This window comes from Salarias fasciatus, chromosome 17 (assembly GCF_902148845.1).
Source record: "Salarias fasciatus chromosome 17, fSalaFa1.1, whole genome shotgun sequence".
Classification (NCBI taxonomy): Eukaryota; Metazoa; Chordata; class Actinopteri; order Blenniiformes; family Blenniidae; genus Salarias; species Salarias fasciatus.
In genome coordinates, this window is record NC_043761.1 from 225,161 (window position 1) to 294,454 (window position 69,294).

At 53.7% G+C, this 69,294-nt stretch overlaps 2 protein-coding genes and 1 long non-coding RNA gene across 9 annotated transcripts; all 3 read right to left on the minus strand.

Annotated features, from left to right (window-relative positions):
* Positions 1-6,010: 6,010 nt before the first annotated feature.
* Positions 6,011-32,725, minus strand: c17h12orf56 (chromosome 17 C12orf56 homolog). Of its 6 annotated transcripts, XM_030113059.1 has the most exons (14): positions 32,317-32,725; positions 26,551-26,737; positions 23,982-23,997; positions 22,736-22,898; positions 22,237-22,392; positions 21,793-21,869; positions 21,586-21,721; positions 18,513-18,607; positions 18,010-18,099; positions 11,877-11,952; positions 11,731-11,805; positions 8,561-8,641; positions 7,850-8,031; positions 6,011-6,448 (listed from the first exon to the last, which is right to left on the minus strand). In XM_030113059.1, exons 1-14 carry the CDS (start codon positions 32,572-32,574, stop codon positions 6,337-6,339), a joined length of 1,704 nt encoding a protein of 567 aa, XP_029968919.1. In that variant the 5' UTR covers positions 32,575-32,725; the 3' UTR covers positions 6,011-6,336. The 6 variants fall into 6 exon arrangements, 3 of the variants coding, with proteins under 3 accessions (XP_029968919.1, XP_029968920.1, XP_029968921.1); XR_003933291.1 differs by lacking the exons at positions 6,011-6,448; positions 7,850-8,031; positions 8,561-8,641 and adding an exon at positions 15,992-16,185 and having other exon boundaries at positions 11,789-11,805; XR_003933290.1 differs by lacking the exons at positions 6,011-6,448; positions 7,850-8,031; positions 8,561-8,641; positions 11,731-11,805; positions 11,877-11,952 and adding exons at positions 16,044-16,185; positions 16,317-16,806; positions 17,162-17,438 and having other exon boundaries at positions 21,543-21,721.
* A 2,552-nt stretch (positions 32,726-35,277) lies between these two features.
* On the minus strand, positions 35,278-63,189 carry dclre1c (DNA cross-link repair 1C, PSO2 homolog (S. cerevisiae)). 2 transcript variants are annotated; one of them, XM_030113057.1, is made up of 15 exons: positions 63,081-63,189; positions 58,291-58,342; positions 54,927-55,011; positions 50,405-50,464; positions 50,261-50,316; positions 46,187-46,288; positions 44,936-45,008; positions 41,957-42,097; positions 41,456-41,557; positions 41,191-41,327; positions 41,052-41,106; positions 40,215-40,303; positions 39,960-40,057; positions 37,735-37,821; positions 35,278-36,757 (listed from the first exon to the last, which is right to left on the minus strand). In XM_030113057.1, the coding sequence occupies exons 1-15, from the start codon at positions 63,187-63,189 to the stop codon at positions 35,844-35,846; spliced, it is 2,160 nt and encodes a 719-aa protein (XP_029968917.1). In that variant the 3' UTR covers positions 35,278-35,843. The 2 variants fall into 2 exon arrangements, with proteins under 2 accessions (XP_029968917.1, XP_029968918.1); XM_030113058.1 differs by having other exon boundaries at positions 54,927-55,069; positions 63,081-63,165.
* Positions 63,190-64,100: 911 nt separating this feature from the next.
* Positions 64,101-65,751, minus strand: LOC115404381 (uncharacterized). Its single transcript, XR_003933346.1, has 3 exons — positions 65,297-65,751; positions 65,019-65,158; positions 64,101-64,909 (listed from the first exon to the last, which is right to left on the minus strand). It is a non-coding gene; the product is annotated as an uncharacterized LOC115404381 (long non-coding RNA).
* Positions 65,752-69,294: the final 3,543 nt, after the last annotated feature.

Here is a 69,294-nt window from a genome sequence, read left to right on the forward strand (position 1 = left end):
TCTCTCTCCCTGTCTCTCTCTTTCTGTCTCTTTCCCTGTTTCTCTGTCTCTCTCCCTGTCTCTCTGTCTCTCTCCCTGTTTCTCTGTCTCTCTTCCTGTCTCTTTGTCTGTCTCTCTCCCTGTCTCTCTCTCTCCGTCTCTCTCTCTCTGTCTCTCTCCCTGTCTCTCTCTTTCTGTCTCTCTGTCTCTCTTCCTGTCTCTTTGTCTCTGTCTCTCTCCCTGTCTCTCTCTCTCTCCCTGTCTCCCTCTCTCTCTCCCTGTCTCTCCGTCTCTCTTCCTGTCTCTCTGTCTCTCTCCCTGTCTCTCTGTCTCTCTCCCTGTCTCTCTGTCTCTCTCCCTGTCTCCCTGTCTCTCTCCCTGTCTCTCTGTCTCTCTCCCTGTCTCTCTGTCTCTCTCCCTGTCTCCCTGTCTCTCTCCCTGTCTCTCTGTCTCTCTCCCTGTCTCCCTGTCTCTCTACCTGTCTCTCTCTCTCTCTCTCGCTCTCCCTGTCTCTCTTCCTGTCTATTTGTCTCTGTCTCTCTCTCTCTCCCTGTCTCTCTCTCTCCCTGTCTCTCTGTCTCTCTCCCTGTCTCTCTCTCTGTCTCTCTTCCCGTCTCTTTGTCTCTGTCTCTCTCCCTGTCTCTCTGTCTCTCTCTCTCTCCCTGTCTCTCTCTCTCCCTGTCTCTTTCTCTCTCTCCCTGTCTCTCTGTCTCTCTCTCTGTCTCTCTTCCCATCTCTTTGTCTCTGTCTCTCTCCCTGTCTCTCTGTCTCTCTCCCTGTCTCTTTGTCTCTGTCTCTGTCTCTCTCCTTGTCTCTCTGTCTCTCTCTCTCTCCCTGTCTCTCTCTCTCTCTCTCCCTGTCTCTCTCTCGCTCTCCCTGTCTCTCTGTCTCTCTTCCTGTCTCTTTGTCTCTGTCTCTCTCTCCCTGTCTCTCTGTCTCTCTTCCCGTCTCTCTCTCTCTCTCTGTCTCTCTCCCTGTCTCTCCCTGTCTCTCTCCCTGTCTCTCTGTCTTTCTTCCTGTCTCTCTGTCTTTCTGTCCTCCTCTCTATCATGCATCATGTTCCAGGATTCAAAACAATTAAAACAAAGTAATAAAAATGTGACCAAGAGCAGCTTCGTTCCCAGAAGCCCTCTGGAAGCTTCCAGCAGCGGAACCGAGGAACCGAGGAACCGAGGAACCCAGGAACCGAGGAACCGAGGAACCGAGGAACCGAGGAACCGAGGAACCCAGGAACCCAGGAACCGAGGCTCTGTTCACCGACAGGAATCTGGAGTTGGTGGAAAACATGTCAGCAGTTGCGGAAAAATCAGACTGAATCAGGACTGAAACTGAGTTGGAGAAGAAGTGAAACGTCCACCGAGCTGAAACGGATTCCTGAGGACTGCTGGAGGAACGAGCCAATCAGAGGTTCTCCTGTGGACGTTCTCCAAGTCTCTCCAGCAGAACCATGAATTCATGAACAGCCCAAACTAACTGCCTGCAGGGGCCCAAGACCCCACGGCCGATCCTAGAATCATGGATTCACCATGGCAACCAGAGCAGCCCTCCACCCGAACAGGAAGTTCTCCTGGAGGCAGGCGAGGAGGCGGAGCTCTACGACCTCCTCCAATGAAGCCCCGCCCACACCCTGGCTGCCCTGAAAGTTCTCATACTCACACATGTAAGAAATAAAACACAAACCAGCTTAGAGGTGCTTCAGTTACCCCCCCCCCGGACCCAGGATTAGCCCCCCCACCCCAGACCCAGGACTACAGACCATTACCCCCCCCCACCCCAGACCCAGGACTACAGACCATTAGCCCCCCCACCCTGGACCCGGGACTACAGACCCTTTATCCCCCCCCCCACCCCAGACCCAGGACTACAGACCATTATCCCCCCCCCACCGCAGACCCAGGACTACAGACCATTATCCCCCCCCACCCCAGACCCAGGACTACAGACCATTAGCCCCCCACCCTGGACCCAGGACTACAGACCATTATCCCCCCCACCCCAGACCCAGGACTACAGACCCTTCGGCCCCGCCCCCCATCAGGGATGTGCCTGCATACCTTGAGTTAAAGCAGCGGACGGTTCACTGCTCTGATTGGTTAGTATGTAATGAAGGAACGTCATGTTACTCTGATTACTTTTTAAATTGTAACTTTTGTGTCTGCTGATGACTCTGATCTGAAGATCGCAAATAATCCGAGATCATAAAGAATCTAAAATGAGGGATTTACTGAGCACAGAGTTTAAATCCTGCCAGAGGTTCTGCTTCAATGTGGGACGAGGAGAACCAGGGTCTGAAAACAGGGATGACACTGAATAAATCCTGGTCCTGGTCTGGTCCTGGTCTGGAGCAGACGAGCTCACAGAATAAATCTCCATGGTAACTTAAACTGGATCCTGGATTAGTTGATCCAGGATAACCCAGAAATCAGAAACGGGCCCCTGAAGACAGACGAATTCATCATCAAGCCTCACCTTCTAACTTTGTCCCTGACCATGACTGGGTCCAGCAGGACCAGCACTCACCAGCCTGGTCTGGGTCTGGGTCTGGGTCTGGGTCTGGGTCTGTGCTGGGAGTCGTGTGGCTTCCTGCTCCAGCTCCCCCTCCTCAGGTGCGAGTGCCGTTCCCTGCCAGACAGGATCACCTGTGCCTGATGAGTCGTTGCTGTCACCTGGCGCTCCGGAGAGTCCGGGACTCCCCGCCTGTGCTGGGTTGTGGTGGTCTTGTCTCTGCTGGTCCATGTTGTCCCTGTGTCCCTGTGCTCCGTGCTGCAGCTCCTGTCTGGAGGATCTTCCTTCCTGTTTCCCTGCCTGATGCTGAAGCAGCTTCAGGTTGTGGGATTTTAGCACCCGAGTCCATGGGGGACCATGGTGGACTGTGGTGGACCGTGGTGGACTCTTTTAGCTTTTTGTGGATTTTGGATTTTTGTTTCCCTTTTCATGGAGAACATATTCTTGCTTGGCTCTCGGAGGAGGCGGGCGCTCCGTCAGCTCCGTCTCTCTGTCTGACTGGAGGAATCTCTCCACTGGGGTTTCAACCTGACCGAAACATCAACCACGGAGCTGATCAGCTGGTCTCTCTACGAAATTGATACGATCATTTCAACAAAGAGCAGAGGAGCGGGATCCTGCCTGTCCGGACGGGACTCGGCATGCTGGGTCCGGGACGGACGGCCGGGACAAGTGGAGGGGGTCACATGCCTGGCAGCCCTGTCCGTCGGGGGCCAGGGGAACGTTTGCATTTTCGGATTTATGATGATCGGCCTGCTGCTGCTTACTGTCGATGACCCTCAACTCTCTCTCCAAGTTCCACCTCTGCTGACGGACGGCGGGGTTGACCTGAGGAAGCCGACGGCTGACCGGCCGAACTGACGCAGCCGTCTGTCTGCTGTTGGTGTGGCGGGTTTGTTCTTTTTGGTCCCTCATACCGTTTCCCCAAGAAGCTCAGTCTGTAATGATGTACCTTCTTTGATTCCCCTCGGCCCCGGTCTGGATGGGGGCCGGTCTGGATGGGGGCCGGTCTGGATGGGGGCCGGTCTGGATGGGGTCTGGTCTGGATGGGGTCCGGTCTGGATGGGGTCCGGTCTGGATGGGGGCCGGTCTGGATGGGGGCCGGTCTGGATGGGGGCCGGTCTGGATGGGGGCCGGTCTGGATGGGGTCTGGTCTGGATGGGGTCTGGTCTGGATGGGGTCCGGTCTGGATGGGGTCTTTATCACTGTACTGGCTCCCGGTGTGTTAGCATTAGCTTTAGCTTACGCTACAGAACCTGGATTGAGGTCATGAGAAGGAAAACCTGCAGAGAAACAGCCGGAACAGCTCAGACGTCTGGCGCCTGCTCTCCTCCACCCCCTGCTCTCCTCCACCCCCTGCTCTCCTCCACCCCCTGCTCTCCTCCACCCCCTGGCTCCAGGAGCCCACGGATGCAGTGGGTGGATGCAGTGGGTGGATGCAGAGGGCCAGAGACAGAACAGACTCAGACAGAGGTACCAGGCCCTGGGCCCTGAATCACCTGCCACACGCTGTCCGGGGGGAAGCGTGGCTGCGATCTGGTGCTGGGCCAGGTCTGAGGTCTGAGGTCTGGGGTCTGGGGTCTGGGGTCTGAGGTCTGGGGTCTGGGGTCTGGGGTCTGAGGTCTGAGGTCTGGGGTCTGGGGTCTGAGGTCTGGGGTCTCAGGTTTGGGGTCTGGGATCTGAGGTCTGGGATCTGAGGTCTGGGGTCTGAGGTCTGGGATCTGAGGTCTGGGGTCTGGGATCTGAGGTCTGGGATCTGAGGTCTGGGATCTGAGGTCTGGGATCTGAGGTCTGGGGTCTGAGGTTTGAGGTCTGAGATCTGAGGTCTGGGATCTGAGGTCTGGGATCTGAGGTCTGGGGTCTGGGATCTGAGGTCTGGGATCTGAGGTCTGAGGTCTGGGGTCTGGGATCTGAGGTCTGGGGTCCAGGTGAAAGGACCACAGCTGGTCCCGGTCCCCGCCAGCAGCTCCTCTGAACTCCGCCCTGCTGGTTTCACCCTGGATGACGTTCAACAGCGGAAAGATGCGAAGCGCCGGAGAAGACCGAGCCAGGCGGGGACAGACACCTGAAGGACCGCAGGAAATGAAGACCGGGATCTGGGACGCCTCGGAAAACCGAGTGCCGATCAAAGAGGACGTCACACTTTAAAACTCAGTCTGCACAAGTACACAACTTCTGTCACACACGGCAACAAAACGTGGAATAAATGATGAGTGTGAGTTGAAAAAGAGAGAGAGGATTGTGGAGATGCTTGTTGGTTCGTGGTGACGTTTGAGTGATGGTCACCGTTTTAGCTGTTTTAGCTGTTTTAGCTGTTTAGCAGTTTCAGCTGTTTTATCTGTGGACTTCATGGTATTCTGGAGCATTGTAATGGACTTTCAGTCAAGCGCAGCAAGCTGGCTGGACAGACGGCATCAGCGCCATCTGCAGGACAAAACACACATTGCAAATTTAATAACTGAAATGCTGTAAATGACCTTTATTAGGAGAGCAGAGCTCGGAACTCAAACCACTGCACACTGCTGTGGAGCAGCTCAGAACTCAAACCACTGCACACTGCTGTGGAGCAGCTCGGAACTCAAACCACTGCACACTGCTGTGGAGCAGCTCAGAACTCAAACCACTGCACACTGCTGTGGAGCAGCTCAGAACTCAAACCACTGCACACTGCTGTGGAGCAGCTCGGAACTCAAACCACTGCACACTGCTGTGGAGCAGCTCAGAACTCAAACCACTGCACACTGCTGTGGAGCAGCTCAGAACTCAAACCACTGCACACTGCTGTGGAGCAGCTCCAGGAGCCACGGAGCTCCGATCAGCAGGAATCAGACCAGCTGACCTGCAGCCTGGTCACTGGGTGGAGCTCGGTCCTGCGGGTGGAGCTCGGTCTTGCGGGTGGAGGTCGGTCCTGCGGGTGGAGGTCGGTCCTGCGGGTGGAGCTCGGTCTTGCGGGTGGAGGTTGGTCCTGCGGGTGGAGGTTGGTCCTGCGGGTGGAGCTCGGTCCTGCGGGTGGAGCTCGGTCCTGCGGGTGGAGGTTGGTCCTGCGGGTGGAGGTCGGTCCCGCGGGTGGAGCTCGGTCCCGCGGGTGGAGCTCGGTCCTGCGGGTGGAGCTCGGTCCTGCGGGTGGAGGTTGGTCCTGCGGGTGGAGCTCGGTCCTGCGGGTGGAGCTCGGTCCTGCGGGTGGAGGTTGGTCCTGCGGGTGGAGCTCGGTCCTGCGGGTGGAGGTCGGTCCTGCGGGTGGAGGTTGGTCCTGCGGGTGGAGGTCGGTCCTGCGGGTGGAGGTCGGTCCTGCGGGTGGAGGTTGGTCCTGCGGGTGGAGGTCGGTCCTGCGGGTGGAGCTCAGTCCTGCGGGTGGAGGTTGGTCCTGCGGGTGGAGGTCGGTCCTGCGGGTGGAGCTCAGTCCTGCGGGTGGAGGCTGGTCCTGCGGGTGGAGCTCGGTCTTGCGGGTGGAGGTCGGTCCCGCGGGTGGAGCTCGGTCCTGCGGGTGGAGGTCGGTCCTGCGGGTGGAGGTCGGTCCTGCGGGTGGAGCTCAGGCCTGCGGGTGGAGGTCGGTCCTGTGGGTGGAGGTTGGTCCTGCGGGTGGAGGTCGGTCCTGCGGGTGGAGCTCGGTCCTGCGGGTGGAGCTCAGTCCTGCGGGTGGAGGTTGGTCCTGCGGGTGGAGCTCGGTCCTGCGGGTGGAGCTCAGTCCTGCGGGTGGAGGCTGGTCCTGCGGGTGGAGCTCAGTCCTGCGGGTGGAGCTCAGTCCTGCGGGTGGAGGTTGGTCCTGCGGGTGGAGCTCGGTCCTGCGGGTGGAGCTCAGTCCTGCGGGTGGAGGCTGGTCCCGTGGGTGGAGGTCGGTCCTGCGGGTGGAGCTCAGTCCTTCAGAACAGCCGTCAGGATGCAGTTGATCAGTTTCACAGTTGGTCGGCTGATGGGGACGTGAGACGGCAGCTTGACGTCCAACCTGGACGGCTCCACGCAGTACCTGGAGGACGAGACGGCCTCTATGAAGGACTGGAGGACGAGACTCTGACGTGTTCTTTCGTGACTTTCTGACGGAGAACCCATTTGTGGTTCTCCGTCTCTCAGAGCAGGGAACAGTGACGTGCGGTGAGGTGCATGCTGGGAGGCACCGACGGCTTCGTCAGATTTACTAAATTTAGCCGAACCCTGATCAGAGCCTCAGAGCAGCGTGTCCACACACACACACACACACACACACACACACACACACACACACACACACACACACACACACACACACACACACACACACACACACACACAACGTATTTGATAAAAAACAGGAGAAAGCGGTTCTTCCTGCTTCGGCTCGTCTCTCCCACTGATTCAGTGTTTTGGTTCCAGCACAGAAAAAAGCACATTTACTTTTAAAAGATGCCGTTAGCTCTGACCTTTCTTCTAAATGAGCTGGAGAGAAAAGCAGAAAGACGCTGTCTCAGAGGACGTCCACACAGCTTCTCTGGACCGTCCGTCTTTAGCTGTTATCTCCTATTTCCAGCGGAAACCCAGTTCCAATGAAAAGTAAGAGATAATATAAAAACAGCAAAGTTACATTGATAATTAGCTTATAAAAGCTATGACGGCAGGGGAGCCGGGCCTCCTGCGTCCTCTGACGCACGTCACTGGTTGAGAAAGCCCCGCCCCCTGACAGGTGACCTCCTCTGACCGCACGTCACTGGTTGAGAAAGCCCCGCCCCCTGACAGGTGACCTCCTCTGACCGCACGTCACTGGTTGAGAAAGCCCCGCCCCCTGACAGGTGACCTCCTCTGACCGCACGTCACTGGTTGAGAAAGCCCCGCCCCCTGACAGGTGACCTCCTCTGACCGCACGTCACTGGTTGAGAAAGCCCCGCCCCCTGACAGGTGACCTCCTCTGACCGCACGTCACTGGTTGAGAAAGCCCCGCCCCCTGACAGGTGACCTCCTCTGGGCCTCCTTCTGAAGTCTACCTGTGGAGTCACGGTGGCGTCACAACACCTGATAGACCTGTCGCAAAATGAGGCAATGAATGTGGAAATGTGAAGAGAAATAAAAGAAGTAATAATAAATCTGTTTAAAATAAAGAAATCAGTGTAAATATAAAGAGAAATGAATGAATGAATGAATGAATGAATGAATGAATGAATGAATGAATGCAGGCATTTTCTCTGCTTTTCCCTTTATTCTATTTTTCCATTTTGTCATTTCTTTTTCCTTTTGCTTTTCTATTTCCATTCTGCTTTCACTGTTGGTCTGAGCTGTCAGTCAAATGGCGGTGGGCGGGGCTTCTTGAGCAGGGCCACTAATCAGACCCTGACCACAGGCTGAGCTGTGGGACCAGGGGACCGGTTCAGAGACCAGGTGAGAGCAGACGGGGTCAGACCTGAACTCCTCCCTGAAGTGAGAGCGCAGGTGCTGGTTCAGCAGGCTGCTGTGCTGCAGGCAGGCCAGCAGGAGGCGACAGCGCTGGAACAGCAGGACGGACTGCGGGGGGCTCAGAGCCGAGTCCTGCCGGTCCGACAGGACCAGCAGCAGCCGCTGGGCCTGGTGACTGATGAAGGGCAGCTGCGGGGGTGTCAAGGGTCAGGGGTCAGGGTCAGTGGGCTTCTTCCTCTCACATTTTAGAGAAATTACAGCTCTGAATCTTGGAGAACCTAAAAGTCTCACAAGACGTAAAGTAAACGACACGAAGCGAAACGTTTCACCGTTAAACATTTGCAGGAATTAAAGGACAAAACATTAAATCTCTGAAGCTCCTGGAGATCTTCAGGACCAGGAACTGACCCGGGTGTGTCGCTAATGAACTCTGAGGACTGTTGAGATTTTAAATAACCTGAATAATGACGGCCAACAGCTTCCTCAGCCTGAAGCAGGGCAGTCGGCTCAGCCAATCAGACGTCGGAACATCAGTGATGCGCCGACGTCTGATTGGCTGAGCTGCTTCAGGAGGAGTTTCTGACTCTGATCACAGAAATGAAGCTTTTCCTCTGACTTCTGTCTTCACACACACACACACACACACACACACACACACACACACACACACACACACACACACACAGAGGTGTGAATAGGGGTGTGAGGAGATGCTTACCAGGTGGGGGTGGCCCTGCAGGACTCTGAGGATCCAGCCCACAGTGAGACAAGAAGAGTCGGAGGACGGACCCCTGCTGGCCTGGAGACCAGAGAAACCCAGGCTCAGGATCATTAAAACCAGAACACACACTTAGGCTCAGGATCATTAAAACCAGAACACACACTCAGGTTCAGGATAATTAAAACCAGAACACACACTCAGGTTCAGGATAATCTGAGTAAACAGGCTAATCAAGCTAACAGAGTTAACAGAGTTCGGGGCGGAGGACAGACCGCCACCTGCAGGCCGTCCTTCCACACAACATCCCAGAGTCTGAGGAGGACGTGGGACTCACTGCTGCCACCCGGTGGTCGAACCTGACAGACAGCGCAGGCATGAAGGCGAGGTTTGTCGACGTTGTCCTCGGTTGTCCTCAGAGCGGTGGACTCAGGACAGCTTCCTGAAGTGAGGCTAGCCTTCACTGATAAACTGTCCACTTGTGTCCAAAAGGAGCCTCGTCTGTCCAGAGACGGACATTCGAATGATCCCCATCAGGATGAACCTAAAACACACTCTGACCTTCCAGCTGACCTTCATGTGACCTTCGTGTGACCTTCGTGTGACCTTCTCTAAGAGTTGTTCAGGGTTTTAGGACTCGTTGCTCAACTTTCTATTCTGGAACAAGAAGAATCACGGAGGCATCTGAAGGGACCAGGACCGTCCCTGATCCATTAGAATCGGTGTTTAAACAGACCTCATGACCAAGACCGCTAACAGCTGATCAAAAGGACAAAGAGTCCACTGAGCTCAGAGTGTCCTCTGAGGCAGGACAACGATCCAGAGAGTCCAGAACAGTCCACACTGACAGAGGTCCAGAGAGACAGAGATCCAGAGAGACAGAGGTCCAGGAAGACAGAGATCCAGAGAGACAGAGATCCAGGAAGACAGAGATCCAGAGAGACAGAGATCCAGGAAGAAGGGATCTAGAGAGACTGGAAGAGTTCCAGGAGGTCAGAGGTGAAGAGAGGGTGGATAAAGTTAGATATAAAAACTGTGGATCTGACGGTAACTCTGGATCAGATCCCCAAGAACTTGGATCCAAAGAAAAGTTCTAGATCAGCTGGTTCCTCCAGACCTGAACCATAAAGGCCCAGATCCATAGAATAGATCCAGATCAGAATTCTCTGAATCTGAACCTTCAAAACCTGGACCCACAGAGAAGTCACATGATCTCTAGAGAACCCTGAAGACTGGAGTCACATGACCTCTGGAGAACCCTGAAGACTGGAGTCACATGATCTCTAGAGAACCCTGAAGACTGGAGTCACATGATCTCTAGAGAACCCTGAAGACTGGAGTCACATGATCTCTAGAGAACCCTGAAGACTGGAGTCACATGATCTCTAGAGAACCCTGAAGACTGGAGTCACATGATCTCTAGAGAACCCTGAAGACTGGAGTCACATGACCTCTGGAGAACCCTGAAGACTGGAGTCACATGACCTCTAGAGAACCCTGAAGACTGGAGTCACATGATCTCTAGAGAACCCTGAAGACTGGAGTCACATGACCTCTGGAGAACCCTGAAGACTGGAGTCACATGACCTCTGGAGAACCCTGAAGACTGGAGTCACATGATCTCTAGAGAACCCTGAAGACTGGAGTCACATGACCTCTAGAGAACCCTGAAGACTGGAGTCACATGACCTCTAGAGAACCCTGAAGACTGGAGTCACATGACCTCTGGAGACACTAGACTAAAGTCATCCAGTCATCATGAAGCCCTGAGCAGACGGAGGACAGACAGCCGGCAGTGAACCAGTGAACCAGTGAATCAGTGAACCAGTGAACCAGTGAATCAGTGAATCAGTGAACCAGTGAACCAGTGAATCAGTGAACCAGTGAATCAGTGAACCAGTGAACCAGTGAACTGTCTGATCAGCTTTCTGTCAGTACTGTATTGTGAGGATGAGATGAAACCTGACTGAGGTTCTCCTGCTCACCAGGATCACCTCATCATGGAGATGATGAGGTGATGAGCTGGAACCTGGAAGGTTCTCCAGGCTCATTAGCTTCACGGCGTTCTCGCCTCGTCCAGTCTGTACTCAGAAGTACAACAACGGGTTTCTTTCGCCCAGTACACAAGAACGCCTGCCGTTCCGATTGGCTGCTGTCTTCCTCTGGAGTCCAGCTCAGAGATGTCTTGCTTTCATGAATAAGAAGATGACAGAACAAAACAGAGCAGAACAGAACAGAGCAGAACAGAGCAGAACAGAACAGAGCAGAGCAGAGCAGAGCAGAACAGAACAGAACAGAACAGAACAGAACAGAGCAGAGCAGAACAGAACAGAACAGAACAGAGCAGAACAGAGCAGAACAGAGCAGAACAGAACAGAACAGAACAGAGCAGAGCAGAGCAGAGCAGAGCAGAACAGAACAGAACAGAACAGAACAGAACAGAGCAGAGCAGAACAGAACAGAACAGAACAGAACAGAGCAGAACAGAGCAGAACAGAGCAGAACAGAACAGAGCAGAGCAGAGCAGAACAGAACAGAACAGAACAGAACAGAACAGAACAGAGCAGAGCAGAGCAGAGCAGAGCAGAGCAGAGCAGAACAGAACAGAACAGAACAGAACAGAACAGAACAGAACAGAGCAGAGCAGAGCAGAGCAGAGCAGAGCAGAGCAGAGCAGAGCAGAGCAGAACAGAGCAGAACAGAACAGAACAGAACAGAACAGAACAGAACAGAGCAGAACAGAACAGAACAGAACAGAACAGAGCAGAGCAGAGCAGAGCAGAGAAAAGAGGTCCTGCAGGACTGACCTCCAGGTCAGGAGATTAGAGAATAACTGATCAAAGCTCTATCTTTTTCGTCTTTATAGGGATTAATTCATTAAAAAGTATCACTGGGGATGTGTGGTTTTTGGACATCGACCAAACAAAGATCAGGTTTGACAATGATCTGTCTGGAGACTGCATGTTTTCCCTGAGCCCGGGAAGTTTCCTCTGACAGCCTGGGATCAAACACAGAGTCCATCACTGACCATCAAACAGAAAGAGGTTTTTAACTCAGGGAGACTCTGGGATCATCCGCCTCTCACTGCCAGCTGCAATAAGCTCCTCCCACTTCTGACCTGGACAGCAGGTGAGGAGGAATCTGTGGACTTCCTGTTCTTCCAGACTCACCTGGTGGCCCAGCAGCAGCATCTCGAAGAGCAGCGAGCAGGCCGCGTCCCGGAACTCATCCAAGAAGACCCGGACCTGCCGGAGACGGAGACGGGGGTGAGAGCCGGTCCAAGTGAAGGGGTGCCGGTGCGACGCCGGCGTCTCACCTCAGAGTCCACCGGGGACCGTCCGGGTTCAGGTCCACCGATGGAGGCCAGCAGCAGTCTGGAGGACAGAGCAGCTCTGCAGGGACGAAGCAGAACCGTCACAGCCCTGCAGATCTGCTTCAGATCCAGATTCTTATTTACTCTGATATTTAAACACGCTGGTGAAGATCTGCCTTCCGAGGTCAGCCCGAGAACCAGACCCAGAACCAGACCCAGAACCAGACCCAGAACCAACTGTTTTTATGAAATGTACTCACCGTCTTCATAACGACAGATCATTAAAACATCACTGCTTTTCATCTGCTCAGTATTATCATTATTATTATTATTATTATTCAGAATCAGACTTGCCTTTATTATCATTGTAGCATTTAGATACGAGATTGTGCCGTCTCCCTTTTGTAATATAAAAAAATAGACAATACAATATGTATGTGCATAATAAAATAAACAACAAAGACAGGTGTGTATGAAGTGAATGAGGTGCAGAGTGTGTGGATTTTTGGCCTTTGCCCCGTTTGAGTTCACAGAGCTGAGAGCTCTGGGATAAAAACTGTCTCCGGATCTGCTGGTCCTTTGGCGCAGTGACCTGTAGCGCCTACCAGAGGGCGGCAGACCGAAGAGGTGATGGCCAGGGTGGGATGGGTCCTTGATGATGCTCCTCGCTCTACTGAGGCAGCGGGAGCTGTTGATGTGTCGGAGGGAGGGCAGCCGATGCTCTTCCCTGCTGTCCTCACTGCCCTCTGCAGCCTCTTCCTGTCTGCCTCAGGGCAGCTGGAGAACCACACCGTGATGGCGGAGGTCAGCAGACTCTCTATGGTGGAGCGGTAGAAGGACACCAGCAGCTGAGTGTTCAAGTTCTCCCTTCTGAGTACTCTCAGACAGTGGAGTCGCTTCTTCACCACTGCCGAGGTCTTCACAGTCCAAGAGAGGTCTGCTGCGATGTGGACACCAAGATGCTGGATGGTCTCCACCCTCTCTACACGTTCACCGTTGATGAACAGGGGTGGAGGGGCAGCTTTGTTTTTCCTGAAGTCCAGGATGAGCTCCTTTGTTTTGGTGGTGTTCAGTGTCAGATTGTTGGCTGAACACCACCCTTCCAGGTGGAGGACCTGGTCCCGGTAGGCTGCCTCATTGTCCCCTCATTGTCCCCCAGGCCTGGACCGTGGTATCATCAGCGAACTTGATGATGATGTTGTCTGGATGAGCAGGACGGCAGTCAGAAGTGTAGAGAGAGTAGAGGAGTGGACTCAGCTCGCCGCCCTGAGGAGACCCCATGCTGAGAGTGGGGTGGATGACAGATGGGGACCAAGGTTCACACGCCTGTTAGAAAGTCCTGAACCCAGGCCCAGGTGGGGGGTGGGATCCCCAGGCCGAGCAGTTTGAGGATCAGGGTGTCAGGGATTATGGTATTGAAGGCGGAGCTTTAGTCGACGAAGAGGAGCCTGGCGTCGGTGTTCGGGTGCTCCAGGTGGCGCAGTGCTGAGTGGAGGGTGGTGGCGACGGCGTCCTCTGTTGACCTTTTTGACAGGTATGCAAATTGATATGGATCCAGGGAGGGGGGAGGCTGCTTTTTATGTGTTGCAGAACCAGTTTTTCAAGGCACTTGGTGATGACGGGGGTCAGTGCTACGGGTCTGCAGTCATTGAGGCTGGTTGTGGAGGGCTTTTTTGGAATCGGGATGATGGTTGCTGATTTCAGGCAGGTCGGAACAACAGCTCGGGCCAGGGACAGGCTGAAAATGTCTGTAAGGACCTGTGAGAGCTGGTGAGCACAGGCCTTCAGCACTTTCCCAGGTACACCATCTGGACCGGTTGCCTTCCTGGGGTTTACTGACCGAAGCGTGCGTGTGACCTCCTGCGTGGTCAGTGTCAGTGGGGGCACACCGGAAGCTGGCGGGGGATGGGGCTGCAGCGGTCAGGACTGTGCTGGGGGCTTGAAGCTGTTCAGCTCCTCTGCAAGTGCTGCATTTGGGTCACTTGGTGATGGTCTGGATGCCCTGCCACACCTGCCGGGGGTTGTTGCTGCGTAGGTGACCCTGTACCGCCCTGTTGTCGTCCCGTTTGGCCTCCCTGATCCCGCTCCTCAGCTCAGCGCGAGCAGACCTGAAGGCTGCCTCTCGGGCTCGGAGGAGCGTGCGGACCTGGCTCGTCATCCAAGGTTTCTGATTTGGACACGTTCTGATGGTCCTTTCCACCGTTACATTCCCAACAGACCTTTCCGAATATCCGGGTATTTCCGAGGTTACCCACAATGCAACGCGCTTTACTCGGTGAAAACAAGCCTTAGCGGCAGCTTTGTGACAGCTGTAAACGTTTTCTAGAAATCATGCTGAAAAGTTGTGCGGTTAGATGTTCCAGCCACAACACGAAAGAGAAAGCATTGTCTTTCCACATCTTTCCCATGGACCCCGATCGTCGGAGAAAGTATTTAAACGCAGCGAAGAGAGAGGACCCGGGCGGCTCGGAGCGACGCCAGCAGCCCTCTGTGGTGAACACTTCTTAAGTGGTAAGAATTGTTTTTGAGAAAGATAAAACCTGTTGTTTTGTTCCCAACATGTTTCTGACTTAGCGCCAGCGCTGTGTTGTCGGTTTACTAAGTTATTAATACCGTAACGCGTTTAGAGAAATGCCAGTGGCGTCGGAAGACTGAAAACTGGCGAACGAGTGGTGGTTTTTTTTTTTTTGTGAAACAGATAACTTTAGGTGGGTGTATTTTTGTGTCTGCGTTTTACAACACACATTTTATTATGACATTGATATCGGGAACCCTCTTCACAAGGGGTAAATTAAAGAGAGTACGAGACGCATCACTCTTATCTTCAAATTCTCAGACGCAAATGACTTCAAAACTGCACACAGTCACACATAGTTAGCGCTATCAACCGTATTTAAATACAGCTCCCGACACCTTTTCAACTTTTCTATGTTGTGCTGCTGTAACCCTGCAATTCCCCCCTGCGGGACAAATAAAGGATTCTCAATTCAATTCAATTCAATGTCAAAGTATGAATAACACATCAGTCTGACTGTAGGAACTATGCATTATCATCTAGCCTTATTTATTCATTTTCTTTCATCACTTCATTCCCTCCATCTTCAAGCAAACCCAAACTGACCCCGAGTCATCAGAGTCAACACTCCGGAGATTTGCTGCTGCCAAAAAGAGAAAATATCTCATCCCAACGCCAAGTCTGTCCAAAAAGAGGGCACTCCAAGACGACCTTTGTTCACCACCAACAGTTCAAAACAACCTGCATACACTGACAGCAGTACCTCGCCCCTCTTCACCTTAACTCACCGCCGCCCCGATCCCCAGCTGCAGTAACACTTGTCAGGTTGGACTTTCTAAGCCGGTTGCTGAGGATGAACGGAAGCAGCTGTATGAGGAGATGGACAACCTGGGCATGAAAAGGCCAGCCTTCTAGAAGCGAACAAGACACTGAGCAGGAGGCTGAACGATGCAGTCCACCTGTGTGCTTCCAGTGTGACGGGGAAAGACGTTCTGAAAGACCACTTTGCAGCTCTGTGTAGTGCAGAAATTGAAACACCTGCATTTACCAAAGGGAAAAACAGCTTTCAGCCACAGAGGTTGAAGAGTTGAGAAAACTAAGTAGTGTTAGAATTCACATAGAACGTGTAATTGGACACTAGAAAAGCAAATGTAAAATTTTACAAGGGAATTTGTCCATACCAGGAATTAAAACTTTGACTGATGAGGCAGATGAACTTGATATTAGCAGGATTAAAAAAAAAAAAAAAAAATACTGATTTCTTGTGCAGTTTTTGTCAACCTAGGTGACAGCATTGTATACTCGGAGTAAAAAACACATTGGTGCAACATTGTGCTGGAGAATTATCTCTGCCAGTTGAGTTTACATCATTTCTGCTCTTTGAGGAGGCGTTCCCGTCTGCTGAAAATGTTTTGTTTTTTTAATGTCATCGTGATAAAACAGCAAACTTGAAAATGTTTCCGTCTTTATTTACAAAGCACATCACAACATGACTAGTTAAACTGACATAAATGAATAATAACAAAACGTGACTTCCAGTGTGAAGCTTTTATCTGTCACGCGCACATGCACGCTGGCAGTGAGGTGTGGTTGATCCACTTACAAGGCTGTGTGCACATATTTGATGTGATGTGTGATGTGATGTGTCTCTCTGTGACGGTTTCACGTTGGCATGTAGTAACGTGTATCTGGTCTTTGGGATGTGGCAAGATAAGACGTTCTTCGCCCATCCAGATTGGAAGTACTGGTAGGCTCCCAGACTCTTCTTGTTTTTCATGCTGTCCCTGGTAAACACTCCTGAAAGAAACAAACAAAACAACACACAGCATGTAACGACACTACTTCTGTCAAAAGGCTTACATTAAGTAGATCAAAGGTACACTCCAGCTAATGGTTTTAACTTGCATGTGTAATATTAAAGAACTTACCTGTTGTGTCAGTGAGATAGGTGTATTATCTGGCCATTTCGTGGGGTCGTTACTCCAAGCACCTCTCGGCTGTTTGTATGGACGTTCATCCGAAGTTACGCCTATTGAGTCCAATTTCTGTTTGTAGCGGACTTTTGCCTCTCTGGGCAGGTTCCTGTAATTCTTATACGTCATTCCGCTACTGTTTTACAGAAAAAAAAAAATGCACAAAAAAGCCAAAACCGCTCCGAGGCCGATGTGTTTTCTCACTGACGACAGTCTTGTTGTCACCGACTCGACCCGCCATTTTGGATTGTGACGCGTTTGTGACGTAAGCCCGGAAAGGTCTATACGGAACTTGATGTAGTCCAAAACAGCTTTGGTGAATGCCTCCAGGTCCTCAAGGTGGAAAACCTCCCAGTCAGTAGCCTTAAAACAGTTCTGGAGTTGGGGGAGGGTATCCTCGGGCCAGGTGTTGATGGTCCTCATTGTGGGCTTTGTGTGCCGGCAGCTGGGGTGAGAAACAGTGAGAGGTGGTCGGACAGGCCCAGGCGGGGAGGGGGATGGCTCTGAATGCATGTTTGTTGTTAGTATAAACATGGTCCAGAGTGTTCTCCCCTCTGGCAGGACGACTGACATGTTGGTGAAAGTGTGGCAGGACAGATTTCAGATTTGCTCTGTTGAAATCGCCTGCCACAATATGAGCACCGTTTGGATGCACCGTTTGGATGTGCCCTCTGGTGCTTGTTTATGGTGTGGAGGAGCAGAGAGAGCGCTGCGCTAACGTTAGCGTCTGGTGGAATGTAGACAGCAGTGATGATAACAACAGTTAGCTCTCTGGGTAGGAAGAAGGGTCTGCATCTCACCGTCAGGTACTCCAGGTCCGGGGAACAGTGGGTCTCCAAGACGGTGCTGTTGTTGCACCATCCTTCATGCACGTAGAGGCAGAGCCCTCCTCCTCTGCTCTTTCCAGAGTTCACATTCCTGTCCCAGCGGTGTAGCACGCGGCCCGCTAGTTGTACGGAGCCGTCGGGGATCCCGGCGTGTAGCCAAGTCTCCGTGATCAATAAGATGCAGCAGTCCCGGACGTGGCGATTTCCTACCAGCTGCAGTTCTACCTCGTCCATCTTGTGCGTCCATCACCTGGCGTTGGAGAGGAAGAGGCTCGGCACCGAGGGTTTGAAAGGCTGCTTCTTTAGCCTAGCCATTAGCCCAGCCCTGCAGCGCCGGCCAGACCCGACAACAATCCACGGAGATCCGGCCGGTCGTGCTATCCAGTCCGGGATGTTAAGGGTGCGGGGGAAGTTGCTCGAGACAGTCAGCTTGAGGTGGAAACCAATGTTCACTTAATCCGAGCGGGTGTAGTGTTGTGTAAAGGCGCCGTTAAAAAGAAAAAAGCACAAAAAAAGCACAAAAGAGGAAAAGAAAAGGGAGAGCAAAGAGCCGCTGCACTCACGTGCGCCGCCGTCCCCCTGCAGCAGCTGGCATTCAGCCTCAGCCGGCAATATTACTATTATTACTATTATTATTATTGTTGTTGTTGTTGTTATTGTTATTATTGTTATTATTATTATTATTATTATTATTATTATTATTATTATTATCATTGTTATTATTAAACAGACACAGAGAGACAGACAGACGGACAGAGGGACGGACAAACAGAGGGACAGACGGACAGAGGGACAGACAGACAGAGGGACAGACAGGGTACCTGTTGGCAGACAGCAGGTCCATCCTGGATTCTTCCACCTCGGTGTCTCTGAACATGACGGCGAGCGTCTGGACGATGAGAGTGCTCAGTCTGAGGACAACACAGAAGACTTCAGCAGGGGTGGCGGGGGAGGGGGGGCCTGCTAATCAGACCTGCGCCAGCTCCAGGACCAGGACTCAGCAGCCCTGTTACCAGCTCCAGGACCAGGACTGAGCAGCCCTGTTACCAGCTCCAGGACCAGGACTGAGCAGCCCTGTTACCAGCTCCAGGACCAGGACAGAGCAGCCCTGTTACCAGCTCCAGGACCAGGACTGAGCAGCCCTGTTACCAGCTCCAGGACCAGGACTGAGCAGCCCTGTTACCAGCTCCTGGACCAGGACTGAGCAGCCCTGTTACCAGCTCCTGGACCAGGACTGAGCAGCCCTGTTACCAGCTCCTGGACCAGGACTGAGCAGCCCTGTCCAGGGTCATTCAGGAGTGTGTGGAGTGTGGGAGCCTCTTACAGGAGCTGATCTGACCAGAGTCCTCCGCTGAGACTCTGGACACCATGAAGACCGTCCTCCAGACTGCGAACCAGGAAGACGAACAGGTCCCCGGACTGAAACACAGAGAGGACAGACTGAAGGCCCGGAGAGGAGCGACGGACCTCTGAGCCAAGGAAGACCTCTGGAGCAGATCAGGTCAGGAACCACCTGGTATGTAGTAGACATGGCTCATTTCTCCATCCTTCTTAAAACCTCCATCCGCCCGCTATCCGCCCACACAAAAGATTTTTTATCAATTTTCAAAACCGAACCCGCCGCCACCCACAGAATAGTGTTCAGGTGTACTGAAGAAGCTTCGGCTATTAAATGTTGCTTTTTTTTATTTGAGTGCTTCAACCGCAACCCGCCCGAATCTCATTAAAATCTTATTTGTTCGACACATCCTCCGCCCGATCCACGGTTCTCCGCGGGCGCAACTGCAATCCGCGCATCTCTAGTGTGTAGAGGAGAGAACCGGCTGGTCCGGGTGCTGGAGGCGGCCTGGAGGATCATGGGATCTGAGTCTCTGACCTGACTGCAGAGGGCAGCCGCCAGAACCTTCAGTGACTGAAACCGCCCAAAGACCACCTGCAGAACCCGCCCCTATCAGGGAGGTAGCCCCACCCCCATCATGGAGGCAGTCCCGCCCCCATCATGGAGGCTCCCCCGCCCCCATCAGGGAGGCAGTCCCGCCCCCATCAGGGAGGCAGTCCCGCCCCCATCATGGAGGCTCCCCTGCCCCCATCAGGGAGGCAGTCCCGCCCCCATCAGGGAGGCAGTCCCGCCCCCATCATGGAGGCTCCTCCGCCCCCATCATGGAGGCTCCCCCGCCCCCATCAGGGAGGCAGTCCCGCCCCCATCAGGGAGGCAGTCCCGCCCCCATCATGGAGGCTCCCCTGCCCCCATCAGGGAGGCAGTCCCGCCCCCATCATGGAGGCTCCCCCGCCCCCATCAGGGAGGCAGCTACACAGCATTAAATTCAGACCAACAGAAGAAGGACTCAGTAGTCCCCCTCTCCTCCTCTTGACAGTAGGAGCCTCCAGGCCGAGTGGCCGCGAGCCCAGCCCCACCCCAGACGGAGAGCCGCCCCCCCTTCAGCCCCCCTCGACCCCTTGGGCAGAGTCCCCCCCCCCTCCCCCGCCACCACAACACCAGCAGAGCAAGACCACCCTCCACCTCCACCCATCAAGGGCAGGATTGGCTGGACTGTTCGGGGTTGTGTGTGATTCCAGAGTGAAGATTGAGAGTTCGAACCGGGGTTCTCTCGCTGCCAGGCGGCAGAACCCCGGAGCACCTCCCCACAAAGCCCGGTGTGTCTAAGGGCAGTTAAAATAGTGGGCGGTACTGCTGGGGTGGGGGCCGGACCACCTTAAAGTGGCACTGACCCCCACCCCAGGCACCGCCCCCAAGAGCCCTCCTGGTTGGTGGGGGGTTAGTAGAGTGGCGCCTGGTCCAGCTGTAGTCCAGCCCCCTGGGGCGCAGCGCCACGTCCCGCGGGGCCGCCATCCTCACCCTCCAGAAGAGGCAGCGCAGCGCCACGTCCCGCCGTCCTCACCCTCCAGAAGAGGCGGCGCAGTGCCACATCCTGCCGTCCTCACCCTCCAGAAGAGGCGGCGCAGCGCCACATCCCGCCGTCCTCACCCTCTAGAAGTGGCGGCGCAGCGCCACGTCCCGCCGTCCTCACCATCTAGAAGTGGCGGCGCAGCGCCACATCCTGCCGTCCTCACCCTCCAGAAGAGGCGGCGCAGCGCCACATCCCACCGTCCTCACCCTCTAGAAGTGGCGGCGCAGCGCCACGTTCCGCCGTCCTCACCCTCTAGAAGAGGCGGCGCAGTGCCATGTCCCGCCGGCCTCACCCTCCACAAAAGGTGGCGCCACGTCCCGCCGTCCTTACCCTCCAGAAGAGGCGGCGCAGCGCCACATCCCGCCGTCCTCACCCTCCAGAAGAGGCGGCGCAGCGCCACATCCTGCCGTCCTCACCCTCTAGAAGTGGCGGCGCAGCGCCACATCCCGCCGTCCTCACCCTCTAGAAGTGGCGGCGCAGCGCCACATCCCGCCGTCCTCACCCTCTAGAAGAGGCGGCGCAGTGCCATGTCCCGCCAGCCTCGCCCTCCACAAAAGGTGGCGCCACATCCCGCCGTCCTCACCCTCTAGAAGAGATGGCGCAGTGCCACATCCCGCCGTCCTCACCCTCTAGAAGAGATGGCGCAGTGCCACATCCCGCCGTCCTCACCCTCCAGAAGAGGCGGCGCAGTGCCACATCCCGCCATCCTCACCCTCCAGAAGAGGCGGCGCAGCGCCATGTCCCGCCGTCCTCACCCTCCAGAAGAGACGGCGCAGTGCCACATCCCGCCGTCCTCACCCTCCAGAAGAGGCGGTGCAGTGCCACATCCCGCCGTCCTCACCCTCTAGAAGAGATGGCGCAGTGCCACATCCCGCCGTCCTCACCCTCTAGAAGAGATGGCGCAGTGCCACATCCCGCCGTCCTCACCCTCCAGAAGAGGCGGCGCAGTGCCACATCCCGCCATCCTCACCCTCCAGAAGAGGCGGCGCAGCGCCATGTCCCGCCGTCCTCACCCTCCAGAAGAGACGGCGCAGTGCCACATCCCGCCATCCTCACCCTCCAGAAGAGGCGGTGCAGTGCCACATCCCGCCGTCCTCACCCTCCAGAAGAGGCGGCGCAGCGCCACATCCCGCCGTCCTCACCCTCTGGAAGTGGCGGCGCAGCGCCACGTCCCGCCGTCCTCACCCTCTAGAAGTGGCGGGCGCAGCGCCACATCCCGCCGTCCTCACCCTCTAGAAGAGGCGGCGCAGCGCCACATCCCGCCGTCCTCACCCTCTAGAAGAGGCGGCGCAGTGCCACATCCCGCCATCCTCACCCTCCAGAAGAGGCGGTGCAGCGCCACATCCCGCCGTCCTCACCCTCTAGAAGAGGCAGCGCAGCGCCACGTCCCGCCGTCCTCACCCTCTAGAAGTGGCGGGCGCAGCGCCACATCCCGCCGTCCTCACCCTCTAGAAGAGGCGGCGCAGCGCCATGTCCCGCCGTCCTCACCCTCCAGAAGAGACGGCGCAGTGCCACATCCCGCCGGGCCGCCGTCCTCAGCTCGCGCAGCAGCAGGCAGGACGCCTCCGGGCTGACCCCGTCCCGCTGGAGCTCCCGGCTCAGCCGGCCCAGCAGCCAGCCGGACCTGCGGATGAGCCGGAGAGCCAGGTTCAGTCCGGTGGTCCGTCTGTCTGCAGCGTCACGGTGGAGACTGACCTGTTGGAGGGGGGGGGCGGGTCCCAGCCGGAGCTGCACCTCCACCTGTGCAGCGGATCCAACAGCAGAGTCGACCTCTGCATAAAAGGGGGGGGGGGGGGGGGGCACATGACACTAGGTTAAAGTCCTGATTGGACGGGGGGGCACATGACACCAGGTTAAAGTCCTGACAGGACAAGGAGGGGGCACATGACACCAGGTTAAAGTCCTGATTGGACGGGGGGGCACATGACACCAGGTTAAAGTCCTGATTGGACGGGGGGGGCACATGACACCAGGTTAAAGTCCTGACAGGACGGGGGGGGCACATGACACCAGGTTAAAGTCCTGATTGGACGGGGGGGGGGGCACATGACACCAGGTTAAAGTCCTGATTGGACGGGGGGGCACATGACACCAGGTTAACACTCACACTCACACACACTAAGTGGGCGGTGCTCTCACGGTGAGGAAGCGGGTCCAGGCGCTCTGCAGATGAAGGTAAATGGTGGACGAGTGTGAGACGGCGTACAGATGAAGCTCCGCCCCCTTGTCCTCGCTGGGGTCCGCCCGGTCTCTCCTCAGCAGACGGTCCAGGATCAGGCTGATCCTCCTCGGCCCCTGGAACAGCGGGTCACATTCTGAATAAGAGAAAAACCTTCACGAGTCCTCCAGAGGACGCCAGGAGGACAGGCTCCACGGGGCAGACCGGAGGTGAGGTGAGGTCAGGACGGGGGGACCAGGAAGGACAGAGGGACCAGTGAAGTACGGGGGGACCAGTGAAGCATGGGGGGGACCAGCGAAGGACAGGGGGACCAGTGAAGGACAGGGGGACCAGTGAAGGATGGGGGACCAGTGTCCTGAAGCAGCAGGATCTGGCGTCCGGCAGGGTTTCTCACACCAGATCAAGGCCAGAAGGGGGCGCCCTGCAGTCATATCAGACCTCAGGACGAGGTCCACGTACCTGAGCCCGGCTCTGCCGGGACGGGGACGGCGGTGAGCTGAAGGGGGGGCCAGGGGGGCGCGGGACCTTCAGGAGGCTCAGGGTCTGTGGGTTGGGACAGGAGGCGGAGCGGAGGGGCTTCGGGATTGGGGGGGGGTCCTCCTCCGTCCACTGGTCCAGGCTGCTGATGGAGACGCACAACACTCGTTCAGCGTTTGTGTGTGTGTGTGTGTGTGTGTGTGTGTGTGTGTGTGTGTGTGTGTGTGTGTGTGTGTGTGTGTGTGTGTGTGTATCTCAGTGTTTCTATCACTGTTGAAGCTGAGTTGAAGTGGAGTCTGTCAGGGTGTGAAAGCTTGTGGTCCGGGGACCTGGTCTCAGCTTTCACAGCTGGACAACAGGTAACAAGAAGAGTGTGAGTTAATGGGTTTGTATTACACACACTGTAAATGTTTCAGTTGTGCCTGAAACGCTGTCCGCGCAGGACTGCCTGCTTAAACGAGGACCTGTTCTGCCTTCTGAAGTGAAAACGTTGTTCTGTTCCGTTCTGTTCGGGTTTAGTGAAATGGGGGTTTGTTCTGAAGTGAGACTGACTTCATGTCGTCCTGTGAAGCACTCCACCTCTTCTTAACGCCATATAGAAATTATAATAGTAATACTACATTTTATTTGTAATGCGCTTTACATTTCAAAAGAAATCTCAAAGTGCTACAGAGCGGGATTAAAAACTATTTTCAGAGGCAAAAACACAACAAAACAAAAAAACAAAAATAACATTTTAAAACTTCAAAGTCACGATCATGGAAACAGGATCGAGGAGGCCTTTTTAAATAGAAATGTCTTGAGGCCTTTTTTGAAGGTTTCCACCCTTAGCGGGGCCCTCAGGGTCTCGGGGAGAGCGTTCCACAGCCGGGGGGCCGCTGCCTGGAGGCCCCGTCTCCCATGGTGGAGAGTTTAGTCCGGGGTTGATGGAGGCAGGAGGTGGAGGAGGAGGAGGAGCGGAGGCTTCGTGTGGCGGTGTGGAGGGTCAGTAGTTCGCGGAGATGGGCAGGGGCAGTTCCATGTAGGCACTGCTGAGTGAGGAGGCGGACTTTGTAGTGGGTTCTGTATTTAATCGGCAGCCAGTGGAGAGTTGGGAGTATCGGCGTGATTTGATCCTCGTCAGGATCCGGGCAGCGCAGTTCTGAATGTGATGCAGCTTTTGCAGACTCTTGCCAGGGAACCCGACGAAGATCCGTGGCTATAAAAATAAAACTGAGTGGACACTCACCTGTCTGGAGGATGCCCTATGGAGGAGACAGAAACAACAGAGGTCAGAGGTCACCTACAGAGAAAGTACATGGCTGAGCTCTCCAAGAAACAGTCTGGTTCAATCAAACTCTTTTGAAGCAGCAACAAGAGGAACACGTGACAGAAAAAGCACAAAAAAGTTTTAAGAGTCGGGCGTGAATCCACAGGAGGACGAAGCAGACGGGTCCAGGAGGACGAAGCAGAGGGGTCCAGGAGGACGAAGCAGACGGGTCCAGGAGGACGAAGCAGACGGGTCCAGGAGGACGAAGCAGAGGGGTCCAGGAGGACGAAGCAGACGGGTCCAGGAGGACGAAGCAGACGGGCCCAGGAGGACGAAGCACAGGAGGACGAAGCAGACGGGTCCAGGAGGACGAAGCAGACGGGTCCAGGAGGACGAAGCAGAGGGGTCCAGGAGGACGAAGCAGACGGGTCCAGGAGGACGAAGCAGACGGGTCCAGGAGGACGAAGCACAGGAGGATGAAGCAGACGGGTCCAGGAGGACGAAGCACAGGAGGATGAAGCAGACGGGTCCAGGAGGACGAAGCACAGGAGGATGAAGCAGACGGGTCCAGGAGGACGAAGCAGACGGGTCCAGGAGGACGAAGCAGACGGGTCCAGGAGGACGAAGCAGACGGGTCCAGGAGGACGAAGCACAGGAGGACGAAGCAGACGGGTCCAGGAGGACGAAGCACAGGAGGATGAAGCAGACGGGTCCAGGAGGACGAAGCACAGGAGGATGAAGCAGACGGGTCCAGGAGGACGAAGCAGACGGGTCCAGGAGGACGAAGCACAGGAGGACGAAGCAGAAGGGTCCAGGAGGACGAAGCAGAAGGGTCCAGGAGGACGAAGCAGAAGGGTCCAGGAGGATGAAGCAGACGGGTCCAGCAGGACGAAGCAGACGGGTCCAGGAGGAAGACTCAGGATGAAGCTGACACAGTCTCAGTGAAGAGACCAATGCTGTCCTGTCAGCATCGTGATCTGGACTCTGCTAAAGTCCATAGTGAGACTGAAAGAAGGAAAAAGCTCCACGACCCTAAAGCCCCTGTAACACAGGTGGGAAAACGGGTTTTTTGTCTTAAAATATCCTGTATTAATTTCCCTAAATAATTCTTGAACTTACTCCTCGCTCACCGCGCCTCATTACGTCACGCGGTCACGTGACGCCGCGCGTCCAATCACGATCTATAAGCACCGGTGACCGGCTGGCACCCGGAAGTCGTGAGAGGGCTGCAGGACGGACGGGGACGCTGCCGGAGCAGTTTACCGGAGCCGCGGTGCCGTGCGGAAACCAGCTGTGAGCAGTCAATGTGAGGAATTTCCAGGTTGATGGCGAGCCGCTCGGCCTGAACTGGAAGCTCCCCTCCTAACCCTTGGACTTCCCTCTGGACGTTTAGAAGTGGACCCAAGAGTTGCATTGTCCGTCTCTGACAGGACCCTTATTGATCCCCAGCTGGCTGATCAATAGTCACGGGAAAAGCGTTAGTGTTCGCTGTTGACACTGCTTTATTTGTACACATATCACTTTATTTGTTAAGAATTTGTTTCTTTGTTGTCCACTTATGTTTGTTATTTGTCTGTTTTGTTGCAATTATATAAAAAGGTACCGCTTAATTCAGGTGTGTCCAATCTCCTGTTTCTCCACTCCACGAAATGACCTAGTCTTCTCATTGGTTGTTGCCCAGAACTATTATAAGCATTAGATGTAACTTCCAGGCTACACCCCTTTTCCATTAGTGCTTACCAGTACCTTCCCGTACCCACCAGTACCCACCAGTACCCACCAGTACCTTCCCGTACCCACCAGTACCTTCCCGTACCCACCAGTACCTTCCAGTACCCACCAGTACCTTCCAGTACCCACCAGTACCCACCAGTACCTTCCCGTACCCACCAGTAGCTTCCAGTACCCACCAGTACCCACCAGTACCTTCCAGTACCCACCAGTACCTTCCAGTGCCCACCAGTACCTTCCCGTACCCACCAGTACCTTCCCGTACCCACCAGTAGCTTCCAGTACCCACCAGTACCTTCCAGTACCCACCAGTACCCACCAGTACCTTCCCGTACCCACCAGTACCTTCCCGTACCCACCAGTACCTTCCAGTGCCCACCAGTCCCTTCCAGTACCCACCAGCACCTTCCAGTACCCACCAGTACCTTCCCATACCCACCAGTACCTTCCAGTGCCCACCAGTACCCACCAGTACCTTCCCGTACCCACCAGTACCTTCCCGTACCCACCAGTAGCTTCCAGTACCCACCAGTACCTTCCAGTACCCACCAGTACCCACCAGTACCTTCCCGTACCCACCAGTACCTTCCCGTACCCACCAGTACCTTCCAGTGCCCACCAGTCCCTTCCAGTACCCACCAGCACCTTCCAGTACCCACCAGTACCTTCCCATACCCACCAGCACCTTCCAGTAACCACCAGTACAGGAGTCACATGACCTCGAGAGAACCCTGAGGACTGGAGTCACATGACCTCACATAAGCAGTGGACCCAATGGACCAGTTAGTGCGCCGGCGGCCGAGATAGCAAGTCATACCTTCGGATGTGCTCTTCGGGGTCAGACTGCGAGGGGGCGGGGTCACCGGAGGAAGCTCCTCCCCACGTTCTCTGGTCAGCCGATCACGCCTTCTCCTGGGCGGCGGCGTCTCCACGGCGTAAACGATCCGAATGTGCTGGCAGCGCTCCTGGTCCTTCCCTCGGAGGAAGTCCGGCAGGTCGTTGACCTGCAGAGCGAGAACAACCAACGTCACTTCCTCACATTGCACTGGTTCATATTCTTCAAGGCATCCGTCACCTCCAGCTGTATTCACTCACTCACTCATTCACTCTCTCTCTCTCCACCTCACCACCAGCATGGCAGCTGCTGAGCTGAATCTTTTCTGCACCGCTGCGGCAACAACACATCCATCACACCAGCAACGCTTCCGATTTTCCAACTGCTGAACTGCAAACGACTGCACGACGCCCGAGCAGCGACCGAGCAGCGACCGCACAGCGCTCAGCGACCGCTCAGCGACTGCACAGCGAACCACGTATTCTCCAGCCAATCAAACTGTCTCAAAGAACAGAATCAGTCATGATTGATCAGAAGTGATGGCATTAAAAGAGGAATCAAATCAATTCACAGTGCAGCCAATTGAGTGATTAGAATGAAATGCTGAAGCTGACAAACTGATGGACAGCTTCGCCGTCACGGCGCTTCTTCGTTTTCTGGAGTCAAAGTGAAACGAGCGTCACATGGAACTTCATTTAAGACCAGTTTGCTTTGAGAAGCAGTAATCTGATGGTTAAATGCAGACGGGATTATCGGTTAACCCTCTGACATAAGGAGCTGCTCACTATTTTAAGCTCCTGCAGCTCCAGACGGGCTCCGTCGGTTCTAATAGAGAACCCGGGTTCTCATTTAGACCAGGTTCTCATTTAGACCAGGAGCTTTACTGTCCCTGCAGGAGCTTCTTCCCTCCAGCTTCACTCTCCACATCCTCAACACGACAGGAGCTTCAACAGCACAGACGCAACCATCACACCGACTGACGCAACCACCACACCGACTGACACAACCACCACACCGACTGACGCAACCACCACACCGACTGACGCAACCATCACACCGACTGACGCAACCACCACACCGACTGACACAACCACCACACCGACTGACACAACCATCACACCGAATGACGCAACCACCACACCGACTGACACAACCATCACACCAACTGACGCAACCATCACACCGACTGACGCAACCACCACACCGACTGACACAACCACCACACCGACTGACACAACCATCACACCGAATGACGCAACCACCACACCGACTGACACAACCATCACACCAACTGACGCAACCACCACACCGACTGACACAACCATCACACCGACTGACGCAACCACCACACCGACTGACGCAACCATCACACCGACTGACGCAACCACCACATCGACTGACACAACCATCACACCAACTGACGCAACCACCACACTGACCGACGCAACCATCACACCGACTGACGCAACCACCACACTGACCGACGCAACCATCACACCGACTGACGCAACCACCACACTGACCGACGCGACCATCATGACGACTGACGCAACCACCACACCGACTGACGCAACCATCACACCAACTGACGCAACCACCACACTGACCGACGCAACCATCACACCGACTGACGCAACCACCACACTGACCGACGCAACCATCACACCGACTGACGCAACCACCACACCAACTGACGCAACCACCACACTGACCGACGCAACCATCACACCGACTGACGCAACCACCACACTGACCGACGCAACCATCACACCGACTGACGCAACCACCACACTGACCGACGCAACCATCACACCGACTGACGCAACCACCACACTGACCGACGCGACCATCATGACGACTGACGTGACATGATCCCCACCAGACTGCCTCCTATTGTGCACGTCACTTTTTTCACACCTCACTGTAAATGGCAACCTTTAGGCCGGGGGGCCGTGGCCTGTGGGGGTTCTGCTGCGTAGCCGACGAGTCCCGGCTGGTGCGGTGGCTCTTGCGGAGCGGCGGGGTCTGGATTGGCGGTCCCGGGGGGTGCCGTGGCTGTGGCGCGGGTTGGTGGAGTGTGGTGGCTCTGTCCTGGTGGGGGGTTGGGTTCGCGTCGCGGGATGCGGGGGTCTTGGGGGTGCTGTGCTCGCCCGGGGGCTGGTGCGGGTGTGTATGCGGGGTGCTCCCCCGTTGGTGCTGCCAGGCCCTACCACTCTGTCCATTTTTGCCCTGTGGGCTCGCATTGGGTCCCGGCTCCAGGTCCCCTAGCCAGCCTCCGGTGGCGGGCGGTCCGGTCACGGGCTGCCTGCCATCCCTTCGGCGGGGCGCTCTGCCCCTGTGTCTGGCTTCCTGGCTACTTGGGGCCGTCGGCCCCCCTGGGGGTGGGGTGTGGGCGGGTGGCGTGTTGGGGTGCGGGGTTTGGTGGGGGGTGGACGGGCGGGGTCGGGGTTTGTGTGGCGGGTGGGTCCTCTTGCCCCGGGCCGCCTGGGTCGGTTCTGGCGTGCTGGGGGTGTCGGTAGCTGCTCCCCCTTGTGTTCGGGGTCCGTGTGGTACACGGTGGCCCCGGTGGCTCCTGCGGTCTGGGGAGGGGGGGCGCCCGGTCGGCTCAGCCCTGCATTGCTGTGAGGGCTGTTCTGGGCTTCAGGGTTTCTCACACTTGCATGCGCAGGTTTGCTCAGGTCCCGTCAGCTCCTGTCGAGTTCGGCTGTGGAGCAGTGATGGGACCCGCCAGGATGTGCCGAGTCCCTCTCCAGAGTCTAATCTCACTCTAAACCCTCTCTCCTTTTTTTTCTAGGATTTTCTTCTGGCCTATTCCTCTCTATACTAACATGACACACACAACTATGGTGTTCAGTACTGTCTAAATTTATTTATTGTTTGTTGGTTTTCCATTGTCTTGTGTATGTGTTTGTTTGTTTGTCTTATTAATGGCTAATTATTGGTTGGGAATAACAACAGCTGATACTCTTCAGAGGTAATAGCACCGCTTGCTAGTAGGCCTGGGCGATTATATGATCGTGATTAGTGATCACGATTAATTTCCAGTCGATCACGGTGATCAACTGTGAACACATTTACTCGATCAGACATGGCAGACATGTGCGTGACACAGCCAATCACAGCCGACTTTTTCCTGCTCAGCTTCCACCTGAAAGTTGTCTGAGAAGTAAACAGGATGAGCTGAGTGGAGCCGAGGGCAGCGAAGCAGAGGAAGTCAGCCATGCCTCGGCGTTTTCCTCTGAAGATGAGGCTGCTGCTGACAGGAAAGGCTGCTCCACGCCGCTGCTAGCTCACCGCTGCTAGCTCACTACTGCTAGCTCACTGCTGCTAGCTCACTGCTGCTAGCACACCACTGCTAGCTCACCGCTGCTAGCTCACTGCTGTTAGCACACCGCTGCTAGCTCACCGCTGCTAGCTCACCGCTGCTAGTACACCGATCCGCAAGGAATCTGGTCTTTTGAGTCCAGAACTACTTGTGATAAAGTTTAACTAACGATGGTTCAGTTCTTCTCTTTTACTGAAAAGACGCTGCATCGCATCATTGAACATGTCACCACGTCTTGCCGCTGCCACTCTCCTTCTAACAACATGCAGAGAGCCTGCAGCAGCGCCCTTCTTCTTCTGTGGTGTCTGTATAAAATAAGGTTGAACATGCAAACAGCACACCTAGTGGCATGAAGTGTAAATGCAGTCATGGCGTCGTCTGTGGCCGTGGTCTGAATGAGGATCTCCTGGGGTTATTTCAGAAACCAGAATATTTACCTTAAAGTCGGAGTTAACCAAAATCAGCCATTTTCTTCTAAACACCGTAAAATAAGTCATAAATGTGTTTCTTTTCAACACATAAAAGCCATTTCTCCATTTATGATTTAATTTTGGAGGTAGACTTCACAGACTTTTTTCACCGCTTCTGTGTTCAGGATTTAATGGGCGGGTCAGAAATGAGGGCTGCGTTACGTAACGCGGCCCTCATTGGCATAAACCCGCCCCCCGGATGCTGAGCGATATAAAAACATCTAGAGCATTATCATCGGTGGTTTTCCCGCTAGCTTTCGAGTCTCGGATAGCGTCTCGTACGACAGTTTGCAGCTAGCTAACCAGTCAACCAGTCAGCTAACCAGGCCTGTCACCTCCACGCCGCTCCTGCATCTTCCCTGGTGCCACAGTGTGCAGGGGAACGATGCTGTGAGCTAAATAAACCCACGCGGCCCGCCTCGCGAGTTGCCCTCGTCCCCGGGGGGCGTCGGCTCACCCCGGGGGTCGCGGGGGTTCCTGCGTGGGGCGGTGTCCGACGCCGCCGCGGAAGGCGGGTCGGTTTCGGAGGGGGTCGGGTCGGCGGTCGGGACTCTGGACGCACGCCGGGCCCTTCCCACGGATCACCCCAGCTGCAGACCCGCGGGTCGACTCGGCTGGCGCAGACCGGAGGAATCCCGCTGATTAATTTAAACAAAGAAATGAGCATTCTGATGAACACTAAGGAAGGAGGCTGGCACTCCCAGCATCTGACTCCGTCAGTTTTGGCTCCGATGGCTCAAACTGGGCTGGGGCCGTCTCATGAGGCTGTTAGCGCTAGCTTGTTGCGTTAGCTTCCATGGAAGTTAGCGCTAACAGCCTCATGAGACGGCCCCAGCTGTGACACGGAGGCGGCTGCCCTCCCGCTGTGGGCGTGGCTGCCCTCCCGCTGTGGGCGTGGCTGCCCTCCCGCTGTGGGCGTGGCTGCCCTCCCGCTGTGGGCGTGGCTGCCCTCCCGCTGTGGTCACACCACCATCAAGACTGACAACAGTTATGACTGACGCAGCCATCCCGATGACTGACACCACCATCACAATGACTGACACACCCATCAAGACTGACAACCATCAGCCTCTGTCTCTCTTCCTGTCTCTCGGTGTCTCCTATGTCTGTCTCTCTGTGTCTCCTATGTCTCTCTCTGTCCTCCAGCAGCATCGTGGACCAGAGTTCAACATAATTGAAATCAAGTAGAGCAGGTGATGAAGAGCATCTTCCTCCCAGGGGTCTGGTCCTGCTCCCTGGTCTCCCTGGGGTCTGGTCCTGCTCCCTGGTCTCCCTGGGGTCTGGTCCTGCTCCCTGGGGTCTGGTCCTGCTCCCTGGTCTCCCTGGGGTCTGGTCCTGCTCCCTGGTCTCCCTGGGGTCTGGTCCTGCTCCCTGGTCTCCCTGGGGTCTGGTCCTGCTCCCAGGGGTCTGGTCCTGCTCCCTGGTCTCCCTGGGGTCTGGTCCTGCTCCCTGGTCTCCCTGGGGTCTGGTCCTGCTCCCTGGTCTCCCTGGGGTCTGGTCCTGCTCCCTGGTCTCCCTGGGGTCTGGTCCTGCTCCCTGGGGTCTGGTCCTGCTCCCTGGTCTCCCTGGGGTCTGGTCTTGCTCAATGGTCTCCCAGAGGTCTGGTCCTGCTCCCTGGTCTCCCTGGGGTCTGGTCCTGCTCCCTGGTCTCCCTGGGGTCTGGTCCTGCTCCCTGGTCTCCCTGGGGTCTGGTCCTGCTCCCTGGTCTCCCTGGGGTCTGGTCCTGCTCCCTGGTCTCCCTGGGGTCTGGTCCTGCTCCCTGGTCTCCCTGGGGTCTGGTCCTTCCTGCTTCAGACCCATATTCTTCTGAATCAACTGATTCCAGCTGAAAAGCTTTTACATTTTAACCGATTCTTCAGTTAAACTTTATTTTGAAAAGCCCCGTTCCGCTCCTGACTTCACAAAATAAAGTGCTTGGATCCCAGACAGGATCCAGCGGAAGCTCCAACTTACCAGCTCGATGTCACGCACGCGCCCAAAGCTCACGGCCACGGTGAGCGTGCGCGGCGGGTACTCCGTGAGGAACACGCGCTCGTCGCTCAAAACCACGTGCATGTACACCTTGTTGATGGTGTCGGACACAACCACGCACGGCTCGTGCACGCGGATCCTTTCGTACACGGCGCGCTCCATGTTCCGCTTCAGGAACGAGTCCAGCTTCACGTTTCTGCGGGACAGCAGCGTCCCGGTCCCGGTCCCGGTCCGAGCCATGACCGGGGGGGGGGGGGTTACCTGACCTCCGCTCCGCAGAGCCGCACCGGTCCGCTGTTCACGGCTCCCGGACCGGGACCGGGACCGGGACCGGGACTGACTTACGCGCCGCGGCCTCCTCACGGAACCGGACCAGGATGGACTACCGGAGTCCCGGTTGCTGCCTCCTCCCGGACCGGGACTGACTGAGCAGGTGAGGCGCAGGTCTCGAGCGGTCCCTCTGGATCTGCGCTCTGATTGGTCCGCGCCTCGAAGAGGACGAAGCTGATTGGCTGAGAGCAGCGCCGTCCTCAGGGAAGCAGGTGGGATTAAAACATCTAATCCGCATCATTGACCTGGACTCTGCAGGACTCCGCAGTGATCCAGGAACTTGATTCACACTCCGACACTTTATTAGGATGAAGACGGCCCGTGGAGCTGATGTCCCCCCGTCCCGCCTGCAGTCAGGGACCCGGATGTCCAGAGGAAAGAGACGAAAGAGACGAAAGAGACGAAAGAGACGAAAGAGACGAAAGAGACGACGTCCTCGTGAGCAGAAAGGAAGCGGTTCAGGAGAAACAGAAGGAACCCGAGTCTGAAAAGCAGGAGCTGAGCGGCCGAGGTCCCGGTGGTTCTGTTCTGGTCCAGGCGCTCCCGGCGCTTCAGATGCTATTATTTATTTATTTATTTGTTTATTTGTTTGTTTATTGCTGTTCTTAAGTCTTTCTGTTACATCTGTATGCTTCCACTGACCAAACCGGCCGAAGCTGCCGGCGGCAAAGAAAGATGGAAGAATCTCCTCAACTTGGCATCGGCCTGCTTCAACAGCAGAAACCAGAGACGCCGTCAGGAAGCCGAAGGTCAACCGAAGGTCATCGCTCTACAGCCACGAAGCAACACCCGGAGCCCCGGAGCCCCGGACCAGCAGCAGCCACTGAGAACAGCTGGTAAAGAAGAACCTGATCCTGACTGATGGAGCGGTCCAGAGTCCAGCTCCTCCGGAGGGGCGGGGTTCCAGAGTCCAGCTCCTCCGGAGGGGCGGGGTTCCAGAGTCCAGCTCCTCCAGAGGGGCGGGGTTCTGGTCCAGCTCCTCCAGAGGGGCGGGGTTCCAGAGTCCAGCTCCTCCAGAGGGGCGGGGTTCCAGAGTCCAGCTCCTCCAGAGGGGCGGGGTTCCAGAGTCCAGCTCCTCCAGAGGGGCGGGGTTCCAGAGTCCAGCTCCTCCGGAGGGGCGGGGTTCCAGAGTCCAGGTCCTCCGGAGGGGCGGGGTTCCAGAGTCCAGGTCCTCCGGAGGGGCGGGGTTCCAGAGTCCAGCTCCTCCGGAGGGGCGGGGTTCCAGAGTCCAGCTCCTCCGGAGGGGCGGGGTTCCAGAGTCCAGCTCCTCCGGAGGGGCGGGGTTCCAGAGTCCAGCTCCTCCAGAGGGGCGGGGTTCCAGAGTCCAGCTCCTCCAGAGGGGCGGGGTTCCAGAGTCCAGCTCCTCCAGAGGGGCGGGGTTCCAGAGTCCAGCTCCTCCGGAGGGGCGGGGTTCCAGAGTCCAGCTCCTCCGGAGGGGCGGGGTTCCAGAGTCCAGGTCCTCCGGAGGGGCGGGGTTCCAGAGTCCAGGTCCTCCGGAGGGGCGGGGTTCCAGAGTCCAGGTCCTCCGGAGGGGCGGGGTTCCAGAGTCCAGGTCCTCCGGAGGGGCGGGGTTCTGGTCCAGCTCCTCCAGAGGGGCGGGGTTCCAGAGTCCAGCTCCTCCAGAGGGGCGGGGTTCCAGAGTCCAGCTCCTCCGGAGGGGCGGGGTTCCAGAGTCCAGCTCCTCCGGAGGGGCGGGGTTCCAGAGTCCAGGTCCTCCGGAGGGGCGGGGTTCCAGAGTCCAGGTCCTCCGGAGGGGCGGGGTTCCAGAGTCCAGGTCCTCCGGAGGGGCGGGGTTCCAGAGTCCCGGTCCTCCGGAGGGGCGGGGTTCCAGAGTCCAGGTCCTCCGGAGGGGCGGGGTTCCAGAGTCCAGGTCCTCCGGAGGGGCGGGGTTCTGGTCCAGCTCCTCCGGAGGGGCGGGGTTCTGGTCCAGCTCCTCCGGAGGGGCGGGGTTCCAGAGTCCAGCTCCTCCGGAGGGGGGGGGTTCTGGTCCAGCTCCTCCGGGGGGGCGGGGTTCTGGTCCAGCTCCTCCGGAGGGGCGGGGTTCTGGTCCAGCTCCTCCGGAGGGGCGGGGTTCTGGTCCAGCTCCTCCGGAGGGGCGGGGTTCTGGTCCAGCTCCTCCGGAGGGGCGGGGTTCTGGTCCAGGTCCTCCGGAGGGGCGGGGTTCTGGTCCAGGTCCTCGGGGGGGGCGGGGTTCTGGTCCAGGTCCTCCGGAGGGGCGGGGTTCTGGTCCAGGTCCTCCGGAGGGGCGGGGTTCTGGTCCAGCTCCTCCAGAGGGGCGGGGTTCCAGAGTCCAGCTCCTCCGGAGGGGCGGGGTTCTGGTCCAGCTCCTCCGGAGGGGCGGGGTTCTGGTCCAGCTCCTCCGGAGGGGCGGGGTTCTGGTCCAGGTCCTCCGGAGGGGCGGGGTTCTGGTCCAGGTCCTCCGGAGGGGCGGGGTTCTGGTCCAGGTCCTCCGGAGGGGCGGGGTTCTGGTCCAGGTCCTCCGGAGGGGCGGGGTTCTGGTCCAGGTCCTCCGGAGGGGCGGGGTTCTGGTCCAGGTCCTCCGGAGGGGCGGGGTTCTGGTCCAGGTCCTCTGGAGGGGCGGGGTTCTGGTCCAGGTCCTCCGGAGGGGCGGGGTTCTGGTCCAGGTCCTCTGGAGGGGCGGGGTTCTGGTCCAGGTCCTATGGAGGGGTGGGGTTCTGGTCCAGGTCCTCTGGAGGGGCGGGGTTCTGGTCCAGGTCCTCTGGAGGGGCGGGGTTCTGGGTTTCCTCTAAATTAAACCTTTATTGTGGAAAATCAGTCAAACTTGCAGAAAAATTTAAAGTTTCATTAATAAAATTCATCTCATTAGAAAATTAATGTCAAAGAAATAAAGAACGCACAAACGACAAATCTCACATTTCTGAAGAAGAAAATACAAAGAAAACTGGTCCCTCTCACATGTCCTCGTGTCCAACACGTCCAGCTCTGCTGCTCAATGGAGACGTGTCCCTCTGAAGACGCTTCTGAACACGCAGATGGAAAATTCTACCAAAGCTGGAGTTTCTGCATCAAGTCATCAAACATGGCAGACAAAGCGTCAGACTGATCCCAGCCGGGACTCCAGACCCAGAAGAACCAGACGTGTCCTCTTCTACCTCTACCAACACAGCTGGAACCTGAGACCACGTCTCCGCACCTCATTTCCATTCTGTGTCCATTCTCTAACGTCCGTCCCGTCTGTCCAGCGTCCAGATGTTCTGTCCAGAGGCCAGTCGACGGTACAGCTGTGACAGAACTTCAGACGGCGGCGCCGTGGACTCCGGCGTGGAGGGAACGTCCAGGTCTGAGGAGCCCTGAGACAGGGACAGCTGCTGCGTCCCAGCTCCTCCGCCATCTGGTCCCACTTCCTGTGTCCTGCAGCCTTCATCTGGTCCCACTTCCTGTGTCCTGGTTCCGCTGTTTGGTCCCACTTCCTGTGTCCTGGTTCTGCTGTTTGGTCCCACTTCCTGTGCCCTGGTTCCGCTGTTTGGTCCCACTTCCTGTGTCCTGGTTCCGCTGTTTGGTCCCACTTCCTGTGTCCTGGCGTCTCCTCGGCTGTGTCCCGCCTCCTCCACAGGGAGGAGCAGGGTGTCCGGGAGTTCCTGGGAGGACTGACTGGACAGCATCATGCTGAAGCCAGGTGGAGGCTCCTCCTCCTCCTCCTCCTCCTCCTCCTCCTCTTCCTCTTCCTCTTCCTCTTCCTCTTCCTCTTCCTCTTCCTCTTCCTCCTCCTCCTCCTCCTCCTCCTCTTCCTCCTCCTCCTCCTCCTCGCTGAAGAGCTCGGGCGTCTGTGAGCCGCTCATTCTGGAGGGGGCGGAGCTCACTGCTGAGCAGGACTGTGATTGGCTGTTCTGGCTGTTTGTCTGCGTCTCCACCGTGAAGAAGTCCTCCCATTTTGGAGCTGTGGAGGAGGAGGAGGGGCTCAGAGGCTCCTCCTCCTTCTGGTGCTCCTCCTCCTCCTCATCGTCATCTTCCTCCTCGCCATTGGACTCGGTGCAGTCAACGAAGTTGTGAGAAACCGTCTGTGAGTCTGCCGCTGGTGTGAAGTCCTCCAGAGTCACAGGGGGCGCTGTGGTGTCAGGAACCTCCTCTAAAACTAACAAATGACAAAGAGCAGTGTTCAGGTTTCAAGCTGACTGAGCAGAGCAGGCAGAGACTGTCAAAATAAAGCGCCTAAAAGGACTAAGCATGTAAAAAAGAACCGTTTGGTGTTTTCAACATTCTCATCAGAATCTTCACTTTGCAGATCACTGATGAATGAATGTTTCCAGATAGTAGTAAGAAGAAAATAAAAAGACTCAGTAGAAAAGCAGAAACCAGAAATAACAGAAGAGAAGAAATAACATCACAGCCACACCGCCCTTATTTTGAAAATTTCTCCTTGAAGTTAATTTCACATCAAATTTCATCAAAGCCTTTCTCTACTCATGTAGAACCGGATCATTATGACCATTCTGGCAGGGGTTCTCTGGCCTGTGGGGGGTTCTCTGGCCTGTGGGGGGGTTCTCCGACCTGTGGGGGGTTCTCCGACCTGTGGGGGGTTCTCTGGCCTGTGGGGGTTTTTCTGACCTGTGGGGGGGGGGGTCTCCAGCCTGTGGGGGGGTTGTGTGAACTGTGGGGAGGTTCTCTGACCGTGGGGGTTTGTCTGATCTGTGTGTGTGTGTGTGTGTGTGTGGGGAGGGGGGGGTTCTCTGGCCTGTGGGGGTTCGGTGACCTGTGGGGGGTTCTCTAACCTGTGGGGGGTTGTCTGAACTGTGGGGGGTTGTCTGAACTGTGGGGGGTTCTCCAGCCTGCAGTGTTCTCTGATCAGAGGACAGAACATCTGCGGTGATCTGGAACGATAAACAGATATTGGCTCGTCTTTACTGAGCTTGGTTTGGAACCGGCTGCTCTGCTGGTTCCAGCTCCCTGCTGCTCTGCTCCTTTGACCTGGAGTCTTTTCATCTTTCTCTGTTTTCTTTGAATAAAAGCTCTGAGTGCAAATGAAGCAACCGAAAAGGAAGGAGGAGCGGCGAGGCTGCATGGCTCCGCCCCCTCCTCCCACCACAACTAACCCTTCCAAACGCGACTCACCAGCTTGCTGGCTGTGGAGGGATCCTTTCCTCTTCCTCAGCGGAGCGGCGTGGAGGCCATCGAACAGCTCGTCGTCGCTCTCACCGTCTGATCACAGAACAAACATCGACTCGTTTCAGTAAACTCAGGATGAAACACTCCATACTGGAAACGATGGTTTTCCCCGAGTGTTCCTTTGATCAGGCTCCAAAGACAGGAGAACGTGAGATGGCGTCCTATTTCAGCCTCAGAAAACCTCCTACACTTCCTGGTTAACAGTCTAGAGGAGGCTGGTTCACTTCCTGGTTGACAGTCTAGAGGAGGCTGGTTCACTTCCTGGTTAACAGTGTAGAGGGGGCTGGTTTACTTCCTGGTTAACAGTGAAGAAGAGGCTGGTTTACTTCCTGGTTGACAGTCTAGAGGAGGCTGGTTCACTTCCTGGTTAACAGTCTAGAGGAGGCTGGTTCACTTCCTGGTTAACAGTGTAGAGGAGGCTGGTTTACTTCCTGGTTAACAGTGAAGAAGAGGCTGGTTTACTTCCTGGTTAACAGTGTAGAGGTGGCTGGTTTACTTCCTGGTTAACAGTGAAGAAGAGGCTGGTTTACTTCCTGGTTAACAGTGAAGAAGAGGCTGGTTTACTTCCTGGTTAACAGTGAAGAAGAGGCTGGTTTACTTCCTGGTTAACAGTGTAGAGGTGGCTGGTTTACTTCCTGGTTAACAGTGAAGAAGAGGCTGGTTTACTTCCTGGTTAACAGTGAAGAGGTGGCTGATTTACTTCCTGGTTAACAGTGAAGAAGAGGCTGGTTTACTTCCTGGTTAACAGTGTAGAGGTGGCTGGTTTACTTCCTGGTTAACAGTGAAGAAGAGGCTGGTTTACTTCCTGGTTAACAGTAAAGAAGAGGCTGGTTTACTTCCTGGTTAACAGTGAAGAAGAGGCTGGTTTACTTCCTGGTTAACAGTGAAGAAGAGGCTGGTTTACTTCCTGGTTAACAGTGAAGAAGAGGCTGGTTTACTTCCTGGTTAACAGTAAAGAAGAGGCTGGTTTACTTCCTGGTTAACAGTGAGGAGAGGCTAGTTTACTTCCTGGTTAACAGTGAAGAAGAGGCTGGTTTACTTCCTGGTTAACAGTGTAGAGGTGGCTGGTTTACTTCCTGGTTAACAGTGAAGAAGAGGCTGGTTTACTTCCTGGTTAACAGTGAAGAAGAGGCTGGTTTACTTCCTGGTTAACAGTGTAGAGGTGGCTGGTTTACTTCCTGGTTAACAGTGAAGAAGAGGCTGGTTTACTTCCTGGTTAACAGTGAAGAGGTGGCTGATTTACTTCCTGGTTAACAGTGAAGAAGAGGCTGGTTTACTTCCTGGTTAACAGTGTAGAGGTGGCTGGTTTACTTCCTGGTTAACAGTGAAGAAGAGGCTGGTTTACTTCCTGGTTAACAGTAAAGAAGAGGCTGGTTTACTTCCTGGTTAACAGTGAAGAAGAGGCTGGTTTACTTCCTGGTTAACAGTGAAGAAGAGGCTGGTTTACTTCCTGGTTAACAGTGTAGAGGTGGCTGGTTTACTTCCTGGTTAACAGTGAAGAAGAGGCTGGTTTACTTCCTGGTTAACAGTGAAGAGGTGGCTGGTTTACTTCCTGGTTAACAGTGAAGAAGAGGCTGGTTTACTTCCTGGTTAACAGTGTAGCGGTGGCTGGTTTACTTCCTGGTTAACAGTGAAGAAGATGCTGGTTTACTTTCTGGTTAACAGTGAAGAAGAGGCTGGTTTACTTCCTGGTTAACAGTGAAGAAGAGGCTGGTTTACTTCCTGGTTAACAGTGTAGAGGAGGCTGGTTTACTTCCTGGTTAACAGTGAAGAAGATGCTGGTTTACTTCCTGGTTAACAGTGTAGAAGAGGCTGGTTTACTTCCTGGTTAACAGTCTAGAGGAGGCTGGTTTACTTCCTGGTTAACAGTGAAGAAGATGCTGGTTTACTTCCTGGTTAACAGTCTAGAGGAGGCTGGTTTACTTCCTGGTTAACAGTCTAGAGGAGGCTGGTTTACTTCCTGGTTAACAGTGTAGAGGAGGCTGGTTTACTTCCTGGTTAACAGTGTAGAAGAGGCTGGTTTACTTCCTGGTTAACAGTGAAGAAGATGCTGGTTTACTTCCTGGTTAACAGTGAAGAAGAGGCTGGTTTACTTCCTGGTTAACAGTCTAGAGGAGGCTGGTTTACTTCCTGGTTAACATTGTAGAGGATATCCAGAGGTTTCGACGTACCGTATGTGGGCGGCTGCACTCTGCTGCGTTTGAGGACGCCCAGAGGTCTGTAGACCGACGCCGGCTGATCGCTCTGCTTCCTGCACATGAGCTTCAACCTGGCAGGACACAGAAACACAACAGCCACACCTTCAGGCCATCCTTGCTGTGGAATTCTCTCAGCAGCTCTGGAGACACTTCCTGTCCCTCACTTCACCACATGTCCATCATTACTGAGCTTCACGTTGAGGCGATCGACAGTGAAAAGCTCCTCACATCTGTGTGACTTCAGCCAGCGAGCGGCCGATGGGGATCACACTGGGGTGAATGTTGACCGGCTGCAGGTACAACAGGAAGTCTTTAATCTGGGAAAAAAGAAAAGAACATCAACATAAACTCACCAAACATTTCAGCGGCTCTAAAACCTGCCACGGAAAATGATCAAATAAAGTCATTTAATCAAGTCTAAAGGTATATTGTGAAACCTTGTTACTTCTCACCCAAGAAGGTTAATTTCAAAGGTGTTCACACCTTTTCCAGAGATATGGGGAGGTAAACTGGACTTTAGCCACGTTTCTGTTTTTTGATGCTCATCGGCTTATAATGAATGGAAGACAGCAAACACAGCAGTAAATATGGCGTGGAACCAGGAGAGTTCAAAAGTTTCTGACTGTGTTTGACTGACAGCTAGAAAGAAGAAACCAGAGAACAACGAGAGTTCCTGCAGAACAGAAACTTTCCATGATCTGGAGAACAAAGCCGAGGTAGACATTCACCTTTGATTCTGGAACAGCAGAAAATCACAATCACTCCTTCCTTTCCTCCTCATCCATCTTTTCTTTACAGTCGCTAAGCTAACATGGAAGTCAGTCCAGGAAGTGGTTCTTGGAGGGACTCTGGTGTTCTGACATCAGTTCCATCCACTCTGCAGCTCAACTTCCAGTGGAAGCCTCACTTTTCACAACAGGAATGCTTCAATAAAGCCAGTGAAGTCACTAAATCACCAGGTGTTCACAGCTTTTCTAGAGATACATGGCCCAGACACTAATCTATGGAGGACTCTACACCTTGATGCACCTGCAGTGAGTGGAGGCGGAGCCAAACATACGTCACCTCAGAATAGGAGGAGTGGAAGCTGAAGCAGGCTCTGTAGGAACTGGACCCGGTTCTGCAGAAACAGGAAGCAGACGGTGGTTGAAGCGTTGGTCTGGCGAGCGGTCAGGACTGTGTGGAGCGGCGGCGGCGTCCTGACTTGATGATGACGCTGGTCTTCCTGGTCCTCTCTCCGAACCACATGGTGGACGGTTTGATGCTGATGATGCGGAGCGGCGTTCCGTCGGGGGCGGAGCCGCCGCACGGCAGCCGGTTCCCCTGCAGGAACTCGTCATCCTGCAGACGCCAACGGGGCGGAGGAAGGCCGAGGTGAACAGGGTGGATGAGCAGGGCCGTGTGTGTGTGTGTGTGTGTGTGTGTGTGTGTGTGTGTGTGTGTGTGTGTGTGTGTGTGTGTGTGTGGACCTTGGGGTGTCGACAGGCGTGAATCTGCGTTCGGCGGTCTGTGGTGACGTAGCTCAGGATCTCCGGCATCTTCCTGAACATGGTCAGACTGTTGACGTGGATCTGAAGACAGAAAGAGACCAGAGAGCTGAAGGACTGTCCAGACCCCGCCCCCCTGACGGACTGAGACCAGAGACCTGAGACCTGGACCCCCCCCTTCAGGGTTATTGATCCTTGATCGAACAATGAGTGTTTTTCTATTAACAGACCAGCAGACAAAACAAGCAGATCACTGATCAGTGAAGCTGTTCCTCAGTGAAGCTGTTCCTCAGCAGAACGCTGATCATCAGCTGTTCCTCAGCAGAACGCTGATCAGCTGTTCCTCAGCAGAACGCTGATCAGCTGTTCCTCAGCAGAACGCTGATCAGCTGTTCCTCAGCAGAACGCTGATCATCAGCTGTTCCTCAGTGAAGCTGTTCCTCAGCAGAACGCTGATCATCAGCTGTTCCCTCGGACCGTCACCTGGGTGCTGAACTCTTCTCCCAGGTTGGTGAACAGGTACTCATAGCCGTACGCCGCCTTGCAGTTGAGCCAAACCACGTGATGCCGACTCTGACTGATCCAGCTTCCCACCAGCTCCGAGATCCCGCTCAGACACACTTCCTGTAGACACACACACACACACACACACACACACAGAGTAAGAAATTTAGTCAGTTTTTATCACAATGGTGCCGTCAATGAATTTTCTTGAAATCATCAACCTCTGTCCAGAAACACATTTGATCAACACTGCAGGCCCAGAGCAGCTGAGCGGCGCTGGGGAGACGGAGCTACAGCGGCTCATGTCTCAGGGAGCTGGATAAAAGACTTCTTGACACGTGGGGGTTTGGTCGCCCGTCAAAAAGCAGACTCCATCTGACCGGCCGGGCCGAAGAAGGACTTCCTCATAAACTGGTGGCTGACGAAACAAGTACAGCGTTTTGGGGAGGACCGCCATTTTGATGAGGCTGGCCCCGCCGGCGAAGACAAGGGAAGCAGGGACCGGCGAGCCGCTGGTCTATGAGAGGACGGACGCTCGATTCTGAAAGACGGCTGAAAGACGTGACGACCACCGCCAGCGTTTTCAACAACGACACAACCTTAAAGGGAAGACAGGAGGGCTGGGTGTCCCTGCTGAGACTGCTCCCCGTCCCAGAGGAGTGGTAGAAACTCAACGGACGGACGGACGGACGGACGGACGGAGGGATGGACGGAGGAACGGACAGATGGATGGAGGGATGGACGGACGGATGGACGGACGGAGGAACGGGCAGATGGACGGAGGGATGGACAGACAGACGGAAAGAGGGACGGACGGATGGATGGACAGATGGACGGATGGATGGATGGATGGAGGGATGGAGGGATGGATGGGCGGATGGATGGACGGATGGATGAATGGATGAATGAACGGATGGATGGATGGATTGACAGACGGACGGACAGACGGCTGGATGGACGGACAGATGGACGGACGGACTAATGGATGGATGGATGAATGAACGGATGGATGGATGGAGGGATGACGGGCGGATGGATGGATGGATGAACGGATGGATGGATGGAGGGATGACGGGCGGATGGATGGATGGATGGAGAGATGGACGGCTGGACGGATGGATGGATGGATGGATGGATGGATGAATGAACGGATGGATGGATGGATTGACAGACGGACGGACGGCCGGCTGGATGGACGGACAGATGGACGGATGGATGGACGGACGGACGGACGGATGGATGGATGAATGAACGGATGGATGGATGGATAGACGGACGGACGGCCGGCTGGATGGACGGACAGATGGACGGATGGATGGATGGATGGACGGACGGATGGATGGATGGATGGACGGACTAATGGATGGATGGATGAATGAACGGATGGATGGATGGAGGGATGACGGGCGGATGGATGGATGGATGGAGGGATGACGGGCGGATGGATGGATGGATGGAGAGATGGACGGCTGGACGGATGGATGGATGGATGGATGGATGGATGGACGGACGGATGGATGGACGGATGGATGGGATAATGGACGGATGGATGGATGGATGGATGGATTGACAGACGGACGGATGGCCGGCTGGATGGACGGACAGATGGACGGATGGACGGACAGATGGACGGATGGACGGATGGATGGATGGGCGGATGGATGGGATAATGGACAGATGGATGGATGGATGGATGGATGGGCGGATGGATGGACGGCTGGACAGATGGATGGATGGATGGATGGATGGATGGACGGACGGATGGATGGACGGATGGATGGATGGACGGATGGATGGACGGATGGACGGATGGATGGGATAATGGACGGATGGATGGATGGATGGGATAATGGACAGATGGACGGATGGGCGGACGGATGTCAGAATCAGGGTTCCAGACGGCGGCTGGTCGGCGGCGGAGCAGAGGGGTCTCCTCTCCCGGCATCAGACTGGACGGTTTCCTCCTGGTCAGTCCAGCTGAACTTCGAGGACGAGACTCTTCATCTGAAGCTGGAAAAGGTTTCAGACGTCCTCCCGAGGCCTCGGTGGTCTGGACGGCTCAACACCGAAAGACAAAGTTGGACTGGCGTTCCCTTGAGCAGCTCAACTTCAAAAAGTTGGATGGTTCAAATCCCACATGAGTGTTCTGTGAAGCGAAGCTGCTCCATTTCAGTTAAAAGCTCCAGATGAAGACGTTTTTACGCATGAAGCTTTGTACGTTACTTACAAGCCAAACAATGATGGGATTAATCACGATTAATTGTGACAGAGTTATGATTAATTAGTTTAAAAGATTTAATCGATCACCAGCAGTAAAAATTAATGAAACCATTCCCCTTTTCCTCCTGTTATTGAGGAAACCTGTCATCTCCAGCGGTTTTCTCTGGATAAATGTCAGTGGGCGGGGCTAGCCCATCTACTTCCTGGCTCCAGAGCCAATCAGATGTTGTGGACAGCCTACCGGGACAGCTGTGGCTACAGGTGTAGCTCAGCACCACCCAGATAAAGCTACTGTAGAGCGAACAGCGCTTCAGGAAACTCTCAGAATCGTTGGTTCAGAAACGACTCATTAATTAAAGTTATTCTACTGATCAGAGGCAACGATATTAGACCATCTCCAGATCCAAGTCTTTCACCAGTTTTAATCTACTGTTGATTAAAAATGTCTCAGTGTTTCAGAGCATAGGTATTTTCTTAATTTGTTGATTTATTCCTTCAGAAGAAACCACTAAACTCTGGAGCACAGGAGGCGTTCAGGGACAGACGGGACGCCGGTCGACAGTCTCTATTGGTGAGCGAGACAAACTCCAGCTAATCAACCAGACGTCAGCGAGACTGCTGTCGGTGTTTTCAGACCAAGCTTCCTGTCTGGGACGATCTTCTCCGTACTGACACTTCCTCTCACTTCGGCCGCTACAGGAAGCTCAGTCTGAAGGTGTAGAAATGAGGCGTCCTCACCCGGGTGGGGATCTGGTAGAAGCGGGGGTCATAGAAGGTGGAGTCCAGATAAACGCTCTGGATGTCCTTCACCCTGTGGACACATGAAGAGGGACCAATGAGGGACGGCGGCAGGACGGGCAGCTGCCTTCACACTACACCGCCCCTTCAAAGTAAAGTACCTAGAATGACGATAATGATAATATTAATTAATAATCCCAGCAGGAACACAACCGCCAGCAAGGACAGGAAGGGGGACTGAGCCCACCAAGACAAGAGGAAGAAGAGACGGACACTCCTCTGAGCCGTCTGCTCGTCCCCGTCTCGTCTCACCAGCCACACAGGTCCACACGCTCACCCGAAAACGCACACGCACGCACGCACGCACGCACGGACACTTCTGACGTCTGGAATTCCACAATAAAACAACCTGAGGAGGTGTGTGTGTGTGTGTGTGTGTGTGTGTGTGTGTGTGTGTGTGTGTGTGTGAGGACGTCCTGCCCGTCCTCACAATGTCAAACCACCTTTAGAGGGTTAAGACTTCACTTTGGGTTAGGACAGGTTAGACCATCCCCCTGTCACTCCGTCCCGCTGTCCCCCGTCCCCCTGTCACTCCGTCCCGCTGTCCCCCGTCCCCCTGTCACTCCGTCCCGCTGTCCCCCGTCCCCCTGTCACTCCGTCCCGCTGTCCCGTCCCCCTGTCACTCCGTCCTGCTGTCACTCCGTCCCCCCTGTGACGCCGTCGAAGGGTCGCGACCTGCTCCCAGAGTGTCATGTAGCAGAGGTCAAAGGGTCGTGACCTGCTCCCAGAGTGTCATGTAGTAGAGGTCAATGGGTCGTGACCTGCTCCCAGAGTGTCATGTAGCAGAGGTCAAAGGGTCGTGACCTGCTCCCAGAGTGTCATGTAGCAGAGGTCAAAGGGTCGCGACCTGCTCCCAGAGTGTCATGTAGCAGAGGTCAAAGGGTCGTGACCTGCTCCCAGAGTGTCATGTAGCAGAGGTCAAAGGGTCGCGACCTGCTCCCAGAGTGTCATGTAGCAGAGGTCAAAGGGTCGCGACCTGCTCCCAGAGTGTCATGTAGCAGAGGTCAAAGGGTCGTGACCTGCTCCCAGAGTGTCATGTAGCAGAGGTCAAAGGGTCGCGACCTGCTCCCAGAGTGTCATGTAGCAGAGGTCAAAGGGTCGTGACCTGCTCCCAGAGTGTCATGTAGCAGAGGTCAAAGGGTCGCGACCTGCTCCCAGAGTGTCATGTAGCAGAGGTCAAAGGGTCGCGACCTGCTCCCAGAGTGCAGATGCTCCATCCTGGAAACGTCTCCATGAGCCAGTCTGAAGTCTCCAGTGTAGAGCACGTTTCCCTGGGAGCCCTCAAACAGGAACCTGCCATACACACAGAGACACACACACACACACACACACACACAGATTAAAACTATACAAATGACAGCAAATTAAGCACAACGGCACCAAATAACCACAGACAGACGACAATCAGACGCATATACAGGGCTGGACATTGTAAACGGCCCGGTGGCCCGGGAGCACTTCTAAAACCGTCCGGCCAGCAGACTGCGCAATGCGCTGGCCCGCTGGGCCAGTGAGAAATACTGCCCTGAAAATAAATAAATCATTTCACTTTAATTCCCAGTGGTCCTGTGAATAAAACGTAGCGCTACGCGATTCCAGCCAAAGACGAGGTTTCATTCCTCCTGAGCCTGGAAGCAGCTGCTGTCACACAGTGGAGCCGCTCCCCCGGCACGGGAACGCCGCCGCTCGCTCGCCTCGTGTTCAGAGTCAGCGGCGCATCGCAGGAGAAGAAGAGCAGAAGACGACGACACAAGTTCCACCTTATAACGATTAAAAACGAAATTTCTTAAACCCCCAGCTCCCGGCCAGGCGCCTGGCAAAAAAGCCAAAGAAAAAAAAAGTCTAGGAGGAGGAGAGGGGGGAATCAATTATGGGGGTGGTGGTGGTGGTGGTGGGCGGGGGGGGGGGTGCGCGTGCATCGGTGTGAATACGTCTGCTTTGAGTGACATTTAAGGCATAGCGCCCCCACGCTTCAATGGTGAGGACAGGTACTGCATGCAGGCCGGCAGCTTTATTAGAGTGAAATAGTGACGCTCAGATCATACATTCAAATTCTGCATATGATCCATGGTTATGATCATACAAAAAAACAATAAGAAAATAAATGAAATACATGGGGGAAACAGCATTTTCCCAGTATTTACCACCCCCCCCCCAAAAAACATTGGGGGGGGGTGTCCGAGTGGACCATGTTCTCCACCTCCATTGTCGAAGCAGCTGCTCGGAGCTGTGGTCTCCAGGTCTCCGGTGCCTGTCGTGGCGGCAACCCCCGAACCCGGTGGTGGACACCGGAAGTAAGGGCTGCCGTCAAGCTGAAGAAGGAGTCCTATCGAGCCTTGCTGGCTCATGGGACTCCCGAAGCAGCTGACGGGTACCGGCAGGCCAAGCGAACTGCAGCCTGAGCAGTTGTGGAGGCAAAAACTCGGGTCTGGGAGGAGTTCGGGGAGGCCATGGAGGAGGACTATCGGTCGGCCTCGAAGAAATTCTGGCAAACCGTCCGGCGCCTCAGGAGGGGAAAGCAGGTCTCCGCCAACACTGTTTGCAGTGGAGGAGGAGCTGCTGACCTCAACTGGGGATATTGTTGGATGGTGGAAGGAGTACTTTGAGGACCTCCTCAATCCCGTCGCCACGTCTTCCGTGGAGGAAGCAGAGGCTGAGGTCTCAGAGGTGGACTCGTCCATCACCCAAGCTGAAGTCACTGAGGTGGTTGGCAAGCTCCTCGGTGGCAAGGCACCGGGGGTGGACGAGATTCGGCCTGAGTACCTTAAGTCTCTGGATGTGCAGGGACTGTCCTGGTTGACACGTCTCTGTAACATCGCGTGGCGGTCGGGGACGGTGCCTCTGGATTGGCAGACCGGGGTGGTGGTCCCCCTGTTTAAAAAGGGGGACCGGAGGGTGTGCTCCAACTATAGGGGGATCACACTCCTCAGCCTCCCCGGGAAAGTCTATTCCAGGGTACTGGAGAGGAGGATCCGACTGATAGTCGAACCTCGGATCCAGGAGGAACAATGCGGTTTTCGTCCTGGTCGTGGAACAGTGGACCAGCTCTATACCCTCCATAGGGTGCTCGAGGGTTCGTGGGAGTTTGCCCAACCAGTCCACATGTGTTTTGTGGATTTGGAGAAGGCATTCGACCGTGTCCCTCGTGGTGTCTTGTGGGGGGTGCTCCGGGAATACGGAGTCCGGGGCCCCTTGTTAAGGGCCGTCCGGTCTTTGTATGACCGGAGTAGGAGTCTGGTCCGCATTGCCGGCAGTAAGTCGGACCTGTTCCCGGTGCATGTTGGACTCCGGCAGGGCTGCCCTTTGTCACCGGTTCTGTTCATAATCTTTATGGACAGAATTTCTAGGTGCAGCCAGGGGCCGGAGGGGGTCCGGTTCGGGAACCACAGGATTTCATCTCTGCTTTTTGCAGATGATGTTGTCCTGTTGGCTTCATCGAACCCGGACCTACAGCATGCACTGGGGCGGTTCGCAGCCGAGTGTGAAGCGGCAGGGATGAGGATCAGCACCTCCAAATCCGAGGCCATGGTCCTCGACCGGAGGAAGGTGGCTTGCCCCCTCCAGGTAGGTGGAGAGACCCTAGCCCAAGTGGAGGAGTTCAAGTATCTTGGGGTATTGTTCACGAGTGGGGGACGGATGGAGGTGAGACTGACAGGCGGATCGGTGCAGCAGCTGCAGTGATGCGGTCGTTGTATCGGTCCGTCGTGGTGAAGAAGGAGCTGAGCCGAAAGGCGAAGCTCTCGATTTACCGGTCAATCTACGTTCCCACCCTCACCTATGGTCATGAGCTTTGGGTCATGACCGAAAGGACAAGATCCCGGATACAAGCGGCCGAAATGAGCTAACTCCGTAGGGTGGCTGGGCGCTCCCTTAGAGATAGGGTGAGGAGCTCAGTCACCAGGGAGGAGCTCGGAGTAGAGCCGCTACTCCTCCACATCGAGAGGAACCAGCTGAGGAGGCTCGGACATCTGTTTAGGATGCCTCCTGGATGCCTCCCTGGGGAGGTGTTCCGGGCATGTCCCACTGGGAGGAGACCCCGGGGAAGACCCAGGACACGCTGGAGAGACTATGTCTCTCGGCTGGCCTGGGAACGCCTTGGGACCCTCCCAGAGGAGCTGGAGGAAGTGTCTGGGGACAGGAAGTCTGGGCATCCCTGCTGAGACTGCTGCCCCCGCGACCCGGCCCCGGATAAGCGGTAGAAAATGGATGGATGGATGGAAATTTACATTTTCATGGAGCCGTTCACACTGAGCACCAACGATAAAAGGTACTGTTTTAAAATAGCTTTAAGTCCAGTGGGCGGTGCCTCTGAGTGCACACACTGTTCTACTGGAGCAGGACTAAAATAAACAGCATTGATTGAAACAAATGAGTTTTCATTACTGATACATGACAAATTCCAGTGGTTCAGTTACCATGGTTACAACAGCATCATGTCAAGTTGCCTGTATAGAGGATGCACACTTAACATGCGTGTCCGGGGGAGTGAACATCAAAATCCAGTGGCCCGGGGGGCCAGCAGTACATTTCCCCTAATGTCTACCCCTGATATAGTCCTGCTTTTTTGTAGCTATCAGCACTAAAGGACATGAGGCAGAGATAATGGCCCAAGGGTGGACCCTGACCCTGACCCTGACCCCAAGGGTTGACCCTGACCCTGACCCCAAGGGTGGACCCTGACCCTGACCCTGACCCCAAGGGTTGACCCTGACCCTGACCCCAAGGGTGGACCCTGACCCTGACCCTGACCCCAAGGGTTGACCCTGACCCTGACCCCAAGGGTGGACCCTGACCCTGACCCTGACCCCAAGGGTTGACCCTGACCCTGACCCCAAGGGTGGACCCTGACCCTGACCCCAAGGGTGGACCCTGACCCTGACCCCAAGGGTGGACCCTGACCCTGACCCCAAGGGTGGACCCTGACCCTGGGGTGGAACCACAACTGCTCACAGCCCTAGAGCCTGGTCCAGGTCGTCCCATGTTCCGCACGGGTCTGTCTGTCCTCTTCTTTCCTCTGCCTCTATAAACATACAGTATACAGTCACACCCAGCGGCCTGGACTCTGTCCGTCTCTTCTTCTTCACAAAGAAGCTGAATTAAAGAATACACAGCCCCCCATCCACCCCCCAGCCCCCCATCTCCACCCCCCAGATCAGACCAGACCCTAACCGACCCGACCCGACCCGTGCAGTGGAACCGAGGCTTCTGAGCCTCCAGACCAGAGGTGAAGGGGTCCGGAGCAGAGGGGGGGCTGGCTGGACTCACATGACGGAGCCGGGACAGTGTCCAGCAGGAAGCAGCGTCACCACCACGTCTTCCTTCTGCAACGGCAACACAGCAACCAGGAGACACCGTCAGTCGCACCGCTTCAGGCCGCTGCTGCAGAGACGCTTCAGTAAGAGGACGAACCTGTCCAGACGCCTCGTCCACCAGGGACACCTGGGTGGGGCTGTCCAGCTCCAGAGGCACCTGAGACGGGGGCAGGACGTTGGACAGGAAACACGGCAGCATTTCAGTTCAGACTGTAGCAGCAGACTGTAGCAGCAGGCTGTAGCCGACTGTAGAAGCAGGCTGTAGCCGACTGTAGCAGCAGGCTGTAGCCGACTGTAGCAGCAGGCTGTAGCCGACTGTAGCAGCAGGCTGTAGCCGACTGTAGCAGCAGGCTGTAGCCGACTGTAGCAGCAGGCTGTAGCAGACTGTAGCAGCAGGCTGAAGCCGACTGTAGCAGCAGGCTGTAGCAGCAGGCTGTAGCCAACTGTAGCAGCAGGCTGAAGCCGACTGTAGCAGCAGGCTGTAGCCGACTGTAGCAGCAGGCTGTAGCCGACTGTAGCAGCAGGCTGTAGCAGCAGGCTGTAGCCGACTGTAGCAGCAGGCTGTAGCCGACTGTAGCAGCAGGCTGTAGCCGACTGTAGCAGCAGGCTGTAGCAGCAGGCTGTAGCCGACTGTAGCAGCAGGCTGTAGCCGACTGTAGCAGCAGGCTGTAGCCGACTGTAGCAGCAGGCTGTAGCCGACTGTAGCAGCAGGCTGTAGCAGCAGGCTGTAGCCGACTGTAGCAGCAGGCTGTAGCAGCAGGCTGTAGCCGACTGTAGCAGCAGGCTGAAGCCGACTGTAGCAGCAGGCTGTAGCCGACTGTAGCAGCAGGCTGTAGCCGACTGTAGCAGCAGGCTGTAGCAGCAGGCTGTAGCCGACTGTAGCAGCAGGCTGTAGCCGACTGTAGCAGCAGGCTGTAGCCAACTGTAGCAGCAGGCTGTAGCCAACTGTAGCAGCAGGCTGTAGCAGCAGGCTGTAGCCGACTGTAGCAGCAGGCTGTAGCCGACTGTAGTAGCAGGCTGTAGCCGACTGTAGCAGCAGGCTGTAGCAGCAGGCTGTAGCCGACTGTAGCAGCAGGCTGTAGCAGCAGGCTGTAGCCGACTGTAGCCAGCAGCAGGCTGTAGCCAGCAGGCTGTAGCAGCAGACTGTAGCCGACTGTAGCCAGCAGCAGGCTGTAGCAGCAGGCTGTGGCCGACTGCAGCAGCAGGCTGTAGCCGACTGTAGCCAGCAGCAGGCTGTAGCAGCAGGCTGTAGCCGACTGTAGCCAGCAGCAGACTGTAGCAGCAGTCTGTAGCAGCAGGCTGTAGCAGCAGGCTGTAGCAGCAGGCTGTAGCTGACTGTAGCAGCAGGCTGTAGCAGCAGGCTGTAGATGACTGTAGCCAGCAACAGACTGTAACAGCAGGCTGTAGCAGCAGGCTGTAGCCGACTGTAGCAGCAGGCTATAGCAGCAGGCTGTAGCCGACTGTAGCCAGCAGCAGGCTGTAGCAGCAGGCTGTAGCAGCAGACTGTAGCCGACTGTAGCCAGCAGCAGGCTGTCGCAGCAGGCTGTAGCCGACTGCAGCAGCAGGCTGTAGCCGACTGTAGCAGCAGGCTGTAGCAGCAGGCTGTAGACAACTGTAGCCAGCAGCAGACTGTAGCAGCAGGCTGTAGCAGCAGGCTGTAGCCGACTGTAGCCAGCAGCAGACTGTAGCAGCAGGCTGTAGCAGCAGGCTGTAGCCGACTGTAGCCAGCAGCAGACTGTAGCAGCAGGCTGTAGCAGCAGGATGTAGCAGCAGGCTGTAGCCGACTGTAGCCAGCAGCAGACTGTAGCAGCAGGCTGTAGCCGACTGTAGCAGCAGGCTGTAGCCGATTGTGGCAGCAGGCTGTAGCCGACTGTGGCAGCAGGCTGTAGCCGACTGTAGCCAGCAGCAGGCTGTAGCAGCAGGCTGTAGCCGACTGTAGCAGCAGGCTGTAGCAGCAGGCTGTAGACGACTGTAGCCAGCAACAGACTGTAGCAGCAGGCTGTAGCAGCAGGCTGTAGCCGACTGTAGCAGCAGGCTATAGCAGCAGGCTGTAGCCGACTGTAGCCAGCAGCAGGCTGTAGCAGCAGGCTGTAGCAGCAGACTGTAGCCGACTGTAGCCAGCAGCAGGCTGTCGCAGCAAGCTGTAGCCGACTGCAGCAGCAGGCTGTAGCCGACTCTAGCAGCAGGCTGTAGCAGCAGGCTGTAGCAGCAGGCTGTAGCAGCAGGCTGTAGCCGACTGTAGCAGCAGGCTGAAGCCGACTGTAGCAGCAGGCTGTAGCCAACTGTAGCAGCAGGCTGTAGCAGCAGGCTGTAGCCGACTGTAGCAGCAGGCTGTAGCCGACTGTAGTAGCAGGCTGTAGCCGACTGTAGCAGCAGGCTGTAGCAGCAGGCTGTAGCCGACTGTAGCAGCAGGCTGTAGCAGCAGGCTGTAGCCGACTGTAGCCAGCAGCAGGCTGTAGCAGCAGGCTGTAGCAGCAGACTGTAGCCGACTGTAGCCAGCAGCAGGCTGTAGCAGCAGGCTGTGGCCGACTGCAGCAGCAGGCTGTAGCCGACTGTAGCCAGCAGCAGGCTGTAGCAGCAGGCTGTAGCCGACTGTAGCCAGCAGCAGACTGTAGCAGCAGGCTGTAGCAGCAGGCTGTAGCAGCAGGCTGTAGCAGCAGGCTGTAGCTGACTGTAGCAGCAGGCTGTAGCAGCAGGCTGTAGATGACTGTAGCCAGCAACAGACTGTAACAGCAGGCTGTAGCAGCAGGCTGTAGCCGACTGTAGCAGCAGGCTATAGCAGCAGGCTGTAGCCGACTGTAGCCAGCAGCAGGCTGTAGCAGCAGGCTGTAGCAGCAGACTATAGCCGACTGTAGCCAGCAGCAGGCTGTCGCAGCAGGCTGTAGCCGACTGCAGCAGCAGGCTGTAGCCGACTGTAGCAGCAGGCTGTAGCAGCAGGCTGTAGACAACTGTAGCCAGCAGCAGACTGTAGCAGCAGGCTGTAGCAGCAGGCTGTAGCCGACTGTAGCCAGCAGCAGACTGTAACAGCAGGCTGTAGCAGCAGGCTGTAGCCGACTGTAGCCAGCAGCAGACTGTAGCAGCAGGCTGTAGCAGCAGGATGTAGCAGCAGGCTGTAGCCGACTGTAGCCAGCAGCAGACTGTAGCAGCAGGCTGTAGCCGACTGTAGCAGCAGGCTGTAGCCGATTGTGGCAGCAGGCTGTAGCCGACTGTGGCAGCAGGCTGTAGCCGACTGTAGCCAGCAGCAGGCTGTAGCAGCAGGCTGTAGCCGACTGTAGCAGCAGGCTGTAGCAGCAGGCTGTAGACGACTGTAGCCAGCAACAGACTGTAGCAGCAGGCTGTAGCAGCAGGCTGTAGCCGACTGTAGCAGCAGGCTATAGCAGCAGGCTGTAGCCGACTGTAGCCAGCAGCAGGCTGTAGCAGCAGGCTGTAGCAGCAGACTGTAGCCGACTGTCGCCAGCAGCAGGCTGTCGCAGCAAGCTGTAGCCGACTGCAGCAGCAGGCTGTAGCCGACTCTAGCAGCAGGCTGTAGCAGCAGGCTGTAGCAGCAGGCTGTAGCAGCAGGCTGTAGCCGACTGTAGCAGCAGGCTGAAGCCGACTGTAGCAGCAGGCTGTAGCCGACTGTAGCCAGCAGCAGACTGTAGCAGCAGGCTGTAGCAGCAGGCTGTAGACAACTGTAGCCAGCAGCAGACTGTAGCAGCAGGCTGTAGCAGCAGGCTGTAGCCGACTGTAGCAGCAGGCTGTAGACAACTGTAGCCAGCAGCAGACTGTAGCAGCAGGCTGTAGCAGCAGGCTGTAGCCGACTGTAGCCAGCAGCAGACTGTAGCAGCAGGCTGTAGCAGCAGGATGTAGCAGCAGGCTGTAGCCGACTGTAGCCAGCAGCAGACTGTAGCAGCAGGCTGTAGCCGACTGTAGCAGCAGGCTGTAGCCGATTGTGGCAGCAGGCTGTAGCCGACTGTGGCAGCAGGCTGTAGCCGACTGTAGCCAGCAGCAGGCTGTAGCAGCAGGCTGTAGCCGACTGTAGCAGCAGGCTGTAGCAGCAGGCTGTAGACGACTGTAGCCAGCAACAGACTGTAGCAGCAGGCTGTAGCAGCAGGCTGTAGCCGACTGTAGCAGCAGGCTATAGCAGCAGGCTGTAGCCGACTGTAGCCAGCAGCAGGCTGTAGCAGCAGGCTGTAGCAGCAGACTGTAGCCGACTGTAGCCAGCAGCAGGCTGTCGCAGCAAGCTGTAGCCGACTGCAGCAGCAGGCTGTAGCCGACTCTAGCAGCAGGCTGTAGCAGCAGGCTGTAGCAGCAGGCTGTAGCAGCAGGCTGTAGCCGACTGTAGCAGCAGGCTGAAGCCGACTGTAGCAGCAGGCTGTAGCCGACTGTAGCCAGCAGCAGACTGTAGCAGCAGGCTGTAGCAGCAGGCTGTAGACAACTGTAGCCAGCAGCAGACTGTAGCAGCAGGCTGTAGCAGCAGGCTGTAGCCGACTGTAGCAGCAGGCTGTAGCAGCAGGCTGTAGACAACTGTAGCCAGCAGCAGACTGTAGCAGCAGGCTGTAGCAGCAGGCTGTAGCCGACTGTAGCCAGCAGCAGACTGTAGCAGCAGGCTGTAGGAGACGGCGGCGGCCGAGACTCACGGTGTAGTCCTCCCAGAAGGCGTACTTGCTGTTGCTTAGTAGAAGCTCTCTGGTGACGAAGGAGCAGTACAGTCTGACGGTTCGACTGAAACAAACCACGCTCATGTTGAACTTCCTCTCTCTCCATTTTCATTGTGCTGGTTCTATACAGAGTGAAGAGACAGTCCCATGTCTCTCCTTTTACTGTAGTTTTGACCTTTTTACTTAAACAGATAAACTCTAAAAGTTAAACTTCACAGATTTCTCATCTGAAAACTGCACAGTGACGTTAATAATAAGGTTGGTTTGGGAAGGTTTCAGAGTCTCATCATTCTCAGCCAGCAGAATAAATACAGTCCAGACTAAGGATCGACCAGTTATTGGCCAGGCCGATGTTATCGGCCGATATTGGGCATTTTTCTAATAATCGGCATCTGCCTTTTTTTCCACCAATAGCCGATAAAATAAATTTACCGTATTTTCCACACTAAAAGCCTCTAATTTTCTCAAAACCCGCTTTATATTTCGGTGTGCCTTTTTTGCGGAAAATACGGTAATAAAGACCACCCGGCTGTCAGTCCGTTGTCTTGACTGCGGTTCCCATAATTCTTTGCGAGATGATCACATGAGAAAACAGCTTCTGCTTGCTTGTAGCTAAGCTAGCCAAGTGAAACAGAACGTCAAACATGGAGCTTCAGGCACGTTCTCCACCTCTGACCCGTCAGTCACCAGAACCACACCGTCCGTCCTGCAGTCTCACAACCGGAGAGCACGGACGCCGGGAGCGGCCGGCCGCCGGCCGACAGTCCGCTGGCCGGGACGCCGGGAGCGGCCGGCCGCCGGCCGACAGTCCGCTGGCCGGGACGCCGGGAGCGGCCGGCCGCCGGCCGACAGTCCGCTGGCCGGGACGCCGGGAGCGGCCGGCCGCCGGCCGACAGTCCGCTGGCCGGGACGCCGGGAGCGGCCGGTCGCCGGCCGACAGTCCGCTGGCCGGGACGCCGGGAGCGGTCGGCCGCCGGCCGGCAGCGGGTTACAGTCAAGTCGGCCCGACCAACTCGGCCCACGCGTCTTCTGTCACGCTCTCACGCCACACATTGAAAACTGAAAATAAAAAATACCGGGAAATGTGTCTGGTGCGCCGCTGCTGTGGAACCGGGAGGAATCAAACACAAGCCTGTCACATACCTACCCGTATTTTTTTTCAGTGGCGGGAGTGCGTGACTATAGGGCCCAATGACGTATAGAATTACATAATTCTATACGTCATTGATAGGGCCTGGGATCGTGACGTCATCACTCGGAGTCGCGGCCATGTTGGCCGCTCTCTCCCGTTGTTTACTTGGACCTCGAACGCACTGTGTACGGACGTGCTGTCCTCGCTCGTGTGGACACATTCGCTATTTTTTTTCAATCTACAATTCCAACCATGCCCAGATGTTGTTGTGTTGTCGGTTGTGATAGCAGAACACAAGATCGCCAGGTTAAAAAGTTCCGAAACGGACTTTTTTTAAATCATTTTCCTGCTTGGAAGCGCCATCAAGGAGAACAAGTTTCTGCACTGACTAAATCTCGCCGTCTCGCTTGGATCGCGGCTGTAAGACGACCAGACTTAACCTTTCATTGCATTCTAATGTGGGACTTAAATGCGCGGAGGTAAACATTCCTGTCTTCACAAAATTCTGCTGTCAGCTGGATGCAAGGGATGTGGAGAGCACCAGAAAAACTGCCCTCATTCACGTCGAAAGGGTAATCGGAATCTTCCGCAACAAATACACTGTTATCTGTGAAAGCACCGATTCACATGGTTTTTCCCTGCAGGGACGAGGATCTCACTTTCCTTAATAAGATAATTATTGTATGTTGCTCGCTGACGAACATGAGCCCAAGCTGCTGAAATGAAGGCCTGTTAAGTGGAGCTATAAATGTCTGTGGTGTCCTTACCCACTATTTTTTAAATAAACACACTGAAATGTATTTCAGATGTTTGATTTTTTTGGGGGTGTTTATTGATATGAAGTGTCTCGTAACAAATGCAGCCTGCAGTCATAAATATATTCTGTCAAAATGAACAAAATGACCGTAGTGCAAACAAAATATAAACAATAATATTAAGAGGAGAAAATAAAGTTAATAATATAGAATAAATAGTAGTTTTTCAAAACTACATAAAAGGGCGTGTGTAAAACTTGCAAAATGTTTGACATGAAAGAAATGTGCATATTAACACGTTATTTGTAAAAATACTCTCAAAATGAACACAAACAACAGCAGTGCAAACAAATAGAAAAAAAGGAGGATATATAAATATAAAAGGAGTAAATTTCTAAATGTATCCTATAAACTCAGCAAACAACACAACTGAAGAAAACACAATAAGTTGATAACCGTTCAAACCGTTAATAACTGCAATTTTTTCAAGACAACGGCTCCCGGCCTCCTTATTAAGCGTAAGTTGATACATATCTGACCCTTTTCGGCATTTCAGCATTTTTCCTTGCTTTCTGCAGCTCTGCTCGTGTCTGGGTTTGTTATGTGTTTGTTTACACTCGTGAGCGGCCAACATGTCCGCCACTCCCCACAATGCAAAGCGTGATCCCAAGCCCTATAGACGCGTGGGGCCGAGTTGGGCGGGGCCGACTGGGGGTTGACTGCTTACCGTGCCGAAAACAGACTGCCCCCGACGGGGGCGCGCATCAATCGGTGATAACATTGATTTTAACGTATTTTTTAGCGTTACAGTAGCTACAACTTTAGTTCAACCAGGATTCTCCATTTTTTATTTTATTCTTTCTTTATCCCCACAGCACTCGGACACACAGGGGACAAAATACAAGACAATGAAGGACAGAGTTGTTATCAGCAGCGACAGACAGCTGAATATTGGAGTTTTGGGGAAGTTAAGGATGAGATATGACTGTATTATTGTGAGTGTGTGTGTGAGTGTGTGTGTGTGTGTGTGATAAATATAATTATATGTATCAGATAGTAATAATAATAATAACAATAATAAAAATAAAGTAATCACAAAATTACAAACTGAACAAAAACAAAAGGCCTGAGTATAATGACTGTAGAAGTGTTTTCCACTGAGCACATCTCTCTGCCTGGACTCCCTCCTCTGGGCTGTGGAACAAAGCCCCGCCCACAGCTACATTTTGACGCCAAAATGTTCATTTTTACTGCAAATGAATATCAGTTCGACACATCCGTTATCGGTTTCCTTAAGTACCAATAATTGGCATCGGCCCTAAAAAAGCCATATCGGTCGATCCTTCGTCCAGACGTTAAAGAAATCTCTCTGCACAGGAAACCCGGCAGCTCCACATCTTCAAGGTCTGTTTCAGATTCGGTCCAGCTGAGCAGGACACGGTAGAGACGGCTGTACCTGAACTGCAGCTTCCTCTTCAGCAGAGGTCCTTTCAGCCCCTTCATGTGGTCTGTGGAGGACAAACGGCAGCTGTGAGGGGGTCTGGCTCTGGTTCCCCAGGTTCCTGCATGTTCTATGATTCAGATGAGGGGGGTCTGGCTCTGGTTCCCCAGGTTCCTGCATGTTCTATGATTCAGATGAGGGGGGTCTGGCTCTGGTTCCCCAGGTTCCTGCATGTTCTATGATTCAGATGAGGGGGGTCTGGCTCTGGTTCTCCAGGTTCCTGCATGTTCTATGATTCAGATGAGGGGGGTCTGGCTCTGGTTCCCCAGGTTCCTGCATGTTCTATGATTCAGATGAGGGGGGTCTGGCTCTGGTTCCCCAGGTTCCTGCATGTTCTATGATTCAGATGAGGGGGGTCTGGCTCTGGTTCCCCAGGTTCCTGCATGTTCTCCTCTCCCTGCTGCCCAGACCCCTCAGAGGCCAGCAAGATCACTCAGGAAGACCGAAGCCTGCTCTAGACACACTGCCTGGGTCAGACGAGGATGAGGAGGAGCTGGAAGATGAAGGCCCGCCCATGACCAGAGGGAAGATGCTGCTGGAACGAGGTTCTTGAGAACTTTGGAGAGGAAGCCATGCTGAAGGACAAGGCCCCACTCCAACAGTGGACAGAAAATTAAAGCTCCCTACGCTGGCTGTTGTGGCGAGATCTTCTCTGGCTGCCCTGCATCAGGCAGGCCCTGCAACTCCTGCACCTGTAACACCTGCACCTGCAACACACCTGCACCTGCAACACACCTGCATCTGCAACACACCTGCACCTGCAACACACCTGCACCTGCAACACACCTGCATCTGCACCTACACCTGCACCTGCAACACACCTGCACCTGCAACACACCTGCATCTGCACCTACACCTGCACCTGCATCTGTAACACCTGCACCTGCAACACACCTGCACCTGCACCTACACCTGCACCTGCAACACACCTGCACCTGCAACACACCTGCACCTGCAACACACCTGCACCTGCAACACACCTGCACCTGCAACACACCTGCACCTGCATCTGTAACACCTGCACCTGCAACACACCTGCACCTACACCTGCACCTGCAACACCTGCGCCTGTAACACACCTGCACCATACCTGCACCTACAACACCTGCACCTGCAACACTCCTGGACCTGCAACACCTGCACCTGTAACACCTGCACCTGCAATACACCTGCATCTGCACCTACACCTGCACCTGCAACACACCTGCACCTACACTTGCAACACCTGCGCCTGTAACACACCTGCACCACACCTGCACCTGCAACACCTACACCTGCAACACCTGCACCTGCACCACACCTGCTCCTGCACCTGTAACACCTGCACCTGTAACACCTGCACCTGCAACACACCTGCACCTACACCTGCAACACCTGCACCTGTAACACTCCTGCACCACCTGCACCTGCACCACACCTGCTCCTGCACCTGTAACACCTGCTCCTGTAACACCTGCACCTGCAACACACCTACACCTGCAACACGCCTGCTCCTGCACCTGTAACACCTGCGCCTGTAACACCTACACCTGCAACACACCTATACCTGCACCTGCAACATCCAGGCCTTCTGAACGTCTGTCCTCGGCAGCAGGGACCATTGTGAGCAGAAAAGAGCAAGCCTCAGCAGAGCAGGTGTACATGCTGACATTCCTCCACAGTGATTCAGAGTAGGTGGTGTAGAAGAGGGAGGAGGAGCAGGTTCTATGTTCTATGTCAGCTACTATATTGTGTTAAACACTCAGGAAGTTGTGTACTACGCACAGCGTTTGTTTCTGCATTGCATGTTTTGCGTTTTGTAATGTTGTACTGGATCCTCCAGGAAGAGCTGGAGGAAGAGTCTGGGGACAGGAAGTCTGAGGGACAGGAAGTCTGGGGACAGGAAGTCTGGGGACAGGAAGTCTGGACATCCCTGCTGGGACTGCTGCCCCTGAGACCCGGTCCCGGATAAGCGGTGGAAGGTGGAAGATGGATGGATGGATGGATGGATGGATGTTGTGCTGGAGAGATTTCTGTTGGACTGTAGGTGTATCAGGCTGGCCTATTTATTTTGCATCATTTGATTTTTATTTATTTATTTTATTTTGCTGTGCAAAACAGTGCTGTCTAATAAACTGCACCATATAGATTTCTTGGGCGTTTATTTGAGAAACATGATTTTTATTAATCAAACAACAGAAAAATAATCTTTAGACTAATCATTCGATTAATCGTTAGATTAGTCGACTAATCTATAAAATAATCGCACGATTAATCATTTTTAAAATAATCGTTTGCCTGTTCCTTTGACCACTTTGCAGAAGGTCTCTAGGCTGCCCCCTGGTGTATTGTTGCAGGAAGTGCAAACAATCATTCCAGTTGGTTGTTTTCTCCTCCATTCCATGTTCAATGGCTCTAATGAAGGACCTGTATTTAAACAGGTCAAACACCGGAATGTTTCATGCTGGTCTTACGGCCCACCCAGGTGCATGCTGGTCCTACACCTGCGACCTCCCTGTATACAGGACTGTCTCAGAAAATTAGAATATTGTGATAAAGTTCTTTATTTTCTGAAATGCAATTAAAAAAACAAAAATGTCATACATTCTGGATTCATTACAAATCAACTGAGATATTTCAAGCCTTTTATTATTTTAAAATTGCTGATTATGGCTTACAGCTTAAGAAAACTCAAAAATCCTATCTCAAAATATTAGAATATTTCCTCAGACCAAGTAAAAAAACAAAATTATAACAGCAAAACAAAATCAAACATTTGAAAATGTCCATTAATGCACTCAGTACTTGGTTGGGAATCCTTTTGCACGAATTCCTGCATCAATGCGGCGTGGCATGGAGGCAGTCAGCCTGTGGCATTGCTGAGGTGTTATGGATGCCCAGGATGCTTCAATAGCGGCCTTTAGCTCGTTTGCATTGTTGGGTCTGGTGTCTTTCAGCTTCTTCTTGACAATACCCCACAAACTCTCCATGGGGTTCAGGTCAGGGGAATTGGCAGGCCAATGGAGGACAGTAATGCCATGGTCAGTACACCAGTTACTGCTGGTTTTGGCACTGTGGGCAGGTGCCAGATCATGCTGGAAAATGAAATCATCATCTCCATAGAGCTTTTCAGCAGAAGGAAGCATGTCGTGCTCTAAAATCTCTTGGTACACAGCTGCATTTCCTCTGGACTTGATGAGACACAGTGGACCAACACCAGCAGCTGACATGGCTCCAAACCATCGCTGACTGTGGGAACTTCACACGGGAGTTCAAGCAACTTGGATTTTGCTCCTCTCCAGCCTTTCTCCAGACTCTGGCGCCTTGACTTCCAAATGAAATACAAAACTTGCTTTGGTCTGAAAAGAGGACTTTGGACCACTCTTCAACTGTCCAGTGCTTCTTTTCCACAGCCCAAGTCAGACGCTTTTTCCGTTGTCTGGAGTTCAGAAGTGGCTTGACCATGGGAATACGGCTATTGTAGCCCATTTCCCGGACACGTCTGTGAACAGTGGCTTTTGATACCTGGACTCCAGCTTCAGTCCACTGTCTCTGAAGCTCCCCCAAATTCTGGAAGCGGCTCTTCTTCACAACGCTGTTCAGCCTGCGGTCATCTCTCTTGGCTGTGCAGCGTTTCCTGCCACATTTCTCCCTTCCAACAGACTTTTTGTGAATGTGCTTTGAAACTGCACTCTGTGAACAGCCTGCTCTTTGAGAAATGTCTTTTTGTGTCTCACCCTCCTGATGGAGGGTGTCAGTGATGGTCCTCTGGACAGCAGTCAGAGCAGCAGTCTTCCCCATACTTGTGATTTAGTTGACTGAACCAAGCTGAGTGTTTTTCAAGGCTCAGGAAACACTTGCAGGTGTTTCGAGTTATTTAGACGATTCAAGTGATGAGTTAAATAGCCTACTAGTATAGTTTTTCATGATATTCTAATATTTTGAGGTAGGATTTTTGAGTTTTCTTAAGCTGTAAGCCATAATCAGCAATATTAAAATAATAAAAGGCTTGAAATATCTCAGTTGATTTGCAATGAATCCAGAATGTATGACATTTTTGTTTTTTTGCAATTCAGAAAATAAAGAACTTTATCACAATATTCTAATTTTCTGAGACAGTCCTGTATACTCCAGCTGCCTGTGGCAAGAAATAAATCTACAACAATAAGCCCAACAGAAAACAATGTGTCATTTACCCCAAAACCAAACATGCAAATTAAACTAATACTAAAGCTGCACTAAATAACCACGATATGCAATCTTAGAAAACAAAAACAAACTAACAAATATTCAGAAAATATAGAAAGACTAATAAATGGATGTTGCATTAAGTACTGATTGATCTGTAAAAACTACTGCATGAGCTGCTGGATCCAGCATTCTCAATGAAATCAATCAATTACCAAACAGATCGATCAATGAGCCGAGCTCACGTCCCGCTCCAGCTTCAGAGTCAGAACCCGAACCCACTCAGACGCCATGTTTGTTACTGGACATTGATCACTTGCCAGCTTCATCAGCCAAATTCATTTTCTGGAAGGTAAACGACTTTTAAATATTAGTTTTTCGTGTGGAGAATCTGCAACATTACATGTATTGTGGTTTATATGATGTTCAGAAGAGACACAGCCTCTACACATCGTTTCACAACTGTCAGTTTGAGCTTTTTTCTAAGTCAAACCTCTTGGCGGTCCGGTGGAACCCACTGCACTGCACCCGTCTGTCGTGTCTGAACACTTCCAGCAGCGTCTCTGCGGGAGGCTCACCTTTATGGCAGTGGGACAGGAAGTACGCCCGGGCGTGCAGGTTCTCCCGGTCGAAGCGGTCCACGGACACGGTGGGGTACTCCTTCATCCGACCCGCGAACGAGCTCATCGCTGCTTCCGGCCTTTACCGAGCTGCCCGCGAAACAGACCACAAAAACACACACGGCTCGTTCTGCTCCATCAGCGCCAGTCCCTCCATCAGTTCACATCTCTTCTTCTACGGTCCCGTTTGGTCTCTTCTCTTCTTCTACGGTCCCGCTTCCCGGTTCACTTCTCTTCTTCTACGGTCCTGTTTCTCGGTTCACTTCTCTTCTTCTACGGTCCTGTTTCTCGGTTCACTTCTCTTCTTCTATGGCCCTGTTTCCAGTCGCTCAGCCGCCCGGACCCGGAACACCGCCCTCTACCGTCTGTTCACGTACTCCTCAATTCATTCACTTTAATTGTAACCTCTTTTTAAAGGTGCTGTAGGCAGGATTCCGCATCTCCGCCATCTTGCTTAGGTTTACCTAAGCAAGATGGCGATTTGAAACCCAGCACAGCCAATCCTGTCCTGTTTTCTCTGACATCACGCCCTTACGCAAGTTAAGCCCCTCCCACAAGAAGGTGCGACGAACGCCCCTCGACCAGTCACGGGCCGTTTGTCAATTCTTAGTCCGCGAGTGCGCACTCGTGGACTTGGAGAGTACACACCTGTTAGTCGGACTTCGAGTCCAGACTTTCGACGAGGCGAGAACGCATCGAAGTTAATGCACAGTTGGAACATGCGGACTTGATGACTTCGTGTGTCTACAACGCCGATATCTGATAGTTTTCGTTCATTCATACATTAAAACATTGATCAAAGAGCAACATAAGATGAGTGTTTATAGCGGCCAGTGATCAGGAAGGATTAGAGGAAGAGAGGAGTTGGTGTAGAACAAGTTTATAAAGCAAGTCGCTGCATTAAATATTGGAAAAAGGTTAAAATGACAATACAGGATGATCTACACAGAAAAATGTGGCAAAACTGCTTGTACCTGTTCTGTCACATAAATGCTGTGTGTAATACAGAGTTACTCTTACTTCTAGCCCACCTGCCCTCCTAAACAGCTTTTCAATTAGTGTTTAACTACTTGGAGCTAATCTCAGAAGAAAAGCAGGCAATCAGACGTTTCTACAAATACAATTATTTCACAAATACAATTGTTTTACTGCCTGTCATACCTGTGTGCCTTTTGTATTCCGTCTGCTCCGGTCTTCATGATGCATGGATTTACATGAGTCTAATATACATTATATAGCTAAACACATAATTATCACCATTCAGTTCTCTCTTCAGTAAATACATCAATGTGTTGCAAAGAGAGATATTAATCCTAAACACATGTCTAACAAATAAAGTCAGGAGTTCAAAGAAAATGTATTAAACTTCAACAGAACCTTCAAGAATAAAAGCTAAAATAAGTGGAACCATCAGGAAAGTTTAAAAAAATGACATGTTTTTAAAAGTTCTACAGTTCTTTCTTTTATTTACCAGCAACAACAACAACAACATGAACAGGTCAGTGATAAGGAGGTCATGTGACTCCAGTCTTTAGTGTTTCCTGGGAGAACAGATTCTACAGATTCAGCTCCAGGAAAAATCCCCTGGATGGAGTCAGGAGCTCCGGTCTGGTTCTGCAGGGTTCTGCTGGACCGTCCTCAGTGTGGTGGATCAGCTGATGAACCTCATCTCAGTGATCCACATCCAGACCGGAGCAGGAGGAACCTGGAGCTTTGCTGTCCTGGTCTTCAGGCATTTCTCCGTCCTGCTGGAGTCTGTTCATGGAGCCAGATCAGAATTCTTCCTCCTGTAGAACCACAGAAACATATTTTATCCAAACAGAGAGTTTTACCTCCATCCTCCTGCAGGGTGTTTGTGACGCCAAAGGGAGGTTTACTGAGGTCTATATTGACAACCTGGGATGCGACGAGGCCCTGGTCCTGCTCAGATCCCACATGAACCAGCTGGTCCTGTCTCCACCGGCTGGTCCTCTGCTGGGTGGAGGTTCAGACTCAGACCTGCAGCACCAGGAGCCTTTATGACTCCAGACTGCTACCTGTTGGAAGGAAGAAGCTTTATCTCAATAACCAGAAACACAAACATGTCCACAGTGAATTCTTACCATAACATCACAATTTATCAATAACAGGAAGCCTCTCTGGCGTCATTCAAAGTAAAGAAACAGGTCTGATACCTTGGATCAGGTCTTCAGATTATACCTCTTATATTTATAGCTTGTTGTTTGTTGTCACAGCCGACCCTGCAGAAGTCCCAAAGTCTCTGAGGAGGACAAAAAAATAAATTAAAAAAATCACACTCTACCAACTCAATATTCATATGAATAATTTATACGTGCATTAATTAAAGCATGGAAAAGCAAACCTCCCTCCATCCACATCTGGCTGCAGATCACCTCTGGACCAGGTTCTGGTTCCTCAGTAGTCCCTTGATTGAAACAGTTCATGGTTTTAGTCTGAATGCAAAACATTCACCAGTAGAACCAGCAGAAGACCTTTACACACTGAGACTGAACATTATTGTCAATATTAACATTCACCTCTCATTTTAAACATTAAAGTTAAATTAAACAGCTTTAAACATGAACTTTTCCTTCAGATGAGCAGATTTACTTTTTACTTTTTATTTTTTTCTTTTGGTATCTTTCACTGTCAATCAATCAATCAATCAATCAATCAATTTATTTTTGTATAGCCCAGTATCACAACAACAGTTGCCTCAGAGGGCTTCAAGATGTTACATTGGTCGGTAAAAGTAAAAACAGTGAATAAGCATAATGGTAATATGTCAATATTTACAGTAACGAGACAGAACGAAGCAACCACCGCCTTAGACCCTCACATCCGGCAAGAACAAACTCCAGAAACCCAGTGGGAGAAGAAGAGATCTTGGGGAGAACCACAGTATGGAGGGATCCCTCTCCCAGGGACGGACAGCTTTGGCAACAGCTAGCATGAGACAATAAGAAGTAAAGCCTAGGACTATGTTGAGGACAGTCCGTTGGACGGTCCAGCACAAGAACCACGGATCCCAGCAGTAGAACTGAAGCCAGTCCACGGGCAGGACCGACAGGAGTGTCCTCCCGGTCCGGACGGAGCTTGTTCATAGGCCTTCGTAATAGTGGAGTCAGCAACTGAAACTGGAGAAGACTCCCCCTCGAAGGGGGGGACAGCAGGGGAAAAGCAATGAACGGACTAAAGGGAAGAACATTCAGACATTAGAGGACAGGGCTCAGTGCACCGTACTTCCCACAGCATTCTAGCTCCTGGGGCAGCTTTGTGGATACTTAACTGTCAATACTTGTATTATATTATTACTGCTCCTTTTCTTTGCTCTTATTTATTCTTACTGTGAAATGTTGTACTGTCTTGATATGTTTTTATGTAAATGGAACTACGGATAGAAATTAGCATCAAGCTACAATCCGGCATGTTGACATGTTTCAGCATGTTCATTAATGTGCACTGTCCCATTCAAATAAACAAATAAAAATTAAATCAAATTAAAAAAATTTACTCTGAAACAGATTACACTGGACCAAGACACCGTTGGATTCATACAAAACGATCCATATCTTATGTTTAAGCACAGCGGAGAGTCGCAGCCTGCTGCAGCCGGCAGGAAGCAGCTGAGCGCCGGGTCGCCTCGTTAAGCCGTCCGGTCCCCAAATGTCCGAAATCGTCGGAACAAATTTTCAAATAAGCTTGATGTGAAAAGACTGACTTCATATCAACATTCTAAACAGCTATATTCTCGCCTGAAACACCGTTAAAACTACGTTCTGTTAAACAATAACGCTAATATTTCAGAGTTTTTTTTACTCACCGCTGTGTGTTTACACCTCCGGCATGTCTTGCGAAATGCATTCTGGGTAATTTCGCTTCTCAAGTCTGCACAAGTCTGGTCCGATGCAGACTCGGTAAAGTGGGCGGAGTTAGTCACATCCGGGTATTTCATGCGTGCTTGGTGAAATGCGAACTTTGAATTGGAACAGTATTTGGTCTCTGGCTGATGACGTTTCATGAGTCCGCGAGTTCACAAGTACAGAGAAGTACACGTATTGAGAAAAGGCCACGGTTAGAGCCTCAGGGGCTCTTCTGATTGGTCAAAGATACCTGGAGCTGTCGAGTTTCCTTTTCAGCTCAGAACAGGGACAGATGGAAATGCAGCGCCCTCGCAGTAGTGCAATTATGCTACACTCCTAAAGGATTATCAATGGATACTCTGACATTTAATTAAAAGAAAACACAGAAAAGTTAGCATTGACTAGCAAAATCCTGCCTACAGCACCTTTAAGTATAAATGGCCTGTTCCATAAATATTGTCAACATAATGGGATATAGATATATATATATATATATATATATATATATATATATATATATATATATATATATATATATATATGTACACACACACACATTTATTTTAATCTTTTTCTTTAAACATATTCATTCCATGTGTGTAATAATGTCATTATTTATAGTATATTATCAATTAAAATCATTACTCATTCAATCCTCACAAGAATGTATCTAATGTCAGTTTTATCCTAATTACTTTGCATTGTTAGCAATGCAATCCCGAACACTCCGTGCAGCGAGCCACTCTGAAGAGCTGGTATCCTGCCGGCAGAGTCCAAGGGCCTTACTCATGAAACTCTGCGGGACAATCTGACAATAATGGTGCGTGAGAACGCAGCGCAAACTTCTGTCCGCAAAAAGAATTCAGGAGCCAAAAAAAAGTCCGCCGCACAGCTGTTCGCAATTTCCAAGTCACGGTTTCAAATCCTGCGGAGAACGTGACGGTGGCCGACCCCGCCCACAATCCCCCCCAACTCAACCCTTGGCACCATATATGGGTATGCAAATAAACTCATGAATGAAATGTGGGTATATTACGCCGGGAACGCACTGGACGCGGAAGCGTAGCGGAGGCGCCGTCGCGGAGCTCGGCTGTTCGCACTGGAGGCGTGTCTGCTGCCTGCTCTCCGCCGGTCACATCGGCTGCTCTCGGCTGATCCGGCTGCTCTCGGTTTTCACGTTTGTTCCCTCTGTCGCTCTGCCGGGATGGAGGTGTGTTCTGGTGACCTGTGGAGAGACTTTCTCCTCCTGTCCTCTTTTTTTCTGCATCACGTGAATCTCTGTCGCTGTGTGTGTGTGTGTGTGTGTGTGTGTGTTTGATTGGGTGCGTACATGCGTATGTCTGTGTGTGTGTCCATCTGTCTTGTGATTAGACCCAAGTGACAAATTATAGACGGACGAGCAGCACTGTAACTAATCATCATTTAATTTATTTTATTTTGTAAATTGACCGGATTCTCTTGCCTTTTCTGTTTCCGACTTCCTGTCTGGTCCGATCTGCTTGATCCAGCTTGACATATGGCGCTCCCGGCGCTCGCGGCTCGCGTGAAAAATAGAAGGAAGCGGAGCGGGCGCTGCAGAGCGGGCGCTGCAGAGCGCGAGCCGCGGCGCGCGGCGCTCCACTGCGCGTTCGGTGCGGCAGTCAGATAGGTTAACGGCCCGAACGCACCGGACGCGGAAGCGCCACGCGCACGGCGGTTCTGATCGCCTCCCAGGTTAACCTATCTGACCGGACGCACACAACGCGCAGCGGAGGTTGGTGGGTTCTTTTATGATGTCTCTGGTTCAGGCACTCTCGGAAACCAGAGTCGCTAATGTGTAAATTTAGCGGAAGCTAATTAGTCCGATAATGTTTTTCAAAATTAGCTGAACAGCTAATCCGCTAATGAAAATATTAGCTTCGCTAATTAGCGGTTAGCTGATTAGCGGAACGCGCCCACCACTGGTTATTTATTTCATTATATTTGTCTTGGATCTTTATGTAAATTATATTTGATTTATATCTGTCAGCTTATATCTATTACTTAATTATATGTTTCTTCATTTGTATTTCCGTTATATTTCATTTAAATTTAATAATTAGTCGTGTCGTCAGTATATTTGTTATGTAATTCTATCTAATTTCACATACAAATGATATTTAACTTTTCCTTGTATGGCTGGCCTTTGTATTTTGTATTTTTCTACTTTTCTTTCTACGTTTCTTGCTGCTGCGACCCTGCAGTTTCCGCAAAGTCACACACAGTTTTTCCCTTCGCAAAATATGTATAGGCACCAGCTTTGGCACAGAGGAGCTGCTGTGCAGAGTTTG

Bases quoted from the DNA above. Each gene is read 5' to 3' on its own strand.
- dclre1c (XM_030113057.1), bottom strand. From the start codon at position 63,189: ATGAGCTCGTTCGCGGGTCGGATGAAGGAGTACCCCACCGTGTCCGTG. The intron at 55,012-58,290 runs GTACAGCCGTCT...GGTTTGTTTCAG, and splicing joins AAGAGGAAGCTGCAGTTCAG to TCGAACCGTCAGACTGTACT. The intron at 41,107-41,190 runs GTCAGGACGCCG...CTGTTTCTGCAG, and splicing joins AAGACCAGCGTCATCATCAA to AACCGGGTCCAGTTCCTACA.
- c17h12orf56 (XM_030113059.1), bottom strand. From the start codon at position 32,574: ATGGCTCGGACCGGGACCGGGACCGGGACGCTGCTGTCCCGCAGAAAC. The intron at 18,608-21,585 runs GTGAGGACGGCG...TCTGTGTTTCAG, and splicing joins TGCGCCGTCTCTTCTGGAGG to TCCGGGGACCTGTTCGTCTT. The intron at 18,100-18,512 runs GTAAGAGGCTCC...TGTTGTCCTCAG, and splicing joins CTCTGGTCAGATCAGCTCCT to ACTGAGCACTCTCATCGTCC.